The sequence below is a fragment of the Drosophila persimilis genome, unplaced genomic scaffold, assembly GCF_003286085.1.
Source record: "Drosophila persimilis strain 14011-0111.01,24,50 unplaced genomic scaffold, DperRS2 tig00000431-arrow-pilon, whole genome shotgun sequence".
In the NCBI taxonomy this organism is placed as follows: domain Eukaryota; kingdom Metazoa; phylum Arthropoda; class Insecta; order Diptera; family Drosophilidae; genus Drosophila; species Drosophila persimilis.
Window position 1 is genome coordinate 3,065,575 of NW_020825312.1, and position 60,799 is coordinate 3,126,373.

The 60,799-nt window shown below is 46.0% G+C and overlaps 2 protein-coding genes across 2 annotated transcripts; one reads left to right on the forward strand and one right to left on the reverse strand.

Moving 5' to 3' along the window:
* The first annotated feature begins 4,591 nt into the window (after positions 1–4,591).
* Positions 4,592–60,302, forward strand: LOC6595956 (collagen alpha-1(XV) chain). Its single transcript, XM_026989725.1, has 23 exons — positions 4,592–4,675; positions 4,999–5,293; positions 17,943–18,052; positions 19,294–19,832; positions 41,270–41,365; positions 42,039–42,074; positions 42,164–42,232; positions 42,638–42,704; positions 42,804–42,949; positions 43,053–43,190; positions 45,254–45,400; positions 48,477–48,590; positions 51,300–51,542; positions 52,774–52,851; positions 52,926–53,169; positions 53,385–53,462; positions 54,405–54,559; positions 54,651–54,743; positions 57,102–57,224; positions 58,935–59,065; positions 59,629–59,808; positions 59,863–60,093; positions 60,197–60,302. Exons 3-23 carry the CDS (start codon positions 17,962–17,964, stop codon positions 60,300–60,302), a joined length of 3,105 nt encoding a protein of 1,034 aa, XP_026845526.1. The 5' UTR covers positions 4,592–4,675; positions 4,999–5,293; positions 17,943–17,961.
* On the reverse strand, positions 32,576–33,664 carry LOC6595957. The gene is made up of 2 exons (XM_002021049.2): positions 33,345–33,664; positions 32,576–33,265 (listed from the first exon to the last, which is right to left on the reverse strand). The coding sequence occupies exons 1-2, from the start codon at positions 33,588–33,590 to the stop codon at positions 32,792–32,794; spliced, it is 720 nt and encodes a 239-aa protein (XP_002021085.1). The 5' UTR covers positions 33,591–33,664; the 3' UTR covers positions 32,576–32,791.
* Positions 60,303–60,799: the final 497 nt, after the last annotated feature.

Genomic DNA, 60,799 nt, shown 5'->3' on the forward strand with positions numbered 1-60,799 from the left:
GAGCGCCAAATAGAAATTGTTTGAATGTGAATCATCGATGTTTTTTCTCAAACATCGATGTTTTTAGATTTCATTAGATTTACAATGGAAGAATCTTCTAGGCCATTTACACTATTATGAATATGCTTGATCTAATGATGAAATTAGTTTAAAGTATTAACTGGAAGGATTTAGATTTGCTCCTTTTTCCTCAGCAATAAGCAGAACAAGGATAAAACATTAGGAAAACAGCCATAACTAAAAACCAAAAACTCAATAACTAAACGTAGTGTAAAAAGGGTTTTAATAATTCGTAAATTTTATGTTTCAGTGTTTACAAAAATCACAAAGTTTTTTTTACTTAGTTCAATAAAAATCAAAAATAATAATTATACAATAAAAATCAAGAATAATAATTAATCAGTAAAAATCCAAAATAATAATTATCCAATAAAAATCAAGAATAAGAATTATACAATAAAAAAAAAAATAAAAATAATAAATATATAATAAATGTTTTCCTCCAAAAATTATAATTATTCAATAAAAATCAAAAATAATAATATATATGTACATATGTATATAAATAATAGGCCTGGAGCTCATTTTGGACCTAGGCAAACAAAAAAATTCCAGCTGGTGGCGCCAGTGCTAAATGGCCCCTTTCTTAAAGCGCCATCTATTAGGGTTCACGGAATTTTCAGATAATTTCCCTTTTAAAGCTCCTTCTATCGGTCAACTTCTTGCAAAGCTGTTCCTAGTATTCAGGGAATTTTGAGACAATTTCCCTCTCCCAAAGCGCCACCTATGTGTCAACATTCTGTTAAGCTGTTCTTTGTGTTCGGAGAAATGTCAAACAATTTCCCTTTCTTTAACTGTTCTTAGCTTGCTTAACTGTTCCTAGTATTAAGGAATATTTCAGAAAATGTCCCTTTCTTAAAGCGCCTTCTATGAGTCAAAATCCTGTCCACCTGTGCTTAGTATTCACGTAAAAGCCCCTTATATATTTCGAACATCCTGTCTAACTGTTCCTAGTATTCAGGGGAATTTCCAAAACAGTAATAGATGTCGCTTATGTACATAAGGAAAAAATATGCAAGAGTTGCCGTTGCTCAATTAATTAGGACTACGAGAATTGCAAATCAGCATCCATTCAGACCTAAAGATCGAATTATTTAATACTCATTTGGGAATTGTTATTCGAGATCGATAAATTAAATGGTCTAAAAACAATAAAACGCCAACGGCCATCAGATCACGCATCAGGTTTCGACTCTGGAAAGATTCTGGCGGTAGGTTTATGGATTTCATTTAATAAAACTCCATTCTGGTTAAACATTCGACTGATTCGTCGAACATATCACCTATTCATGGAGTTGCCTCACTTTAAAAGTCTCTTTGCTGCTATATTGAAGGGGCTTAAAGAACAATGCTTGGATGTCGTCAGTCCGGGTCCGGTGACAGCATATTTGTAATTTCAGGAATTTGCTCATTTATTTATTGTGCAGGAGGCGTTGGCTATTAACAATATTATCAACAAATGAGTTCATTATAATAAAAGTAGACTGTGAACATTCCTTACGGATTAGCTGGTGATCTGATACAAAAAATATGCTTTAGGATTGCAGAGTAGGGTGCCTTACCAGTACCAAATGGATATATATATGTATATAACATCATTCCACTTCGCCCAATGTATGCTGCTTTAACGTCCTTTTCAACATTTTATTCCTTTTTTTTTCTCAAATCAGATTAAATGGATAAAAATCTAAAATTAACAAATATCGATCGCCCGGAGAAACGAATTGTAGATTTTCACCACTTCAGGAAGAAGTAGTAAACGGCCATATTTTTTTGGAACAAAATCAACTAATTAAGATGAAATCTCAAGCTAAAACTTGGTGGGGAATTCAAATGATTTCTTCGTTTTATCTCTATAAACGCCTCAGAATCAAGGCTAATCGTCTTGTGTCAATGCTAATTAGGCTGTATTTAGCGACCCAATATGGAATTGTTGTGCAACAATTTCAGAACTGCTATTCGAGATCGATAAACGGTGCTTTGAAAACAGATATAAACCCTGCTAGTCTGGGCATAAAAATCGTAACGACTTCTCCTCTGGAGATCTGTTAATCAGGTTTCTCCGGGGCAATAAAATCAACGAAAGTGTCGCCGATTGCGAGCCAGATAAAGGGCTCTTCATGGGCGATCCACAGATCCCCATTCTCGCCAAGATCTCTATAATTGAAAAGACAAAGCACCTCAAATGATATACAATGTTTCTATTTATTGCCGTTTGCTAAGAAACCTGAGATCTCTCTCTCCCTCTCTCTCTCCCTGAAGGCTGGCGTTTGGCTTTTTTTTTCGCTTTTGAGGCGACTTTTTGGTTTTTATGCAAATCGCAGTGGACGGAACAAGTTTGAGTTCGCTTTCTGTTGTTATTTGCGGCTACTTTGTTTAACGATTTTTCACGTTTTTTGTTTGCCCCAAAATGCCCAACTGACATTTCTATGACTGTGCCCCGGCTGAGTGCAACAGGTGTGCAAAAAAGAAACACTGTATTTCAAAGAGATCTATGTAAATACCAAGACTCGCCGGCGCACAGTGCGTATACTCGAAATGAGTGAGGCTGGCGGCGTGTGAAGCGGCACGGAATGGCCAAAGAATCGTCCGGCCCGGGTGCTGGGCACTGCACTGGCCATTAAACAGATTACATGTTTGGTCGCTGATTCACGGCCACAAAAGCCGTTTAAGCCCCGGCGATACCAACAAACTCCGGCGATAACAACTGCAACGCGCGAATGGCTCCATCCTAGACGGGAAAAAATCACCAGTCTGTCGGCCAGACAAACACACAGCAGACCAAATGAATGCACAGACATGCGTTGCATAAGGGGAGTGGGGCGGGAATGGAGCGCCCCCCCTTCGTTGGGGCACCATGGGGCAGTTCAAGTGCACATGGGCAACATGAGCGACGATGCTGCTTGAATAAACAATTGGCGGGCTTTGGGCTTTGGGGCAGGGCGGCCGGCATGCAAACAACGAGCAACTCTTGTGGCAATCAGTGTGGCAGGGAACAGGGGGCTGGTGGGGTGGTGGGCTGGCGAGGCGGTGGGGCTGCGCACGGAGGCTGAGACCGCAGGAGACAATACGTTGCAACAGGAATTGCAAGTTCGATAATGCATGGCTCTTTAAAATAAAGTTTGCTGGCAATTGCAATGCTTCTGATAAGGCACACAAAATTACGCATACGCCGCATATACCGCTGCTGCGCTGCTGTCCCGCTGCTTGCGTCGCAGTCGCAGTCGTCGTCAGCGTTCCCGAGTCTCGCTCTTTGGCTCTCTCTCGTTCTCTGCCGCTCTCTCGCTGTCCAGACAACAACTTGTATGAATGTGTTTTCTATTTTTCCGGCGTTTTTACCGCATGCTACCACTCCTACTGCCCACTCCCACTCCCCCTGGGGCAGCTACACAGCCTTTGGCAGCTCGAATCAACTGCTTTTCAAATTATTTATAGAATTCGGAATGAGGCGCCGTGCGTTAAGTTAGTTGTGGTTCTCCCAGAGGCACCGACTCGAAAATTATGCTTAGTTTTATTGCGTATGAATAATTAAGGGCGACAGCCCTGCCCCACACGCCACATGTGGGACCAGGGGCACATGTTGTTGTCTATCGACGACGCCAGCCTGCTCCCAATGGCTCCTTGTCACTCCTTATTGCTTCTGTGCTACTTTGCAAGGCTTCCAAAGCCGGCTGCGGACCAATTTGCGGTGTCTCCACCTCTGTCCGGCCCATGCGTCAAGTGCAGCGAAAGTGTTGCCTGTGTGAAACGTCTCCAGCCGGTCCTATTTTTAGCCAAGGGTCCACCAGGTGCACTGGTGCACTGGTGCACGGGGGACGCTCTTCGCGTCCCCCTCTAAGATGGAGTGCTAAGCGGAGCTGCTATGCCCCTGGACTCTGCCGAAAAGCACTGCAGATAATGAATGCAAAGTGACTTAAAAATAAATATTCATTCAAATATAGGAAAGCTTGCTATCGAGACTAAAAGCTGTCCACCATAATCCAAGAATTGTATTCCATTTCGTGTATTAATTGGAATCAGAATAATCCTATTTGTGTGTTCCCAATTTAAATCAAATTTGTATCAAATATCATCCTGAGCCCTAAACAAATCAAAGGCACAGAACACATTGTTGAGTTCTTGCTTTTAAACATTAAACTACTAGTGCTTTTAGGGAAAAGTGCAGTGGGAATGCTGCCTACCAAAGTGATATCGAAGTTCGCCTCCAATTCGGACAAACAACACTTATAATAGCATTTAAAGTTTTGTGGCTCTCTGCGGTGATGCCCAAGCAACAGCAGCATCAACGGCACTTCCATTCAAGCAGCTACCAAAACAGTAGCAGTGACGCGTCGCAGGCGCCAGCCGACTCCACCGACGCCGCCTACGATGGGGTTCGCTGCTTGGCTTTGGCTGTCGTCGTACTCGTCGTCGTCGCCGTCGTCGTCGTCGTAGTCGCTTGCGTCGCTGCCGCTGGGAGCAGCGTGGGGCTTTTGCGCCACTGTCAGTCTCAGTCTCAGTCTCAGTCTGTCTGTTGAACGGAACGCAAGCACCGCAGGGTGAAACATACGCGGAATCAGTGCCAGCGGCTTCGAGGCGTGCTCCACCAGCGACAACGCGCGAATTCGAGTCTTGTGTGAGTGCGGGCTGCGGGCTGCGCCGGGCCGGCTGGGTGCGAGGGAGGATTTGTCCGATTGGTGTTCAGCGGTGTTCAGCGGTTGCTGTGGCGGATGAGATCCTCAGATTGCTCCATTTTGTGCCCCTTTGTGCCGAGTCCAGCCTTTGTGCCCGCTGCCGGACAATGACAATGGGCCTGAAATGGACTTTCTGGACAGAGCAATGTCAATGCCACGGCTGTCACAGTGCACCCCTTCCTCAGTCTTGAATCGCATTGATCATCCTCCTCCAAGCATTTCATTTTTTGTTTGAATCATCGCTCTATTGCCCATTTTTTTGTAGTGCAGTGAATGCTGACAGCGGAATACGGAATACGGAATACGGAATACGCCACACGAAAACGGAATACCCGCTCCAAATACAATAGAGCTGGGAATAAAGAAAAGTGTCGGAGCATTGTCAAGTGTCCTCCGAGAGCGGAAGCGGCCGCCCGAAACTATGCAGCAGTAGACACGCCGGAAATCGCCTGGGAGTACGTGAAAACATCCATTGTCATTGCCAAAGAGCAAAAAAGAGGCTGAGACAGGCAGAGCCCGTGCCCGAGCCCGAGCCCGACTCGCCTAAACTCGACTCACAGGTAAGTCTCCCCACTGACCGCCAACTATTTTAAGCGATTACCTTTAAGGGGAATTCTTTGGTCACGTAAATGCAGCCACATTGCTCTGAAAGCCCACTTGAAGTCGATTATTCCCGAAATTGTTTTTGCGAAGGAAATGGGTAAGGGGGATGGGGGATGGGGGATGGGGGATGTCCATTTTGTATTCGGTAATCGCTGCCCACCCCATCAGACCACAATGCGATAATTGACTCGGGCGTCGCTTTTATTTGCTTATTAAATAACATTTAGTTGTCCGCGCAGTTTTCCATATCACTTTCATTCATTCATGGCGAAGGCAAACCAAACACGACTATACTCGTATTGTACTACCCGGCAAACAAAGCAGAAACAGCGGCAATGAACTGAAAATTAACTATGCATATTTGTGCAGCTCATTAATAAATGCGATACTACGACTCCGACTCCGACTCCGAGTCCGAGTATATCTTAGAGCCAAACACCGAAAGATGCGAAGAAGTCGTTGACGCTGCTGCTGACGGCATCATCGGATTCGACTTGCGAATGCCCTTGATGGATATGACAGCCAGATGTTGACTCAGAATGGTGTCAGAATGTAGTACTTGTAATGTTTTGATACACCCTCAAATATACATACTCGTACATATTGTATCTATTAATTCTCGCCTGATATCGGTGGTAAAAGATAGGTGTTTCTCCTTGCCAATTCTCGTGGTGCCTTAGGACTTCCTGTCAAGCAGCGGTTGTAGTGTTCGTCGTACCACGTTTCTAGCAGAGCAGCCCCCACCTAGACTCTGTCGAGTTGCTGCCAAGATTTTACTGGCATTAGGAGCTCCGGCGACAGCTGCTGACTTTAATGATCTCTCCACGGCATCATTTCGATTGACCGATCTGCAGCGCACTGCAGCGGAAATTGAAGCTGTCTGCGGGGCTGGGCAACCCGACAACTTCCCGCCTGCGAATTTATAGATTTATGCGTATTTTTTAGGCGGGCTAATGGCGGCATACTTATTATAATCATGTCGAAATGCATAATCTTTGGATATAAGACCTGAGCTTGGAGCTGTCGCAATCCCTTGGCATCCCGCGGCATCTCTGTCGGGCTACTTTTCCAGCGAATAGATTTCATGTCTGTGACATGAAACCAAATGGCATTTAATTAGATTTAGATTGACACAACTTGAGTTGGGATTACAACTGATTCGCTTCAGGTGGAGACAGAACGATTGATCTGCTAGATATTGTAATTTGCAATCAAATATTATTGCTTGTAGTGCAATTTACATATATGAATGTTCATTTAATTACAGTGCACGCCCGTTGAGCAAACTAACCAAAATTGAAAGTGTTCATTTAAATGAATTTAACAATGGAATAACAACAATATTTACGATCGCAATATATTTGACAGCTATTTATAATTACTTTGAATGCAGTCTTAAAACTTTTCTTTAGATAAAAATGATTAATGATTGTAATGAAAATGGCACATACATATGTACATATAAGATGGAATACATACTCCAGTGGTATAGTATCGAGTATAGTCCCTGCTGTAAATGCTTTTCAACCGAGTGTCTAGCGTTTATCACTCCCTGAATTAGAGGAAAGGGAAAATAAGAAGAGAATCAAATGAAGGTCTTACTAAGAATAATCATCATCATCATTTAAGGGCTCTTCCACAATAGGAAATACCTTCGTTGCTTTTGTGACCCCCCCCGTGGAATTTTTTTTGGAATCTGTAATCTGTTTTCTCCTTCTTGCTCCTGCACACGGATTGTAGTCGACTCCACTTTGATTTCCATGGGGGAAATCTTAATTTAACTCAATTAAATTGTTATCCATCAGCCACTCCCCCATCCAGCCATTAAATTGGCAGGCCAAAAAGTTGTGACAACAACATTTTCAATGCACAGTTGTTAACCATGAGGCTGACATGGCTGTTGACAGTGTCGAAAGTTCTCCTTTGTTGCCACTGTTGCTGGGGCTCTAATTTGTGGCAGCAACACCAACTGGCAGAAAAACAAATGTACTTTGATGTAATACACATAAACATTTGCACGACGCGAACAACGGCAAAGGGAATGACACAAAAATTAGTTGCAGCACGCCGCTGGAGAGTGGTGGCACGAGCTATGGTGTTGCCATAGGCCCAGAACATGCATAGGAACCCCATAGAAACACCCCAACATCGGGCAAAATGTGTGCCAATTCAAGAGTCTGCCCGGGTACGTGCCATTGCTATACCATCGAAACGGGGCAGAGCCGTTACATGGGCGACAGATCCCCCAGAAAACAACATATTAATCATCTATATGGCACCATGCAGCAGAAGCGTCATCAGAAGCGTAGAGGCAGAGGCAGAGGCAGAGGCAGTGCGCCGTGCGCTGTAACAGTTTCCAGCCAAATGAGTCATTAGAAATAACCATAGTTGTTCGCTAAAAAAGCTATAAAAGAAAATACAAAGAAACTCAAATCTGTTACAAAATTGCATGCGAATTGCTAGGTTCCAGGAGACAGAGCCCCTCCCCAACGACGCCACGCGGTAATCACGAGTGGAGACTGACTCAGAACGAAGGGAGACAAGTAGGGAGAACTCCCCGCGTATTAATAGGGTCACTGATGAAGCTGACTAGCTGAAAGCAAAATATTTAAATTAGAAACAGGCCCTGTAATTGCAACTTGTTGCTGGATCGGCGACCGAGCACTCACGTCTTACAAATGCAGATAAGTGAAACCAGGCGTTTGCCGGAAATATTGAGAGGCAGCCTGTCGGGGGGCAGACGGAGGCAGACGGGACAGGGCAGCTTCCAAGGCTTCCCCACAGCTCTCTGCATCTTAATGGAAATGATATTCGAAAGAGTAAGCTCCTAAATCAAGTGCGACGGCAGCAGTAGCAGGGGAAAAGTGGCAAGATAACAAAATACAAGCCATTCCATTCCAGAGGAGAGGAACGGGTTTGACGAATCAACGGGCCAAGCGCAACGCAGCTCAGAGTGCCAAAAAGCCCAAAGATTGAGCCATAGATGGGTTCATGGATAGAAAGATGCACCATTGCGGCCCACAGATACGTGTTTCAGCGGAGTGAAAATGCCTATTTGTTTACATAAATATTCCATAATGTTGCGCATAATTGTTGGGCAAGATAATCGTAAGCGTGAATTATTTGCAGTGGGCGTGTCGTGCAGGTTTCGGATTAGCCCCAATCGTGGCCCTAATCAGCATACTGCTGCACATTCCCACGATCCATTCCGGGGCTATTTAAAGGTTCCAGTTACAGACCAAAAAATCGCTGAATACAACTCAGATTCACAGAATTTTGCCTTGTTTTCGCTATTGTCATCGTGCACATATTTATATTTATACACACACACATACATATGTACGAGTATATTCGGCCTTGGATTGCAGATTCATTCGACATTCATTGTCGTTAAATTGCACGCACTTTGTGATCGGGGATCGGAAGGACAATGGTCATTGTCTTTTCATATTTATGGGTTTAATACTTTAGTATTCACAATGTAAAACAAAGAGATACATATGCTCTCCGATCTTGTTTATCATCCATAAGATGCCGCCTTCAATTATGATTCCACGTCATTTCCCACGTATTGTATCACATTTTCATCACCTACCAGAACGTTTAATACTCTTAATAACAGAGCTGTCTGGCCGGGCGTGAGTGCGCCTTTTAATTGCCCTTGTGTGGCACTCACCGATAGCTATCTATCGGATGCCTAATAATACCATTTAATGTATGCAAAACGCTGTGCGCCGTCACCCGAGCTGGCGCCTCGGAATCGCTCTTGGACAGGCCTCTGTCTCTGAGATTGGAATTGTTAACAATAATTGGCGGCAGTGGCAGCGTCAGTGGTAGCCGCCTTTGAGCGCGTGCGCAGCCCGACTTCCATTTAGTCTCAATCTGAATTGGAACGCCGCTAACTGTGGGCTGATTGGGGTCTTACTGGTTTATTTTTGGCTCTTATCTGTGAGCCCCATCGAAAGACAATTAGCCAAATAAGTCGACGCGGGGACGCAGCCCGTGCCAAGTCCTAATTAATTGGCATGCATTGTGTGCCACTGCCGCTGCTGGTCTCGACTTGAAGTGATGCCAACTTGGCAGCGATTATCCGCCTCGATAGGCGCGACTGGAGGGGAATTATGCAAGTCCAAAGCTCTCAGGCGGGTGGCTCTGGGGCCAGTTTCTTTCTGAGTTTCTGAGTTTCTGAGTTACTGAGTTTCTCAGTTTTTGTGTAAAGTGTCATAAATCTGGAATGCGTTCTCATGTTTCGCACCGGGCTTAGCGGATCGGCGTGAGGCTGGTTTTCGATTGTGGTTGTCCTCCAGCTGGTGATCTTTTTTTCCACAGCTCATTCGCAAATTAATGCAAACGTTGAGTCGAAATTCATGCATACTCATTAACCAGTAATCAATTTGACGTAATGGGAATCGCTTTACATATAACGACTAAATTTACTGGCTCACCGTACTCGTATTGTTAAGGCTCCATGCTCCATCCATTCGGAGTGGAAGCGCAATTACTGAAATTTATTCTCGATCTGCATCTGCATCGGCATCGGCCACTAGAAACTAGTTCTCCGACTAATGATGCTTGATGTCGAACACGGGCACTAATTTGAATTTCAAAATCATACGTATTTGAATGGAAAAATATACACAAACATAAACTATATGAAATGTATTGCTAATGGGTATGCCACACGTGAGAGGAGAGATTGGATTGGATTCGATTTGATTATTCACTCAGAAACATTATGAAAATGGACTTGGAGTTTCCCCAATAATAATGTTGCCCCAGACAGAAAGACGACATACGACTCCTCTCTGTATAAAGAATAGTCTTTGGGCGGGTACCAAAACGGGTCTCTGAATGATCCAGAAATGGTCTGAATACGAAAACTCGAAAAACTTCCTTGTTTAGCCAGGATGGGATGTGTCTATCTTAGTTCTTAGAATAATATGGGGCACTGGAGCCCCTTACGCTGGCGACTAAAGATATTTGCTCGCTTCTATATGTGATTCTCAAAGAAAAGATAGGAAAGCCTAACCAAGATAGTCGGCAAATGAAACAACATAAATGGTTATGGCGATAAAATAACGTTCTTGGGCATTTCTGACATACTTACAAGCTGCAGTTGAAAATGTTCATTGAGCTGTTTCAATTAGATCCATTGGACCGGACCCGTTCATGTGTTCTGTGTGTTCTGTGTGTTCTGCGTTTCCCATTTCATGTTAAATTGCTTGTAAGTGATTTACGCTATCTGCTGCTCCCCGAGGTGCCAATGCATGTAAATAAAGCGGCAGCGATGCCTCCACAGATTACTGTGCCACTGAATCCAGTGGTAATGGGCGTTGATTGATTTTATGCTCTTGTCATCTAGGATCGCCCCCTTTTCGATGATCTTTCGACAAGCGAGTTGGAGATTTCAATTAAATCGGGCGCCTAATATTATTATTATTATTATTGCTGTGTTCTGCTTTGATTTTGCTGTTGCCACGGCTGGAGTATATATTTTCTTTTGAGTTAAAGTATATTTAGAAATTTTGGCCGCGAATAGCACAGCTGTAAAAAGATTCTGTTCGTCGCGTGCTCATCATAAATTCACATTTAATGGGATAGCTTATAAAATGCCACTACTTCGGCTCGGAAAGTAGTGGACGACGAAGACATCTCTTTGATAGTGCGGTCCAGCTGTCCGCTGACGACCCAATAAATTCTCTTCTGACTGTGGAAATAGTTCGTGGAGGAGACGATCACATGGCATCGGTTTCTATTGTATGAAATGCGGCTATACTATACTCGAACCATATTGTTATATTTCTATAAGTAATGCTGCCATAACCAGCGACAATGAACTAAATATTCGCTGCCTGACGAGACGTGAACGCACGTATATATTAATATATTTATTTATTACTGCACTTCATTATCTCTGGCATGGACACGTCACGGCAACGGAGCTGGGGCGGGGGAGCACTTAGCCTGCCATTGGAGACCAAGATTGGGGCTGAGGCTGGGGCATCCATGAAATTCATTTCAATTAGGCGGAGGCGAGAGCCTTTGACTAATAGCCACGTATGCGTAATGCTCCATGGTCCTGCCGCTGCTCCTCGGGAGTCGTGTGTGTGTGACTTATCGACATCTAGCGAGGCATGGCTTCCGCTTCCTGCTGCTGTTACAGCTATTGCCTCTGCTTCAAGTGCCACTCGACAACTTGCTACTTAACCTTTCAAGCAGGATTGCCCCACCTCCGCACACACATTGATTATTAACACCAGTTGCCCCTTGCGCTCCCAGACACTCCATTTATGCCCCTCGAGGACGTGTCCAAGCAAAGAGATTCGCCCCCGAAGACATCAGCGGCAGGAACATGGCCAAATGAGTATTGGATTTCGCTTGGCCCCGGAGCTAATAGATTTTTTGTGTTTATCTGGTGACAGGGACACGGTCTTTGATTGCCAATCGACTCCAATCAAATGAGTTTCTCGCCCTTTCGCTGGGTCCTCTGGCCCTCTTCCCCCGCACGGATTTGGATTACGAGCAGGCAGCGGCTGTTGCTGCCACCACTCTGATAACGGTCCATAAATTGTCCTACAACGTCAGGGCCTGCGGCCCGCAATATCAGTCGGCGCATTACACACACGCCACCGACTCCGACTCCGACGCCGAAACCCAAAACTAGCCTCCCCTTAAATATGATGAATGATGGGTGTGTGCGGGCTGTACATACATATATCTTCCCATGCGATACATAATTTCTGTTTTATTTGCATATTTCCTTCCACCCCATCTACTGCAAACACCAGAAATACCATTCTCGTTTTTTCCCGCTAACAATCTCATTTTATTTGAATAAACAACATGTATCTGCCCCAACACGAGCAGCATGGACTGGACTGGGCTTCTTATGGGTCTTCCGGCCACCGCCAATGCATTTGCCCCTACATCTGCTGTCGCAAGGTCACTCAAGATCCATAACAATTATCAGTGGACAGAGGGCCAGCTGTCGCCCATTCGAATGTTGCAATCGAGTCTGTTTTTAAAGTGGAGTACATCTTTTGAGAGTGCCGCAGGGAGCCATCTCCAGCGGCAGAAACTTGAAGAAAATGGGCGAAATTCAGACTAGATAGTGTATATGGGTGCCGACTTTCCTGCATGGTAAACTCTAAGACATTTCCACGAAAAAAATAAATAGTTTCGCTGCTTTCATCATCACACATTGCGCGAACTGGTCGCCAGAATTTTATGAACTTTTGCTCCATTTCGAGTAGCAATTTTGTAGCGCGTGGCTGGCCGACTGCCAGCAGAGCAGAGCAGGGCCAGAGTCGGTGCCGGAGCCGGAGCGAGTCCCGGAGTCGTCGGACCTGGACCTGGACCTGGAAAGATGCATGGACCCATGCGGTTCCAGACTGCGTGTAATGCTGAATCTGTATCTGTGGCTGTGGCTGTGGCTGTCGATGTGGCCACCCAGGTAACCTTGAATCTCCTGGAACGTGCAAGAGTTCAACTACCTACACATTTGGGATGGCGTTTGCAGCGATCGTTGATCATTTGGCTGCCACTTTCAACTGGCCAAAATGCCCGAAAAAATACAATCCAAAAATCCACAATCCCAGCCAGAGGAAAGATAAGAGATGCGAAAGCTATAAATAAATGCAAGGCATTATAATGACAGCAATAAAGAACACGATGATGACGCGGCACACCCCATTCATCAGTTTCGATGCGGCACGCACAGCCACAGCTGGAGCCCGGGGGTGCTGCTCTGGTCTGGTCTGGAGTGGAGTGGAGCGGAGTGGAGTGGAGTGGAGTCCACGCATCTCGTTCGTGCTGCCTGTTGCACATTTCAATGAACTTTTCTCCGCTGTCTGCCCTTTCGCTTAAGGATTATTTAAATCTCTCACTGGCAGCTGGCCGACTGATGAAAAGGGAGCAAGTGGGGCAAGTGGGGCAAGTGGCAGATTGCTAATTGCAATGCCTGCCACATAGCCACGTACTTTATGGACATTTTGGACGGCATGCTTGCGTATACGCAGTTCCATATTCTATTAAATGGCGCTTTATTTGCCTAGCGCTATTGTCAGGAAATTTAATCCCATTGAAAATAAACACAGACATCATTAGCATTTAAGCCCATTCTCGATCCCAAAAATATTTACGGCAACACTACCACACATTTACCACTACCAGTCTATGCATTTTCCATTGTTCAGGCAACAAGTATGAATGGTTTCTCAGAATAATAATCCTTTGAATGACATCGCTAAATTACTTTCCATTGTTCCAACGAATTCGTTTCGCAAAATAAATATTTGTTGGCGAATTTCGGTGCAGATATGTTACAACGACCCCCAGATATATGACTATATTCAAATTCATGCGAATTCTGAACAAATGTGTTCGATATTGTTTCAATCATTCGCACTGTACATATATGTATGCATCGACTCGTATTAAACATATTTTTGCTTTCTTTGAAGATGCGTCTGAAATAAATGGCCTGATCATCAGGTTTCTTTGCGTATTTAGGATTCTGCCCTACATCTCAAGCCTTCCTTCCACTGCAGCCTTCGCCGTCAGCTGGCTATCAAATTACACTTTTGACTCTTATCGCTTGCCCCATCCACAAGCAGCCAGACTGCCACTCATTTAGTATGAGGCCGCATGCAACATGTGGTCTTGGCTCTGCTCCTCTGTGGCTGCGCTGTGGACCGCACAGAGGCAACGACTTGTTTTCGTTGCACTCTCGGCCTGGGTGCGGGTGTGCTACCGATTTATTTATGCAAAGCCGTTTGTAAAGTATTTCCCACCTTTAAGGAGGGCTGTTCCAATGTTAAACATATTGATGCACGTAAATGGATGTATTGTGTATCCGTGTGCGTGTGTGTGTGTGTGTGTGTGCTTGTGTTAGCCTTAAAAACAAATAAAGTCAAATTTGGCATGCAAATCCTTTAAATCAAACAAAAGGAATTGCAAACGGGGCGGTTCGGTACGGTTCGGTTCGGTTCGGGGGCGTAGCGAATAAACCAAGGCCAATAAACGTCGACAAGCGACACGCTGGATGACAGCGAACTTTTTGGCCTCCCCCTCGCCCCGATCCCACCCCTCGCAGCCGTACAACAAGTACATCGCAAAACAAATTGGAAAACATAAAATCAACAGAGCTAATAGTTCACTTAGGGGGCAGAACCAGGCAACAAAGAGTACGCCACGAACCAGGCAGCGCCCCCACCGAAAGACCACAAGGAGGAAACCGAACATGGGATGCCCTGGGTTGGACCATTTACCGAATCTTCATCTTCCAAAAAGACCCTGGAGAGGTATTAAATGAGTTTAGAATACCCTCACGGTATCATCTCTAAAAATATATCCCAATTCTAAGACTAGTTCCGCTGAAAAACGTATGCTCCATGGACTATTTGTGTTAAATGAACTTCCTTTAGAATATGACACATTTTCTTTCACTTTTTCCAATCCAAGAAGATGCCTGTCTTGCTATGCCGATGCCATTGGATAGGGTATAACGGAGCATACCCACGCGTGTGCCCACCAAGATGGGTCTTTGGGTGCCTGCTTAGTATGACATACTGGCACACTTTCCTTACCTCCAGCCCTCCCTTTATCGCTCACGGCTCTTGGTACGTCTTGTGTGACCGGGAGAGCCCTTTCCTATGCCCTATGCCCATGCCCCCCAGTCATATTGAGCCGATTTACTATTGAAAATACAATTTTATTAGAATTTTCCTCACTTTTTTTTGTTTGTCTTGAACGGTCTCGGGGTTTCCCTTCATTGAGTCTTCATTGAGCCACCGACGTTTTTGAATGTGCAACGCTCTGACGACTTTTGAATTTGATGTGCGTAACTTTTTACGACACCAACCACCGACAACCACTCAGATCTGCTGCGCTGTACGATGCATACGATGGCCCTATCTGTACATGGAATGTGATTTAACAAAAAAGTGATAGTATTGGCCTGCTCCAGCAGCTGTTGCTGTTTTTGGTGCTGCTGCTGCTTCTGGTGCTGCTAGTTTGAATACAATTTTATTGCTTATTGGTTTTGGGAATTGCATATGGCCCGGCGGGGCAAATGGCCGCAAACTCAAAGCGGGAAATCATAATGACTCATAAATTTATAAGTGAAATATATGAAACTTTGATTTCAGCCAGTGGGCACCCCATGCCGACATGGACTGGGGGCCGATGAGGATTTTATTTATTATGTTTTGTCTTTCGACACTTTCGCGGGCATTAACATGAGGCACTCGAGTCGAGTCGAGTCGAGTCGCGACCGAACCGTGCCGGTCTCGGCCCCGGTCCGGGCCCGCCCATGTTTGCCGGTTAGGCCCAAATAATCGGCGCTACGTGCGGCCCATTCTAAGCAAACAGGCGGCGAATTCTGGGACTCCCCAGAATTCCTAGAGTCTAAGATGCGTGCATATGGATCGTCGAAAGGGGCAGAAGGGGTCGACGTCGGCGTCGGCTCTGACATTGGCCACGCGGGCGGTGCACGTGCTGGCGGCGTTCCGTCTGTGAACTGCATAAACGTTGCCTCATTATGTCAGGAAGCCCATTTTGAAATGCCTCAGATGGCCAGAGACGCGGACACGGACGCGGACGCGGGCAGCATCTCTGCCAGGAATGTGTCGAAAATCAAAGTCTTCTTTGGGGATTGTTCAATTTGTATTACTTTCGTTTTGGGCCTAATGATATCATTAAGTGTTCCGGCCAGATTGTTGAATCAGATGTTTAGCATACGTAGTCGGTAAATTGAGCATGATGGAATTACGAGTTCATACGAGTATGTATGTATGGATGTATGTATGTATGTACCTGAAAGTATTGCAAATGAAAAGATTCATTCACAGCACAGTCAGTCGTTGAGTTGGAAGATTCGAGTAATTCTATTTGGTATTTTGATACGTGACGCAATTGCATATAGACATATGGCCCATGGGATGGATGGTTATGATTATGCATTTGTTTTGATATTGCTATTTATAAAGCATCAATATAAGAATAACACATTTGCAGTTTTTTTCTCGCCATAAAAATCCCTATATACAAGAAACTAGAGAACTTTTTGCAATTATAATTTTAGCTGGTAGTAAAAATTGTTAAAAAAAATATGTCTTTTGCCATTTACTAGAAAAGCTATGGAATCGGGAAAGAGTAGTTTTTATTTGTGACTAGTTTATGCTACAGATATAAAAAGTGGCCTCCACGAAGTACCAAGTATGCCAGATCGATGGACTGCACATATTGTAATATATCGATTTTATTACTAAAAGGAAGCATATACGAGTAGAGCAAAGTTATCATAAAGATAAGGGATGTACATAAGAGGAGATCCATCACTCAATCAAAGGGTTCAATGCCTTTTTTCCAGTGTAGTGATCTGTCATTTTATTCACATCTTTATGGAGCTTCCTTGCCATGTGGTGGGAACCACGGTTTATGATGTGTCAGCAGGCATGGCTGGAAGATCATCAAAATGTGTTCTGTGAACTGTCAGCTAGCTGTGTCTAATGAAGAGATGAAAATACTTTTACTGAATGATCACAATTGAAAGTAATTTGCATTCCAGACCATAAAAGACTGGCGGCGTGAAAGTGTTGAGCCTCGAAATGTTGTATCTTGTGGGTTCTTCTAGAGCCATGCTTGATAAATATTAATTGTCGGCCCCTGTCCAGTGACAATTTGAGGTCAGCGGCATAGTTTTAAATGTATGTACAAGATCGTATCTGTATCTGCATCTGTTTCTGTTTCGGTTTCGGTTTCGTTTTCTTTGGGGAGCTGGCGCCCATTAATTGTGTTAGATTATTCACACATGACAAGTGGAGAGGTCGAATTGGACAACAGCAGACTGGTAGTAGACAGCGAGGCAGAAGTTTGCTGAGAACTTGAATGGGTTTATCAGTTGCCCTTGGTCGCTGGCAATTAGAAAATGAGCTGCGGCTGGGATTACAATGATTTATTGGGTGGGCCCAATTTTAAGGTTTCAACACAAATAACTTGACAAAAAGTGTATTTATGGGTAATTTTCGGCATTGATCTCTGACATTACAGCTGCCACAGAGCCGCTGACAAACAAATTACAAACTGTATTCGGTTCTAGGTGTGTCTCCGCTTCCCTATCTACCATCGGTTTGTGGCTAAGATCTAGAGATCCGGCTCTCCTAATTGCCATTAATCTCGGCCGCCGATGTGCCCCACTGGTAACCCATGAATGACGCATAGGTCCGTCGGCTCGTCTCTGCCAATTTGTGAGCGAAAGACGACCACAAAGTTGTGCGGCTTCCAGGTGGGCCTTTTGGGTGTGTGTGCACCCCGGAATGGGCATGGACAAGGGCTTCGTGGCTGGCGCCGTGTTCCCGTAATTGCAATATGCATTCGTCAGTTGTACCTGAGGGATGCCTGCTGGTAGCTTCCCCGTCGAGTCAAGTGCGGCTCGTGTTACCAATAATTGCGGCTGACAGACAACGTGTCTGCGGTGGGCTTATTTGGCCGCAGAAGTGTCCGCTTGCGTGAACACGTACTCGTAGCTATTATTTATTGCCAAATATTTATATATTGATTACATATTGAAACAGGAGCTAATCCTTTCTCTGTTATTTCTTGCAGTGTTGTGGCTCTGATCAAGATGCGTCTGCTACTGTTGATGCTGGGCCTGGTTTGGACGTTTTTAGCTCCTGCCCGGGGCTCCTTTGACCTAATAGGACAGTCCATTAAAGGTAAATATATCAGGGTATCTGGGAGAATAAATATGAGAGATGAAACATTCAAAACTTTTAGTGAAAGCATTAATCAAACTGTGCGACAGTCGTTTTGTACAACAATTATCTTGTAGGCCTGGATGAGTAGATTACTTACTTCCTTATACTTCAATTTTGCAATATAACCCCAAAATATTATTTTTTACTTAAAAAAACCCCGATTTGCTCTGCGAATTCGGCATTCGCGACGCGGATATCCATAAAAATTAATGAATTGCAGAGAGAACTATTCGCCCTTTCACAGGATTTTATAATTTTGTTGTTGTGTGCTATGCTCCTATTTTTCAAGTTTAGTTCTTTGGTCTAATAAGTTCTCAACAAAATTTGCCTCTTATCGATCGAATTGTCCAAAGAGTGTCAAAGGTGTATAATTCTTAAATGTCAAAATTCAATTAACTTTTGTCAATTGACAAGGTCGTCAATAATTGTTGTGGATGCCGATTCAAAATTTTGAAAGTGCACAAAGTCAGCAAATCGCCGTTTTTGATTTTGGGGCTGTATTGAAAACTTCAAGTATGAGGAAGTGAGCAACTCAACCATGCCTACAATCTAATTTTGTTCTCGTGGAAAGTGCACTGAAAAGTTTTCATTTTGTCGTACAATGTTCATACCTATTATGATGTAAGTACATACATATGTATGTATGTATAACCTTACAATAGCTCTTATAATATTTGGAAAAATCTATCCCAGACGACTTCAATTACAAACAGGTCCTATGTAGATCCAGGATATTTTTACGAAATATTGTTTCGTTTTATTTCAGATCAGAAAGAACTCTACATGCTTTCTGTTTCTACATGATATCTACACGAATTCTGCACTTGAAAGTATGCTATACTTTCCCAAATTTTTTTGGGTACATGTAGTAGTGTGTAGCATTCATGTAGAAATCATGTAGAATCAAATAAAATCATGGCCAAAATGATTCTTTAACATGAAATTATTTCAATAAACATGCGAAACTAAAGCTCTTATTTTTAAAGAAAATTGCATCTAAAATCTGAAAATTTCATTAGTTAAAAATCTTGACTTTTTGAACAGTAAGAAAAACAAGCTGAAAATCTTAAATGACATTAGTTTCTTCCTATACCCGGTAGAAATTCATAAGAAAGTTCGAGAATTATTTAATTTATGTACATGTAGATAATTAAAGTGTTGTAATTTATTCACTTGAGAACGTTTCTCCATCCTTGCAGATGCCCTTGCCGAGTACACGCTGACGGACATCATGAATAACAATCAATTTGCGGGCATTGAGTTTGGGGAGGCCGAGGATGGGTTTCCCGCCTTCCGGTTCCTGCAGACGGCGGACGTAAAGTCCCCCTACCGCATGCTACTGCCGGAGAAGCTGTACGAGTTCGCCATCCTCATCACTTACCGCCAGAGCTCACTGAAGGGCGGCTACCTGTTCAGCGTGGTGAACCCGCTGGACACCGTTGTCCAGCTGGGCGTTCACCTCTCGCCGGTGGTGAAGAACAGCTACAATGTGTCGCTCGTCTACACTCAGGCCGACCAGAGCATAGGCCGCAAGTTGGCCAGCTTCAGTGTGGCTCATGTGGCGGACAAGTGGAATTCGATTGCATTCCAGGTGCTCAGCGACAGGGTCTCCTTCTACTACGACTGCGAGCTGCGCAACAGCACGCCGGTGACCCGAGAGCCCATAGAGTTGGTCTTCGACTCGGCCTCCACGCTGTACATTGGCCAGGCGGGCTCCATAATTGGTGGAAAGTTCGAGGTAAGTCTGTCGGCGGCCAATTTCATAATCATAATCATAAGCTCTTTAGCTCTAATCAGTTTTCAGTGGAATAGTTTTCGAAATGCTGGAGCGCACACATCTGTTTAGTTTCTTAAGAGGGGTTGTGAGCAATGGAATCTTCTAATTGATATGGATTCTATTTCCGTGTGGGAATGGGGCATATTTCAATACCTGTTTTGAAATCACCTAAGTGAAGCAATTGTAACGGCTCAAGTGGCCTTTCAACGTGCCACAACCCATGCCACAAGAGCTGCGAGCTTTTCACCACTCTCGCCACTCGGGAGCTCTGACTCCAGCCACCCCTAAGTGGCGCCATTTGGACAGCTGGCGGCAAAAGTTGCCAGCCACTCGACACGCGACTCAAACATTACGTATACCCCGTGGTGGCCCGAGTCTCACTCAAGGCATTCGCTCGCTTGCTCGTTCTCTCTCTCAGCGGCTCTCCCGTGGTATTCAGCGGTGGTTGGGAATTCAGCAGACGAACGCCGGGGTTCACGAGGCACGAGGTCGTTTATGTTGTCTGTGGCACGAACAGATTGCTGTGATTTGATGGTCCTCCTTGGGCTGCGGGTGCGTTTACCTTTCAGTTGCGTTCGCGTTTCCACACTGTTCAGATGGGCAGGCGGCAGCGTCTAAAATGCATTTTTTTTCGGTGAAGCCGCACTTTGCTATAAACCCGTGCGGTCGGTGCTCGTTCTCGTCCTTACTGTCGGCGCTGTCGGTGCCATTGTCGTCGTCGTCGTCATTGCCGGACGTCGTGAGTGCGGTGGCAGCTGGTGCTACTACGGCTACTACTCCTGCTCCTAATCCTGCTACAACAACTGCACATGAAGCCCTTAGCGGGCCCAGCCACAAAAAAGAAAGTGATTTATACGCCTAAATGAAATATGCCTCCTGAGTGGGACTAAACCCCGAGAATCGAGTCAATTAAAGTTCAATTATGCGACCAAAGCTGAAGGACAGGCCGCGCAAGCGTTTGAAAATGCGACCGTTGAACTTCCACTGACTGACCGACCATCGACCATCGAGCAATCGACCAACCGCCATAAAAGTGTGTTCGTGTTCCCCAGCATAATCCCAGCAATTGATCATATCAGAGCCACCATATCGGAGCGAATCCCGTGCAGGACCTATCCACTCTAGGGACAAACCAGATACATATACTATATACCATATCGTAAGGGATATCGTAGGGATAAGTAACAGCCAATACAAATATTTTCAATTAGTGTGGCATGTGCGCGGTCCTCTCATAGTTGCAATTGTTATACTCTTGTTGTACGTTTCTTGTTGTCCACCGCCGCTGCCGCCACCGCCGCGTCGTCGTTGTCTTTGTCGCCGTCGTCGTCGTCGTCATTGTGTCGTTGTCGTTGCTCAAGTTGCGGTTGCCGGTTGTAAAAGTTTCGTTGCACAGTTTTGGGGCACAGGGAACCACGTGAAGCCGGAGCAAGTCATCAAGAATTTAACTCTGCCCCAAAGCGAACCCCATTCAGTGTTCAAACTCCTCCGCCGCCTGGCTAGCCCCGACTTGAAACTGGCTGGGGCATGAAACTTGCTCGCATGGAAATCAATCAATTGCACAATGGCAAGGCAAAGTGCATGTAGTGTGAAAAAGTAAATTAATTGCACACAGCAGGACATCAAAGTTAAGAAACAGCCTGAACGGTAGTGTAAAAATAAAACAAACAACAAAAACAAAAACCAAAAAAAAACTGAGAAGAGAAGAAAAATTGAGGGCAAATAACATGTGCTGTCATTTGTAATTACAAACGAGCATCACAGAGAAAACTGAACCCATAAATAATTAACAATTACAATAAATTTTAAAATAAAACTCATACCTTAGCGCGCGTGCATAAATAAAGCAAAGTATTTGCAATTAAATTATCTGTGATTTTTGTCAACATATTCAATACTATATCCCTACGCGTCCGCGTGCATATCCCGGTAATTTTTTTTAAAGTGAAGTCCCCCCCAATGCGTTCGGCTTAAAGGTAAATATGGAATCCAGCCGGAGTAAGGGCCACAATATGCGCCACTCACTCGCACACAAATGGTTTGGAATGTCGCCCATCAAATTGAACATGGTTCGCGCATAAATTATGACAAGCGAGGTCCGGGCCAGGCCTGAACAGAACAGGCCAGAGTAGGCCAGAGTAGGCCAGAGCAGGGCAGAGTAGGCCAGAGTAGGCCAGAGCAGGCCAGGCCAGGAAAGCAGTCAGGCAGTGCGGAGTGGCGTAAAGCCTCATGGATTGGCTGTGTGCCTTCTCGTTGGCGCGCCTAAATCAATGGCAAACTCATTAAAGCGCCAGCGAGAACTGTTTTTGGCCCCCGACGCGTCACTAACCACAGACATAGCCGTACTCCCGGCACCCGGCACCCGTCACCCGGCTCACTGCTCACTGCTCCGTGCATATGCATATTAAAGCAGCACTGGGCGTATACGTAATATATATCCGTATATATGTATGTATGTATATTATGGTGGGAGGCAGGCCGCCCGCCTTTTGTCTTTGCCTTCTGCCTGCTCCGCATATGGCCAAAAGGCAAAGGAAAATACGTTTTATTTATTAAATAAAAACGCTGCCAAGAAGGCGTTCTCGGCCCACTCCGGCTTTCATTTTAATGGGCGTCCTTGGAGCGGCATCGGGTTGATCAAACAAAAGACAAAGTTGGGCAGAAGCGAGAGTTAACCCTCCGAAGACTAGACTGGGAAAGACACCATACTCATACGGGGTCCTTCCCCTTTAAGTTTCTCCAGAATTTCACTTGCACTTAATCGAGTCACAGGACACAAATTATGAGATAACCAACTGCAGTCTGCAGTCCTCAGTCCTCAGTCCAGTGTACCTACATATGTACATACATACTCGTGAATGTGAATTTCTAGCCTTGTTTTCACTTTTAACCAAACTACGAGCATCATAAATATTCATGTGTGTACATTGTTAATATGCATTTAAATATCACAGTCTGATTGTTTTGCTATTGTTTGCCACACTGCCTTGCACAAGGCTTCGCCACCTCTCCCTGGCAGACGGACGGTATGCACCTCGCTTTCGGTAATACTTGTATGTAATTCCGAATTGTGAATTTATCAATTTACCATCATAATGCAATATTAGGACCATTATGCCTACACAATTTCAAATTCCATTTGAAATGTGTATTTACATATTTGGTCACCCTGACAAGCCGAATATCCTTCTACTCCCCAGAATCCCCTTCAATCGTCGCCATTGTGCGCCGCGATTGTGTTGGAAATTAGTTTTCGAGAGAGGCCTCATCCAGGCCCTCAACCAGAATATCCATTTGCAGAATCCAGTTCCCAATTGGAGGCCCAAACAATATGGAATACAAAAGCAATTGTTTTCTAAATTATTAATATTTAATTCACGTCACATTGGTTTTTGAATCATTCAAGAGCAGTGCAAGTCGGATGATAGCCCCTTTGTTAAACTTGGACGGCTTCCATATCCCTTTGCCGACGTAAATTCCACTCTAAAATCCGCTGAAACGATACATGTTTTCAGATAATATTCAAACAATTTCCAAATTGGTTTATTTCCACGAGCTTTTCACTTTATCTTCGTTGTCAAAGTGCGGAGAGTGGTGGAAAATGAACTCGCCCATAGATAAATGTTACGCTCCAAGTTTTTCTCGGGATCACGTACATCGTGTCACGTAATGCACATGCTATAGCATGTACAACAGATATGAAGTCGATTTTTAGAAACTTCAACATCCTGACAGACACGTTATTTCAGATTATTTAAAAATTATGCGCTATCCAAAAGACAGAAAAGCAGTGGAGCTCAGTGAAACATTTTGGAAGCATTTAGTCTCGCATAAATGGCTTCAAGTCTAATATCTCAGCAGATATTATTGCCTTATTCGAATTAGGTCTATAAGTTTCAATTTGATGAACTCAATTCTCTGGAATTCTCATTAGCTGTATTTATTTCTGCTCGAAGAACGGCCATGAAAATGTTGTACCCAACGAAAATGAACACACGGATACACCACGGAGTCTCGTAGACTCGTATACTCGTATACCCGTACCCGTGTACGTACCTTCCCTTTTGTATTTATGCCCATAAATGGATTTTTTATTACGTCAAGAGCTGCAGGTCGTTAAAGTCATACATATTCGGGTGCCTATTTTATGAACCTGGAGGGGCAGCCACATAAAACCCCATAAGAAAATGCGGACTGAACAGAAATGTCTTCGATGAGTACAAAAGTAGGGTGTGGGAAGCGAGGGGGGGGGGGCTAAGGAAAAACTATGATTATTTTGTAATTTTATGACCACCCCTAGGCGGCGATCCATCCGAACCAATGGGGCGGCACCAATAAACATAAATTATGCAAATTTTTAACTCTAATTATACAGCCCCGCCTTCCACCCGGACCCCTGTTCCCATATCCCCCCATGTGGGACTGGCGCATGGCCAGGGAAGTACGCCGATTATTCGGGTTGTTATTAATTAAGCCAGAGACTTCATGAGCTCGTTTTAATCATTGGGAACACGCGTTCCCACTCCCGTCAGGAGGCGGAACCATATACCGTACACCATATACCATGGCATAGACTGGCTGGGATGCCTCACGTTGTGGAGGAGGAGCTGTCAGGCAGTTGCTGCTTATCGATCAAACGCTCACAAAAGTCACAGGCCTGAGGTTAGACAGAAGACATTTCTTCCAGGGACGTTTTGTCCGGGCTCCGACTTCGTATTAAGGATACATATGTGACATATGTATGCCAGCACCAGCTCCCCTACCACGGTCCCCGCAACCTTGCCACAGATAGCTGCAGACAAAGACTCACAGAGAAAGGGAAATTTGTGCGGAAAACGGTGCTTATTAAAAATTACATGTCAAACGGAAGCGTAGCAAAGGAAACCCACACACACAGGGAACCAGAACCCACATGAGATGAGTTGACATAAAACATTCTTCTTGGGTCTGGCACTGGAACTGGGACTGGGCTTGGGTTAGCACTCGGATTCCGGGGAGGGGGTTCCAGGTGTGGGGCGCAGAACCCTTTTTAAGCATTTAGCCCCATTATCTTCATTAGCCGCTAATGTCCGAAAAGGTTTGGGCCCAACTATTCCCGTATTTTTTTTTTTTTGCCACATTTAACTTTTCGGCTACCATGACAACTTCAAAAGTCGTTACTCATTTTTGTGTACTTAATTTGGAGAAGATACCAAATTTCTTATCGCACTCCGACGGCCCTAGCGCCATTTTTTGTTCCACAAGTTTGCCCCTTTTCATTAGGAACAAGAAGAGGAATAAGAAGAAGGTAATTTCATTAGAAAACTTGAACCGTGTCAAACTTTAAGCTTAAACAGCGCCCGTGTTCGCCGTCCCTGCCTCACACCCAGTGTCAGTCTCTGTCTCAGTCTCAGACTCAGACTCAGACTCAGACCTTAGCCCCAGCAATGGGCTCAGCAGCCTGCAGTCGCAGAATTTTAATGCTGCGTGAAGAATGCCACGAGGTGGCAGGAGGCGAAGGCGGAGCGGGGGCATAAGGAGGCTTAGCTGGAAATGGAAGCAGGGCCAAGAGCAAGAGCGGCCCGCAGCCGCTTGACTTGGCATAAAAAAGTTTCCTTTGGCTTCTACTTTTGGGCGCGTACAAAAAGTTTGTGCTACACCGCCGACTCGTTGACTCAATAACTGGTTGCCCCCTGCCTCAGAAGAAGGCCTGGGCGGGGGCGTGGGCGTGGGCGTGCCCCGACCGGGTGCTAAAGACTCAAGGGGGGGCCGTGTGCCCATGGACGCTGCTGGTACTCGTAGCGTAGCTCTAGACTGACACGATTATCGTAATTATGCGCTGGCAGTGGCAGTAGCATACTTTTCTGAGCCACGTAATGCGTTGTGTTGCTGGGAGAGCGAGAGTGCGAGTGCGAGTGCTCGGGGGTTGTCTCTGGGAATGTTTTGTGTACGAGGATGTAAAGCCAACTTTCGCCGCAATTATGTAGGTTGAAAAGTTGCAGCTCGGTTTTTATTTAGCTTTTACTTTTCCACTTTTTTCGGGCGCTACCTCAAGGACACGCTCACACAACCCTCTGGCAAACACTCTGGCTTATGGCCATGCCTGAGCCTTAGCCTTATTGCGGTTCCCCAAAAAAAAATATGGGCCAAGACGTCTCGAGAGCATGTGACCAATTTGTGCGGCTGCCTTCCAGAATCGCGTTCCTTGAATCGTTCCTTCCCTTTGACGTTGCTATAATTCAATATTTTTCCCAAATAAACTTGTTGGCAGCTTAACTTTTCATAAAGTTTGCTTCTCCCGACACCCCTCTGCTGTTGAGTGCGGCAGCAAGGGGCATATCGGGCCGATTGGCGACTTGTAACCAGCATTCAGTCTTCCCTAAAAACCGTCGCATGAAGCACTGGTTTACAGGGTGTCAGTCAGGCCAGATCATGCCAGGACTGTCGGTTATGCTTTTCAGCCGCCACCTCCTGTGCCGCAAATCAGTGAGAAAATGCTGACAAGCGTCGGGAAAAAAGAGAAGCAGAATTAAATAAAACGTATTACATTTGTAGCGTTTACAGGAAGTGTATGAATGGGTGTGAGGGGTCGCAGTCCCCCATCGAGTGCCTGTTAAGAGGGCTTGCTGTAGGCACCCTTTGTGTGCGAACGTGTGCGTGTGTGCCTGTGTGCCTGTGTGCTTGTGGCATGTGGCATGTGGATTGTGTACAAAAACGCTTTGTGGCAAGGCAAGCACCTTCCTTCCTGGGGGCCATCGTCTTGTGGGAGACGGTAGGGGAGAAAGCTGGCAAGCTTAATACTTCCCACAAAAGCCATTAGGCATCGGTGGCACCAACATCGGTATCGAACTCAGAACTCAGCATCAGAGCTAGAAGTATCCCCGAGCCAAAGTCCAAGCGACCAAGTGACCGGGTCAAATACATTCGTCGACAAACCAAACCAAACCAAACCATTTGTGTGGCAGTTGTGGCAATTGTGGCAGCAGCAGCCCGCTTCCCCACCGCCAACTAATTAATATTCCAATTTATGCATTTTCTTTCAGGCAATTCGATTCGATTCGATTCGATTCGTCGCTATACCGTTCGGTTCCTCGATTTCTCGTTTACTCGCGCGCCGCGCCGGTTCTGTATTTGTGCCCCAAGTGCTTCGTAGTACGGGCTCTGCTCCTGAATAATAGTGCGGGGAGACGTGTAAATATCGTACAAAATGGCAATGGTCATATCGACGCGTGCGAAACTCGTGATTACCGCGCTGATTCTGTTCTTCCTTCTCGGCATCGTACTCGTCACGGGCTCCACGAAGGGATGGTTCAATCCCAACCGCTACAACGGCGAGCGGGTGGCAGCTAGGATACAGGTAACTGAGTTGAACCCTTTCCTGTTGCCCCAAAACGGCAACCGGTTTGCGTTGTACTTAAACTAATGGCATTTCAACTAATTAAAAAGAACTGGCCAATTAATTATAGTTATAATCAACACGTGTCCGTGTCCGTACCCGTATCCGTGTCCGTTTCTGCCCACTTTACGGGTCTAAACACTGCGAACTGTGAACTGCGAACTGTGTAGTGTTGTAGTGTTGTAGTGTGTGTAATGCTAAATGCTCAACATCCTGCCCCTTCAAATGCAAACAAATGTCACCGCTCTGAGGTCTTGAGCGGGGATCGCTCTGCTGTTCTGTTCCTGCTGGGACTGGAACAGGAAGAGGGATCTGGAACTGCGACTGGAACTGCGAGTGCGACTGGGGCTGGGTGTCTCGCGGCTTATGCGAGTCCAACACGCACATTGAAAACAAACCCACAGCCAGCACAGAACCCACAACAAGTTGGGAAAACTTTTAAACACACTCACACACATTCCTCACCTCCTCAAACATCCTCGCAGTCAGTGCGAGCGAAGAGCAAATAAAGCATAGTCCTACACTACACGGAAACAAATAAAGTTTATTGTGACAAATGTTTCATGACAGCAGACCATTTCGCCCTGGCCGAGCACACCTGTCGCCCAGTGCGAGGCGGGATGCGAGGCTGCTCCGCACAAATAAAACCCACTGCAATTATTAGGGCACATTATAAGCATTTTGTAGCCGCCGCCAGGTCACAAGATAAATTGATAAGTCTGACACGGGTCCGCTCGCCCACGACGCACACTTTTGCCATATGACGAGCTCTCGGGCCAAGTTTGCGGCCAGTGGGCATACACGGCGTGTTTCAGGATACTCCGGGTTCTGTTTTCCGAATGGTTGGACACTAAAACGGTTCGTAGCCTTATGAAATCTAAAGAGTATTCACTTTTCATAGAATTGGTGGAAAATATTACTAAAATAGAGGTAGAGTTCGATGTTCCATCGATGTTTAATTAATAGACTCTAACTCAAAAGAATATTATTATCGGCACAACAATCTTGCTGTGGTTCCTGAAGGAATCTTCACACTGACCCTAATGCGTGTAATCAAATCAATTCCATTCATTTTGTAAAGTATAGCTTTGCCTTGATCACACCATTGCTGCCCCTGCACTATGCTCTCCTTTGGAGACCTTCCTCAAAGGCCACCGAGTCCCAGCGCTCCCTCCATTTAGAGTAAACTTTGACTAATACCTGCATAATTGTTGTGCTAATTTTGTCAGCACGCCCTATTAATGGTTCTATTGACACCCGCAGCTAGGGGAGGACCTCTGGATGTGGCCTTCCCTTCCATATATAGTTGCACTGCTTTGACATTATTTACGCTTACTTATGGGTTTGGCTGGCTTCACCTGACGCGGCACCTCCTAGTCCCAATGCCCCTAGTGCCACCGGTGCCCCTATTGCCCCCTTGTACCCATTTCTGGACTCTGAAAACAGTGATTAAACTAATTTTATGCAGGAGCGAAGGCGAACGTCGAACGGAGAACGGAGAACGGCAAACCGCACAACAGGACGAGGGCGAGGCAATAAAAAACCATTTAAAACATTCAAAGTGTCGCATGCGAAGGAGCGGAGTGAATGTCGACAGCCGTTAACGGGCTGACTTCGATATGGAAACATAGTCGTGGGTTCTACTGCCTCTACTACACGTCTCTCCCCCTCCCCCTCCCCCACCACCAATTTATTTCCATCTTTCCCGCTTGCTTGCTGACTGCTGCCAAACGTGTGTTGGAAAAGCGAAAAGAGAAAAGGAAAAAGAAAACCAGTAACAGAAATACAAACACAAACACAAACCAAAGAAACAAAGTTTAGCAATAAAAATCTAAATAAGAGTGTGGGGGAGGAGTAGCAGTAGGAGTAGGAGTAGGAGTAGGAGTAGGAGTACTGCCAGGTGGTGGGATGTATGCTGGGGGCAGGGCTGTTAATAAAGTCATTTCTGCATGCTGCCTCCCCGTGTCCGCTGTCTCCGTTGGCACGCCAACAGGCGTCGGCGATGGGTTCATTAGCAGTAGCTTCCATTACCAAGTCCCGGAGTGGCGAAGTGGCAAGGTGGCGAGGTGGTGAGGTGGCTGTTGTTGTCGCTGTTTCCCTACTTTCTTCTGCTGCCGTTAATTACGACCTGAAACTGAACGCAGCGCAGTGCCTGGGAATCTAGGAAGGCTAGGAAGGCGGGAAATGGGAAAACCGAGGAGAAAAGGAGAACAGCAGCAAACTGGCAGCTGCCTCACAATTGGAAATTTATAAAAATTACAGGTGGATTGACAGGCAATTTGTCGATGTTTAATACGATGTGGTTATCCGGTGCCGCTGTCAGTGGCAGTCGCCTCCTGTTAGCAGTTGGCAGCTGGCTTATTGACTGATTCCCTCTAACTCCTGTGGCTTAGTCGTGTGGTACACCAACCCCAAGAGCAAGGTCTATTAGGTTTCATTAGGGCCTAATTACCCAAAAGCGAAATTAGTCGAAGCCAATTATAGTTAATGCATTTGGCGTGTGGCAAGCCCCCGCCCGATCAACTCGTTGAGAGTCTTTTGGACATTTATGACCTGCGAGGCATTGTGTTAGTTGTCGTCGATTCATGTTTGTTGGCCGGGTATTTCCGCGTAATGAGCTTCACCTCCGAGACAGATAAAGGGGCTGCCCCTGTGGAAGGAGTGGACCACCGTCACCACCGAAATCAGGAGTATATTGTGAAAATTAACTTGGTAGTCATGATAATATGCTCATATAACGAGGTTGTAAGGTGGCAAAGATTATATATGAATGGAAGTTTTCCCCTAAGTGTAGCCCATCGACATTTCTGCGAAATTGTAACAAAGTAGCCAAACATTACCATTAACTTGCACTCACTCGCCCTCTCGATTGAGCAATAAAGAACTACAGGAAGCACATTCCTTTAGATTTACCCAGACATTTCTAGTCATACCCGTACATACATATATACGTGTAAGCAAGCAGTTGCATTTTCCCGCTGCACTGGGGGCTGGCAATAAATAATGAAAATATCCGAATGCCAGAGAAACGGCAGCAGAAGGGAAGAGAGGAGAAAGGGAGCTGGTAGCTGGTAACTGGGAGCTGGGGACGAGAGTAACGAGTTAACCCAGAAACAAAGTGCAGCGTGGAAAAAGTGAGGAATATGGATCGTTCTGAAGGATATCCGCAGGAGGTACCCTGCAAGCAGTACAAGGCGGTACTGCTTGTTATGGTTAATACAGCTTTCACTTATTTCTGTACGGCTGTATGCCACGTGCTTTGAAGATCTAATCTAATAGATGGGGAAAAAGAAAATAAATTAAATAAAAATGTAGATAAATATTTCATATATTATCCGACTGTTGCATGGTGAAACATATCTATATCTTTTTACTATATAAAAAAGTTTTGGGTTGTCGTCGCACGAACAAGAGGGCTTGCCCCCTAGTTATATATAAAGTCCCATACCAATTACTTGGTAAAAATAAATATTACTGCTTAATACGATTAATAATAGATTAACAAACTCTAGGTAAATGCCATAGACGCTTTTACTGAGAATAAAGGAAATGTGTTCCATATTCAGGAGTGTCGTGCTCGGGAGCTTTGCATCAGAAAATTCCAAATATAATCTCACATATCTGATGGGTACAAATTTCGCCAGGCAGGACATTAAATATTGAGCAGCTCTCCATTCATTTGATTTATGAAAACGTATTATACCCTTGCTATCCAGTAGGAGGAAGACTTTCGCATGCCACCGGAGAAAACATTATGTGCTCGCCATCCATACTCGGGCTCGTGCTCGTACTCGCATTCCTTTTTGCGAGGACTGGGAATACTCGTAAGCATATGAGGAACTAGCTTCCGTTACGTTTATGATAATATTTTATTAAAGCGCAGCATGGCACTCTAAATGTTAGCTTCGCTGGCAAATGGCAAATCGCAAATGGAAGGCTGGGCCAGAGGCAGGGGCGGGGGTAGGGGCGGGGAGCAGTACGCATCCACGTAGCAGCCATATCGAAGTCAAAGTCGAAGAAGTCGATGTCGATGTCGATGACGACACGCCCCGCCAAGCGTCCATAATAAATTTTGTTTTCCGAAAGCCAAGTTCGGGGACGATGCGCCTCTTTTGTTTGCGGTGACTGTGGCGTGGCCCTGGGCCCTGGGCCCGACCCCACCGCCAGTCAGTCCAACGTCGATGGTATAGATAGGGAGATGGCAGAGACCCGGCTTTGGGCTCGGGGGTGGCAACTTTTGCATGACTTTTGCGGTTCTGACAGTGTGATAGGCACAAAAAAGTTTTGGCAGATTCCCAGAGCAGACCGCCCCCTCTTAAACTTGTTGCATTGACAGCATGCAGCGGAAGTTGGGCCGTGCCCCATCCCCGATTCACTGCATATCAGCGATAAGCAGCATGTTAATGTTGCCTGCGTGACGCGAACTTTCTGCTGCGAGTGCAGCAAAGTATGCAACACTCTACTTTTTCCAGCATTCTTCTGTGTTGCTGCTGCTACCCCTGTGGCTTCCCCAGCAAATTGGATAGAGCCCTCCCTCGTTCGAGCCGAACTGCAGTTGGCAAGCGTGTTGACAACGCTACGCACAGTGCAGGCCAGAAGTAGATGTCTCTGGGAAAGGGTGGATTGGGTGGATGGGTTGGAAATGGTGGGTACTATACTCCTCCAGCCCCTGGCCACAATATAAATAGCACTGATTTGTGCTAACAAATACGGTGGCGGTGGCTGTCGACGTCGACGTCGACCGACTCTGCCTCTGCCTCTGCGCGTACGAGTATCTGCTATCTGGTATCTGCGACTTGCTGGCAGCCCAAAAGTTAAGCCAACCAACCATACAACCCATTTGTTTATTATGAAAATACGGGCTGGCTGGGGCTGGGAGCTGGAGCTGGAGCTGTAGCTGTAGCTGGAGCTCGGCAGCGGAGCAGGAGAGTGCCGTGCCGTGCCTGGTCTTGGTCCTCGTCTGGGTCCTGTACCTGGGCATACGAGTATATGTGTGTGCTGCCCACAAAAACCTTAAACTGATGACACACTTCACATGGAGGTTTCTGCCTCGGGCTATTTTTTTTTTTCGTTGCCGTGTGCCCGTTGCCGGTTGCTCGGCGCAGGGTTTCGGTGCTGCATTTCCGCTTGAATGGCGTCTGTGCTCGGAGCAACTAACAGCCCATTGACAAGGGGCATCCCGGCCAGTGGGGGCCACCCCCCGGGCCCACACCCGGGCTCAGTGGAGGAGTAAGTGTGTCACCACACACGACCACGTAACTGAAAGGCATACTTACCGTTTTAAAACTGTGCTCTCTGTACATGGCACACTAGTAGGAGTACGACTATATTGACTTTGAAGCATGAAAAGCTTTCCCAGATACTCCAATACACTGGGGGCGAACTCTTTATTACCGCTGCTTGGGTCCCTGTTCCTGTCTCTGTCCCTGTCCCTGTCCCGCGTCTGTTATGTGTGTCTGAGCCGTACAATAGAAACGATGGCTATGGCGATGGCGATGGCAATGGCTTGGGAATAAGCGACAAGATGACTTCCTGATCGGGGGGCTTAACGCCGTGCCTTGGCTTTGCCCTGTGGCGGAGGTGGAGGCGGGAGCGAGCCTTGCGGCAGCCCTTTCTTTTGCTCAGCCGCAGCCTCGGCATCGAACTCAGCTTCCGCCTCTGTGACGAACAGGGAGTTAAAGTCCTTCAGGAACCCCTCCAGGCTTCGCATACTGGTCTGCAGCTGGATGAAGCTCTGCTCGTCAAAGATCTTCAGCTGTACGCGATCGATGGTGTCCTTGGACAAACTGGCCTGCTCGTAGTAGGCCCGACGCTTGTCGAGCATCTTCCGGCATTGGCGACCCACGTTTGTGACGAAGATAATAATGTCCTTGATGAGGCCGTTGATAACGCGGTTCCGATTGCGCCTGACCCGTGTGTTGAGCTTCGATTTTTTATACGTAGACTGAAACTTTGCGTAGATTAGCTCTAGGTCATTTGGCATGCCCTTAAGAGCGTCCTGAGTGTAGACCAGCAAACCCTGAAAATGGATTGAATCGGCAATGGATGTCATTTCGATTGGCGCTCATATCACTGCCCACCGCCCACCGCCCACTCACGTTCATATCTGTGATGGCATGGGACTGCGAGTATATCGTGTAGTCCGGCCACCAGTCGTCGCTGTAGCCTCCGTATTCATCTCGGGTCACGGGCAACATTTGGGTCCAGGCGATCTTCCGGATCAAGACTGTGCGGGGGCCCATCAGCTCTTGGATGAGGTCGCGCACCTGCGACACCCCAGAGGAGCAAGAGTTTGACCTTTGCGACTGCATCGAGGAAATACTTTGGATTTTTGTAGTCTTCATTGAGACGGGAATCGAACTATTGCAAACGAATATTTGTGTGAGGTGAGCGAATGCCTGGCGGAGAATGTCTGTTTTTTTCCAAGTGTGATTTTGCGATCGACTTTCCGAAATAAATTTCGGAGCTAACTTGACTCTGATCATATTATTTTATCTATAATTTACTGCCTACTTTTCTTCATCTCCTGTGAGAGAAAGCGAATCCTCCGGGGAATGGCTTACGTTTCCCATCCGCAGCGTTGTCACACTTTGCTTTGTGGTTACCTTGGGTTTATGAAACTGTCTAAAGCCACTTCCACACGCACAAATCATCTGCACACACATAACGTGTTGGTTTATGCAAAGTATGTATCTATGACTTTGTGTACATTACTCGATTCGAACAAAGTCCACAGGAGATGTCATTATTGCCGTTGCGGTTTGTACCTAGCACTCGCAGGTATCTAGAAAATACTCGCATCCGAAACAAAACTGTTTAGCTACTACATTAATCAATAATTTCAAAACGTTACCAACAGATATTCGGTTTAATTGTTGTATTGTTAATAGTTGTTATTTATCATCCCAGAAGTGTAAATAAGAGTGCGGATAGCAATTAAATCTTTTGCTATTTTTAGGTACGAATTGTGTACATAAAATAATTGCTCGGTGCACCCCGTGGGCACAACATGTTAGTGGTTCTTAGGAGCTACTAGCACTAGGTATACAATTCATCTATAAACATATCTCTTTGGCTCATAAATAAAATTCCACTATTCCAAAACTATTAAGTTTTCGTTCAACCTAATTGTTCACAACAGAAGACTAAAATGTGGTTTAAAAAAATGTATTTTCACAAACAAAAATAAATAAGAACATTATAAGGAAAAGCAGAAGCTTCTTTCCTTCGTCATATTTTTAATATTTTCCATAGTTTTTCATGAGTGAAGGGTAGTTAAGGGTACGGCAAACTCATTTAAAATTTATTTCTTGTGGTTTTTCATTTGATACCTTCCCATGATGTCATAATATACACATTCATGCCAGTGGTTGTGGGTGTTGTATATTTTTGGATATTGCCCGAAATAAAGTACGGAATATATGAGTTTAAATTGTGTTCATTCCGAGGATAGAAGGGCAACTACTCATGACCTCATCATGAGGTTATTTGATGAAAGAGATCTTAAAGAGAAACATTTAATTTGATTTGATGAAAAGAAATGTAGTTAATTCTTCTCATTACCGCACTCCCTGAAACCCCATAAGGACAGCTTTTCCCGAAAAGCCTCCTTGGCAGAGCTCATAATGATGAGCATCCTGCTGATGCATGAAAGTACACTGTACAGTGTACACTAGTATGTATTCGTATATACTTGTATTATACATGTGTATATAAAAGCTTCCCAAGCTAAACAGCCTGCCACATGGGCACTAGTGGCAGGCGGAGCGTCAGGACGGGGAGACAGGCAGCTCTGCAAAAATGTTGGCGCAAAAACTTTTCGAGATTTGTGTCAGCTCGTTTGAGAATTAGTCGTAGGTTTTTAGCAAAATTAAAAAAAATCTGTCACTATGCGGTTGGCATTTGCCGTCTCATTGTTTTTTGGTCCCCTGACTCCTCCTCCTCCTCCTCATCCTCCCTGTTGCCTGCTCATCTCCTTCTACTTCTCCGTTCCAGATTCACATCCAGTTTATGTTTCCATTTCCGTTTCCGTTACTCTGCCTCTATTTAGACAGTCACTTCTGGCCGCTGCACACGGACAGTGGGGATACAGTGGGGACACACTGTATGTACATATGTATGTGTGTGTGTGTGTGTATGTGCCCGTTTCTGTTTCTGTTTCTCTGTTGGTATGTCTGCTCCCTGCGCTTTGATGCGACTTTGTCTTAAATTATTTATGTGCCGCAAAATGTGCAAAGTAATTTATTCTGATTATATGCAAAACAAAACTGGCAAAACTGGTAAAACTGGTAAAAAAAAAACACACGCACACACACCTGAGAAAATGAAAATGGGCATCAAATAAAATGCGAAACGGCCGCCAAGTGTCAAAAAAAGAGCGAGAAAGTCAAGTGCACAGAGAATTAAGTTCTGCACCTGGCCGCTACTGCCCTCGGCAGCCCTTCAGATACACCCAGAAAAAGGGCCGTAAAAATTTTATGTAGCTATAATTTAGCTTTAAAATCGCGTAGGAGGGAAGAGCAGAGCAGAGCAGAGCAGAGCCATCTCGGGAGAGCTGCACGCATTTAAACGGAAATAAAATAAAATTACAAAAAGTGCGCAACTTTTTGACGTAGCGATTGTTATCCTCGGTTTCTGTTCGCTGTTGCTTTCGAGTTTCCTTTGGCCGAGGGTCGAAACGGCTGTCAGAAAGTGATTTAGAAACTATGCCATGACCCACAGGCCACCTTCTGGCCGAGCTCTCAGCCCCGGACTACCTTGATATCTCCGACTCTGGCATTTGTTTGTTGTCGGTTGTCGGCTGTCGGCCGGCTGTCGTTGGTGGCTATAAAGTTGAATTTAAATTGTGCTTTTTCGGTATTCTCGCATTCAATTCAATGGAGTTGGGCAATAGAGATACCTTCCAATGAATTGAGTATCGAATTGTTGGCTGAACATTTGAACAGAACATTTCTGTGGCCCGGCAGCCCTGTCTGTTAATTGGAGCCAAATTCCTGCCACATTACAATCGAACTCTAGGCTGGAGCCACAGGCGCCAAACGAGCATAACTCTTATATGTATGTAGTTCCAGCAAACTCATACACACAAGATCAGACACACACGTATTCACGAAAATATGCTGAAAATGTCAAAACGTCGTTTACATATTTAATGCCTCTAACGGGCTTAATCAACATTACAAAGTAATTAGAGTTAATTCTTTTGTACTTGAACGCACATCAGAGCAAGAGCCAAAGCCAGACAGCCACCCGTACAGCCGCCCAAGCCCAAGTCAGACCAGAGACACCTGGAAGCAAGGCACACGGCATTCGGTCTCGGGGCTCGGCATTTTAGTCAGCCGCAGTCGAAAGGTGCTTACGCATGTTGGCAGTGACAGTGACAGCAATGAGGATGACACTGACTATGACGATGGCGATGACGATGACACCGACGATATTTGTAAACTGTTGCGCGGCAATTTGCATGGTTAATTATCTATTAACTTGGGCATAACTTTTGTACAGCCATTCAGTCGTGTGGAGCGGGAGAGCACTCGCTCGGCTGGATCTGTTCGCTAGCAAATGGCCGCACATGCAAATGCCAGAAAGAAGACTCCAACTCTGTCGGGAGCAGACAAAAATATATACATCCGTTTCCGCTGTTGTCCTCGTCGCAGTAGCTTTCATTGTCGGTTATGTAAAAGGTAAAGCGCACTGCAGAGACGGACGTAAAAAGACAAAAGCTGCTTAGCTGAATTATATAAAGACGAACCATTGATACCCTAACCATCGGGACTTGCCTGAGAATGTGATAGGTCTGAGGATGCATCGCAGCTGTCGAGTTACTAAGAAGTCGTCAGGATAAATAAATATCTATAGCTCCAAAACTGTTTCCCTGCCGCATCCCAGTCACCGTAACCGATGAAACTTTCCCTGTTTTATAATGGGATAGGGTATAAGAGCAGCATCAGCGGAAACAAGTTTATGGTAATCTTAATGCTTAAAGCTTTCCTTTGTTTTGGTGCCGCTGCATGCCGTAAACTTCACTTATTAAATATTTGTGCTTAATTAAAAATTTAATTCTTACAACACGGCAGCACCGGCGACAAGGAGTGAACTGGAGTTAAGACTACTTAACATGGCGAAAGCCAGAGTTCAAACAGGCTGGCGTTAGGCTTAAGATTTAAGAGGATGGAGTAATATCCTCTCGAAAGTAGATAATCTAAACACTCGGCTCCCTCGCGACGATAAGAGTAAAATATCGGAGGGCGACCTACAACATTTGTATATAATACAGAGATATTGACTGTGAGAGAAAGAGTTGGATATGATTTATATTTTCTAGTTGTAATACATCTATTTCTAGATTAGCTTAAGAGATTTTAGTGGTCGTTTCTAGGGTACTAGACCAATCGGAGAACCTCTGTGCCTCTGTGTTCCCATAATCCATTTGAATTCATTTTCGGTTAATTTTTAAGAGCCCACAATCGATCTCCATTATTGACACATTTTTGACAAATTACCAGATAGCCGCAGAGTTGCGTGGGCACGGCCACGGCCATGGCCCCGTGCTGTGGCCAACAGTTGGAGAGTCCTTTTTTCGTTTTCTTAGTCCGTTTCAGTTTTGTGGATATCTGAAACGTGTCTGGCATTTCAAAACCTGCCAACACAAAAGGTTTTCGTCCGTCTGGCCCACCTTTCTGACTTGCCAAATGAAAAAGGGTCAACGATTTGCGTATTATTTGCTTTATTTTCATTTTCATTTTCAATACTCGTACGCACATGCTGCCACTGCCACTGTCGCTGCCGCTGCCCGACCCTTGTCAAGTGCAAAGGTCTGGTGGCTCATTGCTAGGCAATGAATGCCTCCCTCGATGCTCAATGCTCGATGCTCGGTGCTCGGTGCTCGATGCTACGCAAATATTGCCGCAATTGCTGACGGTAGTCCCATAGTCCTTTCTGCCATTCTGGCTCGCTCGCTTTAGTGGCATGTTGTGTCCTTGCTCCGCTTCTTTCGCATTTCAGTTCATTTCTGGCCTTAATTATGTGCGGCACTGAGCAAACAACAAATGCACAGGCGCCCGGGCACACATGCCATGCCCGCCCTGCCGTGCACATGCAGCTGCAGCTCTCAGTTAATTGCTCATGCCACTCGGAGCTCTGCGCCACTTGACCGACCTGCCACTGCAGAGACGGCCTGCGCCGCCTGCCCCTTCTTACTGTGCCGCCGTTGGTCTTAGGCCAACTAGGTCTGACACTATTTAAACTAAACGCTCGCCTAAACTTAAAATCATATTCCGCCCAGAGAAAGGAGAAAGAGAATGTTGCTTCTCCGGTGCCCTGCGGCCGGAATTTCGTTATTTAAAAGCCAAGCAACAGCAACGGCCTTTGTCTGCGCTTGACCCTCTGTCCTCTGTCACAATCCGCAGCTCTGTCTCTGTTTCTGTCTCTCGACCCGCCAGTCCCTGTTTATTTGTGCCTTTTCGTTGGTCCAACTGAGTCTGCCACTGCCACTGCCCCTGCCTCGGCCTCTGCCTCTGCCTCTGATCTGCTGTTCTGCTATTCTGCCGTTGCAGAATATTGTGGAAGAGGTAAGCTTTGATGTCCTCTTATCAGTTCATCGCCCTGGATTCTGTCATGCTCGAGAATCGGTCGAAAAGGGTTCTTCTCATTGCTGCCGAGGTTAAGTCCCTTTAGAGATGAAGAGATAGTTTTCCCTTTGCCAGATTCACATGGCAATAAGGGATAACTCGTAATGGAAAAACTTGGTTTGCAGTGAAAGCTCCCGTGGGCGGACACGCAAAGAGGGCAAGAGAGGGATGGGCAAATAATACTTAATTTGTACCTTTATGCACTATTTAATCAATTAATTAACTGGTTATCGGTACAGAGTATATTTTATAGTTTTATTTTTAAAATTTAAAAGATTATATGCTTAGCAAAATAAGATTCCGGGCACATTAAAGGCCCTTTACCCCTGAATTCCTCAAATGGCCATCAAGGAGTTGGAACCCGCAGCCTGAATGTGTTCTCAGTGTTCGCCAGAGGAATTTTTCATGGAAAATGTTGGCAAAGTGCATTCCAGGAGCTCTTTTCGTAATGGTTACTGCTGTCGATTTACTTGGGGCAAACAATGCAGGTAATAATGAGAGCCTGGGCCAACGGCAAGGACAGCTACCGCGACGGGGACTCACGCCGCCCAAAAATGCCACTTCCTGCTACTTAATTTCCGTTTCAAGTGAATTTCCTTGCTGCTAATTTTGTTGCCCACACACAAACACACATACACACGCAAACACATACCTGACTTGGCCAAAAGCACGTGCTGAAATGGAAACTGGGCCACACGGATGCGGACACGGACACGGACACGGACACGGACATTGCTTTCATGCTCTGCCTCTTCGTCCAGTGATTTTCGCCGGTTTGCCATTTGTTTAGCGCATAGTTTTCTTAGCCCGAAAACAAAGCAGAGCCCGAAACAAAGCGAAAACTTTAATATCCGTGCTCAATGGCACAACAGCAACAAGCTATACGGCGGACAATGCTCACTTCAATGTCTATTGATGGGCCACGTGTGTGTGTGTGTGTTTGTGTGTGTGTGCCCTATACCATTTAATCTGTCTATCGCACTCGCTTTCAGTGTGCGGTTTCGTTTATGCGCAGAAAATGAACAAATTTCACGAGTTTGCTCCCCCGAACCGCATCTAAATTAAAAATTCAGTTGTACCGCATTCGAGATAATTCTATTTAATTGATAGCGAATCTTCTGCAGAAGCGTTTCTTTGGATTAAAGTGATTCCCCGTCCGTTTCGTAAGTGTATTTTGGGGAATCCGAACTTTGGAGGGCGCATAAACAGAGGAATTCTGGGTTAGGATTGTGTTTCTGCCTCCGCTTGGCCGCATATTAAGCCATTGTGAGCCTTGCCAGCACGCTTTTAGCCCCAAATTCAACGAGTTAGCGTCTCAGACAAAACTTTTTTAACTGAGCAGCAGCATAAAAGCTCCTCGGCCATTACTATCATTCACAGATGTAGCAGCAACAGCAGCAGCAGCAGCAACAGCAACAGCAGAAACAACAATAACTGACTGCTATTATGGTGGCTTAGTCGGGTCTGGGCCTGGATCCTGGTCCTAGTCCCGGGCCTGGTCCTGTTCCTGGTCTTGGACCTGCTGCTGCTGCTGGTGCTGGGGCTGTGCCTGAGTGTTTGCTGCCATTTTTATTTGCAGGGCAAATGTGCATTGAGCATTTGTGTCTCTATCTCTGGGAAGTGAGCCTGGGGCCAGGGATGAAGGGAGGCCAGGTCCCGAGTCTGCTTTTGTGCGCATTGTTTGTGGCTCATTGTCTTGCCACTGGTTGCAGTTTATACTCGGTGCTCTGTACTCCTTGTCCTGTGCCATACATACCGTATGTATGCTGCATGCAGCATTTAGTATCTGCGGTTAGCATTCCGACTGCTGTTTGTCTCTGTTTGGGCTCAGATCCCGACCTCAAGGAGCAAGGATGTTTGCCCTACACCGTTCCGGGAAGCTCGCTACCGATCCAGAGCTGCAGAACCACCGAGCTAATGTGAAATATGCATGCTTAATTGTAATTCTAAATCCGAAACCACGGCACATTAGTTGCCCCGGCCCCGGTGGCAGTCACTGTTGCAAATTAACATCAATAATAAATTTCGATTTGCAGCAATTACGATGGGTCTCTCGGTAATGGGATGGTGGTCATGGGAGTTGCCTTATCCACGATGAACGGAGTGCTGAACGATGCATTTGGCATCGAGCTTAGCTCTACTTATTTACTCGTACACAAAAACATATACATGCATATAATATACATATGCATATATTTATTTAAATGCCATACAAATTGATTGATTTATTATGTATTCATGTGCGTATCTATGGGGAGTGGGGAGTGGGTAGTGAGTGGGCTATGAGTGCGTGCTGCTCGATGGGAAAGCATTTCGAAAACTATTCCACTTGCATTATATTCGACTGAAGTGCGGATACGGCTGTTAAATGTAATACAAATATTTCCACGCAGGGCTATTTAGAAAAAATCAATGTTTATGGTAATCCCGATGCCATAAACGTCACATGTATGCCGCCCCCAAAGGCCACGGCGGCCCCAACCGCAGCGGTAAGTCATCCTTTGCGCCCGGCTGTAAAGCCACAGAACCAACCGAATGAAATGCAATGATTTGGATTTAAATTAATTAATGAATAGCCAGACAAATCATCTTATCATATCTGATAAATTACATTAAAATTGCATTATGTCCACACAAGTGAGAGAAGATTTGCATTGGATTTGGGCGTATTTATTCAGAACACTGCAAACAATGTGTAATCAGATAGACTTCTATGGCATGCAAATTAAATGTAAGCGGACTAAAGTCAAAATTGTGAATTCCCCAAAGTGTCAGGCATCAGAATATGAAAATAGGATTAGTTGAAGCCATGCATTGTCCGATTACTCCTGTGATATGGTATTAGTGATGATATTACCTCCCAAATAAGGAATAGCATATTAATTTCATATCTATTTTGCCTCATCAAAACACTACAAAAACGTCCAATTTATTGCTAATTAGTTTCGCAGTCAAAATTGATGATTCTGATATGAGGATATTTTTACCACAACATTTTTAAAAACTCCAATCCAAAATAATTTAAAAAAAAATACCATTTTAATTTAATTTAAATTCTCATAATTTGTCCAACGTCTTACATTTTCATTTATGTTTTGTAGTATTTATTATTTTGCCTCGTTTATAATTTGATTTCTTTCCACTTTTATTTGTATTTTGAAGGATCTTGATTCTTTCCTCGATGAGGGATCTGGAGCGGTATGTTTTACTATTGAAATCTTTTGTTTTTCCCACTATAATTTCAACTTTTTTCCCTCCCCACTTTGGCTGTTCGTTCTGGTCCTAAGGGCGAGCCCTTCGAAGAGTCTACGGAACTGAATATTTTAAGCGATGACTTTTGGTCCTCCGCGGATGAGGTTAGTCTGGGGTTGGCCGCAAAAAAGCAGTGCCAGAAGAGTACAATTAAATAGAGCAAATTGCAGTGTAATACTCATTGAGAAATGCGTTTGCAGTGGCATTGTTTTGGTATTGCTATTGACAGTGCTCTTGAAAGAGCCATAAAACCAGGGCCAGAATCGGTCAGTGTGGGTCAACACTGTGGTCGACTGTCGACTGCACTTTGCATAATTAAATATTTATATTTAGTTATAAGTTAATTTGGCTCTGGCTCACTGCCAGGTCCAGACTCGCAGACGGAGTCGGCGGCGGAGGCGGGGGCGGAGGCGGAGCGGGGAAAATCGATCGATGCAACAACTATTTGCACTCACGTCTTAATGAGTTTTCAATAAGCAAACGATATTCGTTCTCCTCTCCGTCCACAGGCAACGGACATCTTCGACGCCAGTGGCATGCAGCCCCCAGGACAGACGCAGTACACGCACGAGAGACGTAAGTGCAGTGCCAGACCTCATCTGGACCCCAATTAGGAGATATGCTAATGCAACTTCCACTTCCACTTCCATTTCCACTCCGCTTTAATCCTTGCAGCATATCGCGGCATCAAGGGCGAGAAGGGTGAGCGCGGACCAAAGGGCGACAGTATACGTGGCCCCCCCGGGCCGCCGGGTCCACCTGGACCCAAGGGCGAAGCGGCTGCCTATCCACCCTTTGTCGAGACAACGAGTGCGGGGGCTGTGAGTATCCAAATATTAAAATTGGGAAATATTTGCCGTTGGCCGTTGGCATGGCCCTGGTAATGTGATCCCTACGAAATGCTGATTCTTCTCTCTCTTTCAGAAATACACTGGCGAATGTACATGTAATGCGTCTGATATCCTAGAAGCCATCAAGGACAACGAGTCGTTGCGGGAGACGTTGCGCGGTGCGCCCGGTACGCAGGGCAAGGACGGGAAGCCAGGCACCCCTGGTCACACCGTAAGTAGAGCCGCCGCACTGTCTTCGCCCATATCCTGGGACACATCTCGTTCCCTTCCCCCTGGACGGAGTCCGCTCATCATCTGTGTTCTGTGTGTATGTGGGGCAATTCCGAGCTACAACGGGTTGCCTAAAAGGCAATATTTGACATGAATCTAACACATTTTCAATTTCATTACACACATCGTCTAATCTTCAAGAGTGAGAGTGCCTGGTGGCGGATGGCGGACGGCTGGCCGGACCTAAAGGGGCTCCACTCCCTCGATGTTTTCCTATGTCAAACATCATAATTTGCACTGTGCATCTGCGTGGAGTGGAATGGAGTGGAGATGTGTTTGGTGTCTGTCTGTGTGCCTGTGCGTGTAACCGGAAATGGAAAAAACGTTAACGCACACACTCACACACACACACACAGAGATAGGAAGAGACACACACACACATAAAGAGAGTGTGATAGAGGGAGAGAGAGAGAGAGAGAGATGAGAAGAAAGCGAGAAAACGACAAAATGAAAATGGAACGAATCGTAACGTAACGAAAATTTCTTTATGCGCCAGCTCACGCTTAAACACTTATCCACTCTCCGGGTGCTACTCGTTATATTATCTCATCAACTGAGAACGTCTTTGGTAACCATAAGAGTTCCGTACGTCCGCACAAAGGGACTACGGCTGTGTCTATGGCTGCGTGGGTGTGAGTGGGGCAGGGGTCTGTCTGAACTACACTTGACTGTACTTTCCATTTACTTCATGTGATGTGTACACCACTCTACCTCTTTCTCCCATGCCTCTATGGTTCTGTGTCTCTGTCTCTATGTGTGTGTGTGTGCGGGTCAAAGGCAAAGTCCACAATGTTACAACAAGATGACTGCCTGGCCTTTGCTCCACTCTACTCTTAAGTCCACTCCACTCACTTAAGTGCTTATCACGCAACAGAGCCAAAGTTTGAGAAGCTAACCGAAAATATAAGAAGACCTTCCTACAAAATGTTGAATTCATGTCCATTACTCTAGGAATTATTCAAAAAGCAAAAGGAAGCCAAAGACAGAGTGCTTGCCCAGTTCTTTCCACCATCCACCATCCACTCTACACTGTACACTCTACACTCTCCATCCAATCTGAAACAGTCTGTCCTCATTTGGGCCACTCTAGCAACCTGTGGAACGCAGCCTCTTCAATACACTGCAATACATCAAAAGGAAAGCGGTATGCCAGCGAGACATTCTGCGGTCCATCGCAAGCAGCTAACAGCTAGGGAAATATTCCGAGCCTATGCCCAGCCTATGCCTATGCCTATCCTATCCCCACCGCAGGGAATGTCTTCTAAGTCAACCCAGTACTTTGCTGACCCACCCATCGGGTTTTTGTCCGGGCCCAGTCCCAGTCCCAAAGGCTTCGCTTGCTGAGAAATATGGCCAGCTGGCGCGCATACCGGAAATTCCTGCGACAACTTTGTTGCCCTACTGCTAATCCCTTAACTAATAGCAATTAATTTAAAAGACGACGATAAGCAACAGCTACAACCCAACATCAGCAACGACAAGAACGACAAGAACAGGAGCACGGACCGAGCGAGGCACGCAAATGGCTCACAGCGTGACCATTTTGCATAAGATTAAGAACATTCGGAGACACATTTTTTGTGTACCCATCCATGTCGCTGCCGCTATTGGAATGCCCAACCAAGTCCCTGGCCCAAACCGCAGGACGGGACCAGGACGGGCCCAGCCCCGGTCTAGGGCCCGCGTAGATTAATGAGCTCGGACTGAATCGCAACGATTATGTAAATCGGCCACACGGCCAGTTAAAGCCCAAGCTCAGGCCCAAGCCCAGGCCCAGGCCCAGCCCTGGCCCAGAAGAGTCCTTTGAAATGCTTGTGGCCAAATGTTGTAGCCACCAGCTAGACCCCTTAGAAACCGTAGACGTAGACCGATACGTAGATACGTAGACTTGTAGCACTATATGCACGCCCACTAATGTGATTTATTTCTCTGTCGCTGCCGGCGACATTCTCCTCCTCCCCGCTTCTCTTTTCTTCTCCTATATTTCCGCTTACGTTTATCCAGGGAGCCACCGGCGTGCCTGGAGCTCGAGGCGCCCGGGGATCCGAAGGTGCCCAGGGACAGAAGGGCGAGCCAGGCGTCGATGGTCTGCCCGGAGTCGCGGGTCCACCGGGACCAGCAGGCCCGCCTGGTTTGCCAGAGAACTACGATGTAAGTATCCTTCAAGATATAACCTATTTAAATTACTATAAAGATGCGAATACGCCGTCATTGTAAAACAATGAATGTACGAGTATTCAACGAATACTCTTATTGCAATGGGTGTTTCATGTGGAGCATAATCTACCAATAAGATGTCAGTAGCCAGAATAGTTAATTCAAATCCACAAAAGGCCCAACCTTAGCATACAGCTTAGGATATAATGCTATCGATTACATATTGAAATTAATAATTTAAAATAATAACTTTTACTACAGAGTTGTCGTTCTGCTTGTCCTATTCTTTGATTACATCTAAATAATATACATCATCTCTCAGTATTAAATAATATATTCATAAGTATACCCAATGGAACATACCAACTAAATCTTGATTAAAGTAGTCTTATCAGCGTGGCAGAATATTTCTTTGTCATATATGTATAAGCCCTCTGAAACACCCACAAACTTTGGCTTAGCCAGAGTTCTAAGTCTCAGTAAGTATTTCATCTAGTATTAAGAATTTTAAGCTGCATAATACCCTGGTAATATTGTTTCTCCTAAAAAGATCAAAGTAAAAAAAAAACCATGCATTCAGTGGAAATTACCTTTCTCTTTAAGAGGTTAATTTAAAGAGTTTTTAAAATAATATATTGCCAGATTACCAGGGTATTCGTAATTCGGTCACAATCCGAGGATAATATACTTTTAAAATTTTTTTTTTTTTTATTATATTTGGATTTGGTTCTGACTCAAAATTGCACCTTTTACACTGGGCAAACAGAGGCGCGTTTGTTAATGCAGCCTTGCAGGTTGGTGTCCGGGTCCCCATCCGTCTTCGTTCTGGTCTCCGTCTGTTTTCAATCACGCACATCTTTATGAATTGGCACGGCCCTCGACTGGGTCTGGGTCTGGGTCTGGGCGCGCGGTAAACGTCCGTCGTGTTTTACAAGCCACACAATTTGCCTAAACTAATTTCCTTCCTGGCGAGCAGAGCCAGAGCAACTGTGAAAAATTACCACTCGGATTGGGCACAGACCTGCTCCATTCCCATTCCGGGCATGGCGTCACGCCAGTCGTTGCGGAGCGAGGAGCGAGGAGCCAGGAGCTGCCTGCCACAGGAGCTGGCGAGCACGTTCTGGCGCTTTCAGTGTCGTTGTCGTTGTCGTTGTCGCTGGCACCGCTGCCACAAATGGTCTATCTCTGCTAATAATCTTAAAACCGCAAAGGTTATTCCACAACAACATCAACAATTTCCCTGCGAAATGCCTGAAACGTAAGCGTCTCGAGCACGCGAGTCAAAGTCAAGTCAAGCCTAGCCCTAGCTCATGGGCTTCTTCCAGGCCCAATTCCGGGGCCCCGCATGTCGATGCCGCTGCCGCTGCTGCTGCCACTGCCGCTGCCAGACCTCCAGCCAGCTTGTGGCAATTACCGTTATCAGCGCACGGCGCGCGGTTCACGCGGTTAAATGCGGTAACACGCACACAGATACTGGCACCCACTCACTCACTCACTCACTCACTCACCAACCCACCTACACATCAGTGCTGGCATCCTGGCATCCTGGCCGTATCGCTGCCACTCTTAACCCTTTCATGCAAGAGTGAAACTTTTCTTCCTGCCGCCCCGGCTTTATCGCCGCATTTCAACGCCGTATGTTGGCTTCTCCCCCTCTACCCCTCTGCCCATCTCCACGCTCCCACTCAACCCACCGTCTAACTGGGGGAGAGTTCCATGGGAGTGACGAGGAGACCGGGCCGTAATCATTATCGCACTGTTACGTTTATGAAAGTGTCAAGCTACTTGTGGTCGACGGAGCGGCAGTAAAAATCAGACACTCTCGTCTCTCGGCTCTCGACTGTAGCCTGCCTGTTGGCGTCTGGCGGCCCTTCCATTGTTTAATGTCGGAGGGTTTATCATCATTATCATCGTGGCAGAGCCGGCCTTTGGTGGCGATGCTTAAAAGCTTTTCGCTTGCCTCTGTTGTTGCTCTTGTAGGGTGTGGTACCCCTTGGACATACACAGGGTAAGCGGTGTCTGGAGACTCGCCAATAAGGGAATTGGTTTTCTTTTTCCCCCCCCCAGCTATCGATGGCTTTGTGAATTTGAATATACCCGAAATATGGATCAGAATAAGGTCCATATGGGTCACACTTCAAGAAACATAAAATATTATACATTTAAATGTTTTGTATGCATCGTGATTATAGGGTAGAATGATGGCCGATTTTCGCATGGCGTTCTTATTCGTAAAAGTTTTTAAAAGCCACGATTTGGGACTTTGGGGAGGCAATGCTTTTATATTTTATGTTTATTAGAGAGACTTTTGATTGTTGACATGTCTGTTTCAGATCTTTTATTCAGAAATCAAATTATATACATATCCGTATATGTATGTACATATATCTATCCATATCCCCATAATTGTGCCTCGTCTTGTAAAAGTTGCAATTTTGAGAGTATCTTTTAATTTCATACTTTTCGCCATCGAAGTGAATTCATCTAATAATACGCTCTAATTTCACGCTCATTGCTCTATAATCGTATACTTTAAACGTAAATCGAATCGAAAATTATGTATTTTATATAACAATCAACACATAAATAACAGATAAATTGGAATCCTACCAGGACTTTCAAGGTACAACCATTTTAACAATTCCATTTTATGTTCCCACAACTAAAACGACTAAGAAAAAAAAGACAAATATATATGAGAAAAAAAAGGCAAAAGGTTGGCTCCGGGTAAGCAATGGCCACAACACTTAATGGACTAGAACCACTTGGCATCATTAGCCCCGCCCCCCAATCTGGGGGAAGATCATTAATCAAATTTCCGCCGTAGATACACCTCCATACGGCCGTATCTGTATGTTAGTGTGTCTGCGGCATGTGTCCCTCGTCAAAAGGGGCTGCCGGCTGCCGACTGCCGGCTGCCCGCTGCTGCTGGTTAAAAAATGTGGGCCCCAGAATACATGTATCGAAAATAAATTGTACAACAAGCAAATATTTAACAAATTACTATGCCTGCCGTCTCTCCCCCCTCCGCCCCCCACACACACACACACATCAACACACACACACACAGGAGTCCTTAATGGTCAACTCGATGGGCACATTCCGAGGCACGACGCAGCCAGGACCCAAAGGTGTGTCCGGCGAGAAAGGTGAAGCGGGCCAGAAGGGCGAACGCGGCGATCCGGTAAGTCAGAGGGCATGTCTAATAAATGGCCCAAGTATTCCCCAACTCCTATTCCTTATACTCCTCCTACTCATAGTCCAATGTGCGTATCCCTCGGCGCACGTGTGTGGGTGTACGAGAATATATATTATATATAATATATATTATAAAGTGTGCAGGCGCCCACACGATTGTTGTTTCAAATATATAATAATTTCTGCCCTATTGACTGCTCAATTGATTTTGAGGCTCCTCAAAAGGGCAGCCAGGGCAGCCAGGGCAGCCAGGGCAGCCAGGGCAGGTCGCTGGCTGTTCCTGGTCAAATGCGCAAATGGTTGGGGAATATTCCCTGCTTGTATGTGTGTGTCACACGTATTAGTGCGTCCGCTCCAAAGGGTATACTTAAGGAAACCCTTGTACTTTTCTGATGTGCTTGAACCGCCTACCAAAAGTAGTTGCTGAGCATTTGCGCTGGTAAAACTCAGTTATTAGCCAAATGTTATAAATACTTGTTAGACAAATGAATAGCCTGGTAGTAACCCTTAAGTACTTCCCTGATTCCAAGCTAAATTGTTGCCAATTTGATAAACAGTCATATTTTGTGCGGGGCGTGGGGCACGGGCTGGGAGCTAGATGCTACACGGGGTCTCGCTCCAGCTGGGCGCCTCCCCGTTTTCATATTTATGGCCATCGCAGTCATTTGTGCGGTCGTCCAGCAGGAAATACCCAATTTGGAACATAAATATCTATCAGCAGCCAGTCCCGAAATGCGTCACTTGAGACGCTCCCGATATCTGATGATTCCCGCTGGTCGGGGGACAATTTGTGTGCGTTTATAGCTCATTTGATTTTCAGTGGATACGATCGCAGGGGTGCCGTGTGGACTAGTTCCTGGATGTGGCATGGCATCGGCATGTCACACACTGGATCCTGAATACAGTCTGGATACAGCTGGGAAGCAGTCACTCCGTCAGCAGTGAGCATTAACTATTTCGTGTCCTTTCGTTTCGTTTCGTTTCGTTTCGTTTCTTTTCAGTTCTTGTTGGCATTATTTTCATAATAAGTTTTGGCCATTTGGGGAGCTCATCCTGCTTAGGCGACGCTTACTTCCTTGCCATTACCCTGTATGCCATTTAGCAGCTTAGTTGGGGTGGCTTTGCACCCTCAGATGTTGTCCCATAGTTGCCCTAGGACCCTCGCTCTATCCCTCGTTAGCGTGGGGCGTGCACACTCGTATTTCTTTTATGTGCAACCTCAAAACTTAAATCTGGCAACAGGGCTCGCGTAATATGTTTGGTCGTCTGTTCGTCTGTTTGTTTGTGTTTCTGGTCGGCCTGGTGGCCTGTCTGACGGTTTCCGGTGTCGCAGATTACTCTTCGAAATCGGATGCAGCACACCTCCACCTACCGCAGAGCCATCCAATTTGGAGCCTCCAGAGACTTACACGACCTTTGATATGAGTAATATATATGCGGCTTGTGGCAAAAGAATCTTACGCCAGTCTTCACCTCGGGGCAGGGCCTATTTTAAGTAGTTTCCCCATTGTGGCCACACCCGGAATTAATCGTGCGTGAAATAAAAAGAAATTATGCAAAAAGCTCCTCACAATCTCCTCCTGCTTCAGTGGAAACACATTATGTAAAAATCGATTCGGATTTTATGATAAATTTACGCCCAATTTGTCGAGGGGAGGCTGAGGCTGATGCCGAGGCGGAGGCGGAAGGAAGTTTCTTTCCGCTCTCCCATATCCCGCTTCGTTATTGCACTACAATTTTCGGAAAACTAATATGGAAATTAGCATTTTAAACGTATGAATACACGCACAATTAGGTTCATTTCATTAAACCTAAAAAAGAGACACATCCCCAAGTCTTAACCTTCACCCTCCCTCTGGAGGTCTTCGAAAGACAGCCTCCGGAGCATTCGCGCGCACTGTGTTAGGGCGAATTACACACAGATACTCGTACATGTGTGCTTGTGCTTGTGTATCTTTGTGTGCCTGTGTGCGTGGCTTATTAATTATTCATTAGTTGGTATTAAGTTGGCGATATGGAGATGGAGATGGAGATGGAGCTGGGTCTGGGCCCAGGGTGGGTCAAACCGAAAGGAAAACAGGAGTCGGATCATCCACAAGCTTGAGCCGCCTCAGAGCCGCCTCCGAGCTGCTTCCACAACCAAATCCAAATGTTGGGGAAGGCGCGTGCAAATTTATGGCGAACCATTTAAGGCGCTGATGATGTGGAAGACGACGCTGGGGATGAATCGAGTCGGCACACCCGCTGGGTAGAAGCCGGAGCGGGGTATGGGGCTGCAAACTTCCACAAAGGAGGAAGCTGAGGAGACCCAAAAGGAATATGGTTTTTGTGTTTTCGGGCTTGTCACCGAGCTGTGGTGCATACATTCGGGCGCATAAATTTCCCCAAGCGGTGCGGTGCGGTGCGGTGCGTGTGTGGGTGCGGGATTTCGGAATTGATTTGATTTCAAAATGAGTTTGAATTGAATTTTTTCTGTCGTCGACAAAACGTTTGAAATTGAGTTTTACGGCCAAATTAGGCGAGAGGCTGAGGCTGTACCCGAGACCCCAATCCCCAATACCCGTTCCACTCCTAAACTGATTCCTTTCCCTTTCCCCATACGCATTCCCATTCCCCTCGGGCCACATGTAGCGTATATTTAAGCCCGTAAATCATTTCACACACTTGCTTTCTTTCCGGCCCCGCCTTCTGCTAGGGTCACAAAGGTGCGCATGGGTCCAACGGCGCAAAGGGTGAGCCCGGTGAGCCAGGAACTCCCGGACTGCCCGGCCTCCCGGGCCAGGCTGGCCAGCCGGGCGGACTCGAGGGCCTTTCCGCCAACGGAACCAAGGGCGAGAAGGGTGAAAAGGGCATGCGAGGACGTCGCGGCGGCACCGGATCCACTGGACCAATTGGACCGCCTGGCAAGCCAGGAGCCATGGGCGATATTGGACACTCGGTAAGCACTGTACTGGAGAGGAGCTACTCGTAACTTTTGCCTGCATATTCATGAGGCTGACCAACTTTCACATGCTTTCACCCATTTGGGCCCTGCTGTTGTTGCTCCTCCTTTTGTTGTTGATGCGGAGAGAGAGAGAGAGAGAGAGAGAGAGCGAGAGAGAGAGAGAAAGCGAAAGAGTTCAGATACAAACAGATAGACAGACAGCTTTTGGCCGCATTCGCGATGTAGACAATCAGGGTAAGAGTAAGAGATTGGGATTGGGCCCAGACTGAGGAAGATGCAAAAACGAAAGCGGCACTCAACTTGGCGAAATAAACTCAAACGAAAAGTATTTTAAGTGCATTTTCATCACGGTTATTCAGGACGCGGCAGGCAGGCAGTCAGTGCACGATTCCAATTGCAGTTTACCCAGAAATTCCGCCATTATTCCGCAATAACAACACTAAGCAACAGCAACAGAAACAGTAACAGAAACATCAGTGGCAACAACAGCAGTGGCAACAAAAGCAGAGGCACTGGAACCGGCACTGCCACTGGCACTAGCAGCTCCAGCCATGGCAGTGGCAACAAAGAGTAACTTTCCTTTTTGGCCGTGTCTGAGTCAGTGAATCGAGAGGCAGGCGCGTGTGCCTGCCTCTCTGTGCCAACTGGCATCGCTTACCGCTTCAAATCAGAGTCAAGCAACGTATTTACATGGACTGCAGCGTCGGAGTGGCGGCCAAAGGGAAACTTTGGCTCAATTGCCGGAACGAGCAACGGGGAAACAAAAGCATTGCGACTAGAAAATTGTTGCACTCCAAACGGCAAAAGTTTGGCCATTTTGGCCATAGTTCAACTTGCCCTAGTGGGCCAGGCGTGGGCCAGGCGTGGGCTCTTACCGTTGCCTTACGGATGCCTCCTTGGCTCAGCCTCGTTTGCAACAGACATTACGTTCGTGCGGCCGTTGCTGCCAATGATCTTATAATTTTACCCGAACTTTCCCACTTACGGCAAGTCGAGTGTGATTTTTGTTTGCTACGTGCTCGCACAGCATATTTGTGGCACTGTAATTTGCAGTAATTTCAATAATTGCACGTATCTAATGAACTCTGAGAAGCCTCTAAGAACTCTAAGGGCCGCGGCGGTGAGGCATCGAAGTTTGAGGTTCACTCTGGCAAAGCACAGAGTCAAAGATCTGACATCATTCAAGAATCTCAACATATAATCCCACGATTTAATCGATTCGCAGGGCCGACCCGGCATGACAGGACCAAAGGGTGAGATGGGACCGAAGGGTCCAAAAGGAGACACTGGCGGTCGCGAAGGGGTAAGTGTGCACAAGAATCCGTTTACTTTCGGGACAATGGTGATCGATCACCGAAACGACATGTCTCCTCCCAGCCCAAAGGTGACAAGGGTGACACTGGCCAGGACGGACGCGACGGCCTGCCAGGTCCTCCGGGACTACCCGCATCGGGCGGCGGGGACGGAGACAGCAGTGGAGTCCAGTACATACCAATGGCTGGACCGCCTGGTCCCCCGGGACCCCCCGGCCTGCCGGGACTGTCGATAACCGGCCCCAAGGGCGAGCCGGGCATGGACTCGCGGAGCTTCTTTGGCGACGCCTCGTACTACGGCCGACCAGGTGAGTGGGCTCCGCCGTGCAGGCGTCGGGCCAGGTTGTAAATATGTCCAGTGCCAGAATAGTTAGGTGCCTGTAGTTGTGCCTTGAACAATCATACAATACCTGTACATAATTAGCATTCTCCTAGCCCGAGCCAAACCAAACCAAACCAAACCAAACCACAGAAAACCAAAAACCAATCAATCGAATTCATTTGTATCGTACTCGTCATCAAGGTGCGCGCTCATCTTTAGACGAACTCAAAGCCCTGCGAGAGCTGCAAGATCTGCGCGATCGGCCCGACGGCACAGCCGGTAAACGAACCCACTAAATCTCAACTCCATCCACAGTAGCCCTAGTAGCATTAGCCCCTTGAATGCCCGTGTCATTTGAATGTGCCCGTAGCATGACTTTCCCTTTGGGCCACACCTCTCCCTCTCCCACTGCCACTTTATCACTTTCACGGAATGCCGCCCCAACACCCCACCCACTCGCGCACGTAGTGAATGGAGCGCTCTGCTTCCCATATTTGCACATCATCATTAACTCATTTTCCCCCGTTGATAGAGTACAACATGTAAACACTTTGCGTATTCGAGTATTTTAACACCGTCATGCCTTTTTTCGTTTCTCCGGGAAACGCACACGAGTCATGTGCCACCTACATTATGTTTTACTGACTCGTAGCCTGGAATTCGAATATATTTGCCATATTTTGGGTATACTTTTTTTGTGTGTTTGTGCCCTGGTGATACCTATGTGGAAATAGAAAACAAGAACTTATTCATGCTAAAACTGTTTAAATCGTAACATATCTGCGCTTTTTATTTCGCTATTTATTTTGGGGTCTATGGAAGTGAAAACAAAATAAATGTACAACATTTTGTAGCTCGGAAATTAAATGTTAGCATGTTAAATATATAACATATGTACAAAATCTATTGTAACCACGGTTGCCGTATCGTATGCCGTATTAAAATGTTAGCTTGAAACAGTGGTTATATATTTATTTTCCATTGCAAATTAATTTCATAAATTTTAGAAAATTTAAATGTGTTCCAGACAGTTCCAGTCTTTAGGCTGGATACATGTATCTTGTATCGCTTGTTATATTTTGTATTCTTTTTTAATCGACACATCGTAGTGCCATTAAGTTTCTTAAATTACTGTAGCTATGTAGAACACAGGGAAATCGAAAAAAAATGTAGTTTTGAGACCTTTTGGGCGTCCATATAATGCACATTCCATCCTTGCAGAGGCTCCTCGCCAGCCGGGACACTCACATAAGCACGAAGAGGCCTTGGGGCCAGCAGTGGGCGAGGAACCATACTTTTCGGCCTCATCGTCGAACATAAACATGAAGATTGTGCCCGGCGCAGTCACCTTCCAGAATATCGATGAAATGACAAAGGTGGGACCGGCGGATAACCTCCCTTGGATAAATTTGGAATCTCGCATTTATTTTTAAACGCTTTAAATACTCGTGCACGTATCTTCTGCAGAAATCGGCACTCAACCCGCCTGGAACACTGGCCTACATCACCGAGGAGGAGGCGCTCCTTGTGCGCGTCAACAAGGGATGGCAATACATTGCGGTGAGTCCTCGGATCGGGGCTGGGGCTGGAGATTTGGTTGGGGATTGGGTCCAGGAAGGGAGCTGGATTTGATTTCTGGCTCCTAAGCAAACAGGCTAAAAGCGGGTGGCACTTTTAAAATGCCAAATATGACAAGCGCTGAGCACGCTGGCGGGCGGTTATTATTTTATAGAGCCACCTCCGAGCGGCTGAGTGATGTTCCATTATGGCCATGTGCCCCATGAACCGAACACAAGACAAAACCGAATAAAATGCATATAAAAATAGAAGAGGAGACCCAAGGCACCAGCAATGGTCCCCAATCCCCGGTTCCCGTTCTCCCCTCTCCCCTCTCCGTTCTCCGTTCTTATTTATTTATTTATTTTTCTTGGCTGCCATAAAATAAGGTTTGTTTGGCATTGCCCTTGTATCGACTCGAATCGACTCGAGTCGACTCGTTTTTTATTTGCACATTAAATGTTGCAGACGTACGGACTGATTGCCCCATGGAATCGCAACTGTCGCACATACGAGCATGTGGAATGTGCGTATCCGGGGATGTCTGGGTGCGTGTGGCCCGTTATTCAATTATATTGACTTGAGCTTGGCTTTTCACTTGTCCCAGTTAACGGATACAAGAACATCCTCAGACTCAGACTCAGACTCAGCCTCAGCCTCAGAGTCAGACTCAAGGGGAGTTGCAAAGGACATATGGCATGTGGCATGTGGCAGGCAATTCGATGTTACACACAGGACAAGACACAGACCCTCGGACGGCAGGCAGCTTTCAAACATTTATTGACGAAATATAAAACATGCATCCAGCGATCGGGGGGGACCCGCCTTGGAGTCATAAACTGCCGCAGCAGATTAAAAATAATATTAAACGGAAATCGAAGGTTTTATTATCGTCCCTTGGACACTCGGGGCAGGGAGGCAGGATCCTACTTCCTACACCCTAAATTCGCCAGTGCCACAAGCCAATTAATCTTGCCTGTCGCCACAGCGCACTGTGGGTCCTGGCCAAGGTGAACAGCTACTTGCCACTAGCCACTAGCCACTTGCCACTGGCCGCTGGAAACTGGACACTGGACCCTGCTATGCTACATGGCAATTTGCCACGCTCAGCATTTGTGAAGGATTCTCAAATTACACGCAAAATTGCTCGATTTCCCAGAAGCTTGTTAAACATTAAAGTGGCCACAATTTCTGCTGCTTGCGTCTTTATTGAAATCTAAAAATGGAGAACGGAAAATGAAAGAGAAAACTAGTGCCAGCTTTTGTGCCTAAAATGTACAATATTCTCGGAATTGGGTAGCAAAAAAAAAAAAAAAAGAAAGGAAAAAACTGCTCAAGATTCGATTTCCGCTTCCGTTGATGCAAGCACAAAAGCCAGCACAGCGGGGGCAGGGCACAGAGCTGGTCCTGGCTCCTGGCTCCTGGCGCCTGGCTCCCTGTTCCTGGCAAACTGTGCCTGGCATGTGCATAAGACGGCCCCCGAATGAAACTGAAGTCTCTTGCCTTTGACGGCAGCATTTAAATACTTTTTGACAACAAAAACCCCAACGCAGGACCATGAACTGTCAGGGTGCAGGGTACTCACTTACTCATACTCTTACTCTTACTCGTACTTGTGCTCGTAATACGGCAAAATCGAGCCGGAGCAAAGCCCCTTTGTTGCCCTACTAACTGGCATTTGCATTTCGGATTCGTCTGGGCCCTACACAGCTGTAGCTGTCTGCCCGAGATACTTGTACTCGTAGTCGTACTTTCTTGTAGCCGAGGCGGCGCCAGTCTAATTAGATTTCAGTACACGAGTCGACTACTTAAAGTTCAAAATAGTAATTAAAACTTTTGTCAGACGACGACGACGACGACGACGCGTCGGCGGCGGCGGCTGCGACAGCGCCAAAGCCAGACTTGGGGACAGACCCGAGCCGCGCATTATGGCACGACACTCGGGAGGGATGGCAGTCGAAAATTTGACCCTAATTCCGTACAAAAAAGCGAGCGCAGGACTGGAGCTGTTTGCTACATATTTCCCTACACGTAATGCAAATATTTGAGCAAAAGTTTCAATACAAGAGCACTGATTTCATCTCATAATGGGGCGAGTCCTGGGCTCTTTGCTCCTTGTCCTTGCTGAAATATTAACTACTTTGAAAGGGTTGTCGTTCGCATTGTCGTTGTCGTTGTCGTTGTCTCCGCCGATGACGATACCCATGCTGATGATGATGCCGGTGCTTGTGCGGAAGGATATTTGTGCAGAGCTCTTGTTTTATTAATTACAAATTCATCAAACGCTTGTTTGTCTGCCAGCCTCTTAATTACGTTTTCACATTTAATTCCCGTTTGTCTCCTCCATCTTATTTGACGCAGCTGGGAACCCTGGTGCCGATCGCCACGCCCGCCCCGCCCACCACGGTGGCGCCATCAATGCGCTTCGACCTGCAATCGAAGAACCTGCTGAACAGTCCACCACCCCCCCTCAACACGCCCACGGTGAGTGCCCCCATTGTTGCTTACGATACAAACAAAATACATATGCACATATGCGCGTATGTACATATGTACATATATTTTACATTCTGTCACATCGGATAATGGCATTGATGCAGAGAACAATTGAGTAGTGCTTGAAATGGGATTGTGAAATCAGAGTCCCATCTGTGATTCCCTTTGAATTATGTATATTATTCGAGGGGAGAGCGATAGCGAGAGCGAGAGAGAGTTAATTGTACTCGACTTTTCCTCGTTGAAATATGAATAATTCATGAATCGCGCTGCTCAACCCTTCACGCGCATCAAGGGTCAAGGGCAAACACTTGTATCGATTTGTCTGCATGAATGTCGTTACTCCGCTGAGGTGTCTCTAACAAAAACTTGGACTCAGCTGAGAAACTCCAAGCTATCCATCCTCTAAACTATCCATACTTATCTATAAGAAAGGCAAAAGTGTTGTTTCTAATTCCATATCAAATGCGAAGCAGTGTTGTTAATAAACCCTACTAAACCTATCTATAATTAATTATCGTTAAATGCAGTTTACCACCGCGCCCGAATACGAAACGGTAATTAAATCCATAATATGGCATACCATATGGCATACAGTATCGTAGCGTAGCGTAGAGTGAAAGTAACCAACCAAAAACCAATTCGAAAAACTCGAAATATTGTAAAATTAACGCATCTCCTGCACAATCACATACACAGACACAGACACACACACACTCTCTTGTTGAATAAATAATTTGATTTTGTTTGCTGGTCAATGAAAATATTTCTAATTAGCGAAATTGCATTTTGAGTTCTGTTGCACACGGAACAATTGGTGTAGTTTGATTTTCTGTCTGCTTTTGTCTCTCACTCTCTCTGTGTGTGTTTTTTCCGCCCACCCACGCCCATTGGCGGTTTTGTGTTCTCATTCGACCAATCCAGTGGAGACTGAGACCGTCTTTTATCCATATTGAAACTCGTTTTATATGTACTAGTACTATATGTATATGTATGTTGGATGATTTGCTTTTTAACTAGACGCTTCTTGATTGAATTTTTTGTCATTTGTTTTGGGTAATCGTAATCCTTGAAGCTTTGTTCTCAGCGCATCTCTTATGAAAGCACAGATCACGGTTGTTGAGAGCTCCAACTCCTCTCCTCCTGTGCTTGGTGTTAGAATGCGAAACTTTCATTATGAATATCCATCTCTATCTCTACTAAATTGAACATATTTTTGCCCCACACTCCTCGGCTGCGTCTTCCAAACAAAATTAACGGGGATTACCAACGAAATGCCTTAAAATATGTAATTAAAATCACATTTCTAGTGGTATCCGCGAATGGTGAGTCCTGAATTTCAATTACCTAAGAATCGACCCTTGTGCTCCTCTCCGTCTTGAGTGTTTTTCCCCTGAGTTTCGCTTTAATTATTTTCTCTATCCCGTATTCCGTATCCCGTATTCCCCCCGGCCGCATGCAGGCAATTATTTGAAATATTTTACTATCCATTACATCCACTTATCATTTTTTCAAGTCCCCCCCACCGCCCCCACAATTTTGTTGGCCAAAGACCTTTGTTGTTCAAACTCAAACAATTTCTGGCTATTAAATTCTGTATTAATTAGATCTTAAAATGCTTGACATAAATTCCGCATTAATTTCCTGACATATTTTCCTGGATCTACATCTGCCCCGCCACCGTCTTCGCTGGAACAGCTCCGCGTGGCCGCATTGAACGAGCCCTCCGTCGGCGACCTGCAGGGAATCCGCGGCGCGGACTTTGCCTGCTACCGGCAGGGGAGACGAGCCGGTCTGCTGGGCACCTTCAAGGCGTTCCTCTCCTCCAGGTGAGTAGCGCGTCGAGTGTGTCTTATCTTCTTCTAGATTTTGTACGCGTATTAGCCGTGTTTTCATGCTTAGTTTTTGGCTCTGGCATTAAGCCTCCTCGCAATCCGAGCGTACAGCCATACCAGCCGTGTTCGGCATCGCTCATACGCCACGTGGCTCAGCCGACACTCGGGAAACTCATTAGTTGACGCATAATCTTGATATCTGGGCGAGAGCCAAGGGGAACAGGGCTCAAAATATGAACAAAAGCTTCTGAAAACAATTTCGTGCAATTTATTTACACAGCGCCAGCTGAATGGGAAGTACGAGTACTTCGGCAAGCAGGCTGGCAGGGTGGCAGGGAGGCAGGGAGGCGCTAAATATATGAAGGAAAAACATGAATAAATAAGCGAATATAGGGGGGTGCGGGAAACGCACGCAGTGAGGCGCCGGCACCTGCCCCTTAGACTTCTTTTGATGGCCGTTTGTTTGCTCGCATGTAATTGCCGCTCGTATGATGGCCATAACCTGCTCCTTGCATTACTAGCTAGCACATAAATGAAACGCTGATTTTCGCCCACAGGGTACAGAACCTGGACTCCATTGTCCGTCCGGCTGACCGGGACCTGCCCGTGGTGAACACGCGCGGCGATGTGCTCTTCAACTCGTGGAAGGGCATCTTCAACGGACAGGGCGGCTTCTTCTCCCAGGCGCCGCGCATCTACAGCTTCAGCGGCAAGAATGTGATGACGGATCCGCTATGGTAAGACGGTTCGTTATCTCCCAAAGAAGCTGCTCACATTCTCTTCAACTGCAGGCCCTTGAAGATGGTTTGGCATGGATCGCTGCCCAATGGAGAGCGCTCCATGGACACATACTGCGACGCCTGGCACTCGAGTGCCCACGACAAGAGCGGGTACGCCAGCGATCTGGCAGGCCATAAGCTGCTCGAACAGAAGCGCCAGCCCTGCGATGGCAAGCTGATTGTGCTCTGCGTGGAGGCCCTCTCTCAGGATCGGAAGCGGAAGAAGCGGGACGCCAGCGACAGGTAGTTACACGTGTACGGTTTGGCATTATTGATTTGGCATTAACGTTTTATGGCCCGCCCAAACTTTGCTCATTATCCCCCCTCCCCCCGCCCCACACGACAGTCACAGCTATGGCCACAGTCACAGTCGTGGTCCCAGTCGCAGCCAGAATCTGGAGTTCCGCACAGCAGAGGAGTATGCAGCGCATTTGGACGATTTACTGCTGTAAGCGCGGGGTCGCAGCAAGAACAATACCAAACCATTCTCATACATAAAACAGGAACCAGAACGAGAACCACAACAGAAACAAGAACAAGAACAAGAACCAGAACCAGAACAAGGCAAATCACGGACACAGACATACCACACCCACATTAAATGTAAACGTAAATCATGGCCATGCATATAATCAGCGAATTCCAAACAGAAACCAAAAAGAGAATACTCAGACGACAGATGGAGGATGCATATAAACACATACTCGTACAATATATTACCGTACACATAAATACTACTCGTAGGTAATGCCTAATATATATTTCGAAATACGATACATACCACATATATATATCGGAGATATATATATATACATATATATATATGTATATCATATGTACTTTATGTTCAGTACAAGGCAAGAGAAATTTTTTTTTTTGAAGCAGGAAATCGTATTCGTAGTTTGTAATTTGTACTTTGTAACCTAATGTTAGCCGTAACTTAATAATG

Coding starts and splice junctions, on each gene's coding strand:
- LOC6595956 (XM_026989725.1), top strand. CDS start 17,962: ATGCGTCTGCTACTGTTGATGCTGGGCCTGGTTTGGACGTTTTTAGCT. Junction 19,833..41,269: donor TAATTGGTGGAAAGTTCGAG/GTAAGTCTGTCG, acceptor ATTTCCACGCAG/GGCTATTTAGAAAAAATCAA. Junction 54,744..57,101: donor AGGGATGGCAATACATTGCG/GTGAGTCCTCGG, acceptor TATTTGACGCAG/CTGGGAACCCTGGTGCCGAT.
- LOC6595957 (XM_002021049.2), bottom strand. CDS start 33,590: ATGAAGACTACAAAAATCCAAAGTATTTCCTCGATGCAGTCGCAAAGG. Junction 33,266..33,344: donor ATGCCATCACAGATATGAAC/GTGAGTGGGCGG, acceptor ATCCATTTTCAG/GGTTTGCTGGTCTACACTCA.